Below are 61,836 nucleotides of genomic sequence, written 5' to 3' on the forward strand. Positions count from 1 at the left end.
TACTAGATGGCCCTTCCACAGTACATTTACAGACCAGTACGACACCCTTACTAGATGGCCCTTCCACAGTACATTTACAGACCAGTACGACACCCTTACTAGATGGCCCTTCCACAGTATATTTACAGACCAGTATGACACCCTTGCTACACTAAACATAGCACCAAACATTTGTAACTTACTGATTATTTTATACTACTAAGTAATGACCTCACTGAAAGTAAATCTGTAGGAAATGGTGAATTATTGTCGGCACCAAAAAAATGAAAAAAAAAACCCACATCAAAATAAACTGAGAATTAAAATCTGCCCTTGGTATGATGGTCAGCAAATGTCAATTTATCTTGATACAAGATCAATGTGTCAGAATCCTCCTTTTTACCTTATCAATTTGTTTTCTTTTTTACGTGTATCTATATGTAGAGAACAATAGGGATAGGATTTTGTGTCAAACAGTTGTGGGCGGATAAGAAAAATTTTGTACAAGAGGAGTTGTCTCCCTTCAACCCTAAACCCACAGTTCCCTGTAAAATCAAATCTGAATGTATGATTATCAGATATTTGGTCAGGAATCCCAAGATTAAGATGACATTCAGATCAAACAACTGATCCTCAAACTGAAAGATGTTAGATTAAGATTAACATGTACTATATTTAAACAGTAACAATCAAAAGAAAACAAAACATGGATTAAATGTTGTAACAGATCGATCGAGATCAAACACCTCACCAATAAATGTCATTTTAACAAAATATCCTTCAGAATATATGTTTTATATATAAAAGCTATCAACACCACAGTCTGTAACACTATATACATAATAGTTATTGTTGTATATATACTTGATATTTTCTCAAGACATTCAATGATATACACCTAATACCAACCTGTAATATCATTCTCAGGTGTATTAGCACTTGTGGATGAAAGTAAAACTGAATTTCTGAACCGGTAAATACATTTTGGATATGAAACCATCAACAGTAAAATATAGATTAAGGACACCGATATTATTGATACAGGCACAGGCAGTGGTAAGGTTAGTACAAGGTCAACAGATTCAAAACCTTTTATGGATTTGAATTATTGCACATAAAAGGCAAGATTTATATGGATTTAATATTTGTATATGCGAAGCTGATTTTCAAAGCCAGGGTAGGAAGCATCCAAGCAGTTGCAGGGCCAAGTTCCAGAAACTACTGATGGCCATCAGGATGTCATCACAACACTAACCACTGATGGCCATCAGGATGTCATCACAACACTAACCACTGATGACCATCAGGATGTCATCACAACACTAACCACTGATGGCCATCAGGATGTCATCACAACACTAACCACTGATGGCCATCAGGATGTCAATTTCTTGTCCTGAATCACAACTTTGATCATGTTTTTCATGGCTGCATATCTCCTCGGAAACATCATTTCTTTGGAGTTTTCGTAATCTTGTCGTAGCTTTGTGAGTCTATTGTGAGCTCTAAGAAAACGACTCTCAAATCCCACGATTTCCTTGTTTATCTGGTCATTGTCGGTCGCCACCTCTTTCTTAGACATTCGCATTTCACGCGGCGCTGCAAAGTAAGCAACATTTTGTATTAACTTTGTTTTCTAGGTAGGAACATTTTGATTTGTCAGGTGGTTGGTGAACTAGGCTATAGTAGAACATCAGCTGACTCTGACATCCTCTGGATTTGTAACTTAGAAAACACGAAGATAAATTGTCACAGAACAAGCTGTGAACAAACATTTACCTATTTTGTTTTCTGTGACGCCCGCTGTGTGATCAGACAACCCTGCAAACCCCTTACATGATGCCAGCAAGCCACTTGTGGTACCTTCAAGCGCTCCTCTGCTTGACTGCCTTGTATGAGATGGAGAATCACGTGACATGTGAGAGTCATTAGATCCGACAGACCCTGCAAAGTGTCTTGGTGTAACTACTAAATCTGTAAAGACAGTCACATACTTCCTTCAGGTCCTATTCAACACATTTAATCTTATAAATACAGAAATGTACCTAAATAGTTTAACATAAGATGTATAAGATAGGTTAGATACAAGTTTTGTTAAAGGCAATGACTTTTGATGGCTGGAAATACAAATGATTGTCATCAGTTAGGTGATTTAGTACGAAAAAACTACAGGACTTCAGTGTAAATGGTCTATCATCCTTAATAAGTCATACCTCCAGCCCATCATCCTTAATAAGTCATACCTCTAGCCCATCATCCTTAATAACTCCTACCTCTAGCCCATCATCCTTAATAACTCCTACCTCTAGCCCATCATCCTTAATAACTCCTACCTCCAGCCCATCATCCTTAATAAGTCATACCTCTAGCCCATCATCCTTAATAACTCCTACCTCTAGCCCATCATCCTTAATAACTCCTACCTCTAGCCCGTCATCCTTAATAACTCCTACCTCTAGCCCATCATCCTTAATAAGTCATACCTTTAGACCATCATCCTAACTGACCCCTACCTCTAGCCCATCATCCTTAATAACTCCTACCTCTAGCCCATCATCCTTAATAACTCCTACCTCTAGCCCATCATCCTTGATAACTCCTACCTCTAGCCCATCATCCTTAATAACTCCTACCTCTAGCCCATCATCCTTAATAACTCCTACCTTCAGCCCATCATCCTTAATAACTCCTACCTCTAGCCCATCATCCTTAATAACTCCTACCTCTAGCCCATCATCCTTAATAACTCCTACCTCTAGCCCATCATCCTTGATAAGTCATACCTTCAGCCCATCATCCTTAATAACTCCTACCTCTAGCCCATCATCCTTAATAACTCCTACCTCTAGCCCATCATCCTTAATAACTCCTACCTCTAGCCCATCATCCTTAATAACTCCTACCTCTAGCCCATCATCCTTAATAACTCCTACCTTCAGCCCATCATCCTTAATAACTCCTACCTCTAGCCCATCATCCTTAATAACTCCTACCTCTAGCCCATCATCCTTAATAACTCCTACCTCTAGCCCATCATCCTTGATAAGTCATACCTTCAGCCCATCATCCTTAATAACTCCTACCTCTAGCCCATCATCCTTAATAACTCCTACCTCTAGCCCATCATCCTTAATAACTCCTACCTCTAGCCCATCATCCTTAATAACTCCTACCTCTAGCCCATCATCCTTAATAACTCCTACCTTCAGCCCATCATCCTTAATAACTCCTACCTCTAGCCCATCATCCTTAATAACTCCTACCTCTAGCCCATCATCCTTAATAACTCCTACCTCTAGCCCATCATCCTTAATAAGTCATACCTTCAACCCATCATCCTTAATATGTCATACCTTCAGCCCATCATCCTTAATAACTCCTACCTCTAGCCCATCATCCTTAATAAGTCATACCTTCAGCCCATCATCCTTAATAACTCCTACCTCTAGCCCATCATCCTTAATAACTCCTACCTCTAGCCCATCATCCTTAATAAGTCATACCTTCAACCCATCATCCTTAATAAGTCATACCTTCAGCCCATCATCCTTAATAACTCCTACCTCTAGCCCATCATCCTTAATAAGTCATACCTTCAGCCCATCATCCTTAATAACTCCTACCTCTAGCCCATCATCCTTAATAAGTCATACCTCTAGCCCATCATCCTTAATAAGTCATACCTTCAACCCATCATCCTTAATAAGTCATACCTTCAGCCCATCATCCTTAATAACTCCTACCTCTAGCCCATCATCCTTAATAAGTCATACCTTCAGCCCATCATCCTTAATAACTCCTACCTCTAGCCCATCATCCTTAATAAGTCATACCTCCAGCCCATCATCCTTAATAAGTCATACCTGCAGCCCATCATCCTTAATAACTCCTACCTCTAGCCCATCATCCTTAATAAGTCATACCTTCAACCCATCATCCTTAATAAGTCATACCTTCAGCCCATCATCCTTAATAACTCCTACCTCTAGCCCATCATCCTTAATAAGTGATACCTTCAGCCCATCATCCTTAATAACTCCTACCTCTAGCCCATCATCCTTAATAAGTCATACCTGCAGCCCATTATCCTTAATAAGTCATACCTGCAGCCCATCATCCTTAATAAGTCATACCTGCAGCCCATCATCCTTAATAAGTCATACCTGCAGCCCATCATCCTTAATAACTCCTACCTCTAGCCCATCATCCTTAATAAGTCATACCTTCAACCCATCATCCTTAATAAGTCATACCTTCAGCCCATCATCCTTAATAAGTCATACCTCTAGCCCATCATCCTTAATAACTCCTACCTCTAGCCCATCATCCTTAATAAGTCATACCTGCAGCCCATTATCCTTAATAAGTCATACCTGCAGCCCATCATCCTTAATAAGTCATACCTCTAGCCCATCATCCTTAATAACTCCTACCTCTAGCCCATCATCCTTAATAAGTCATACCTCTAGCCCATCATCCTTAATAAGTCATACCTGCAGCCCATCATCCTTAATAACTCCTACCTCTAGCCCATCATCCTTAATAAGTCATACCTTCAACCCATCATCCTTAATAAGTCATACCTTCAGCCCATCATCCTTAATAACTCCTACCTCTAGCCCATCATCCTTAATAAGTCATACCTTCAGCCCATCATCCTTAATAACTCCTACCTCTAGCCCATCATCCTTAATAAGTCATACCTCTAGCCCATCATCCTTAATAAGTCATACCTCCAGCCCATCATCCTTAATAAGTCATACCTGCAGCCCATCATCCTTAATAACTCCTACCTCTAGCCCATCATCCTTAATAAGTCATACCTTCAACCCATCATCCTTAATAAGTCATACCTCTAGCCCATCATCCTTAATAACTCCTACCTCTAGCCCATCATCCTTAATAAGTCATACCTCTAGCCCATCATCCTTAATAAGTCATACCTCCAGCCCATCATCCTTAATAAGTCCTACCTTCAGCCCATCATCCTTAATAAGTCATACCTCTAGCCCATCATCCTTAATAAGTCATACCTCCAGCCCATCATCCTTAATAAGTCATACCTGCAGCCCATCATCCTTAATAACTCCTACCTCTAGCCCATCATCCTTAATAAGTCATACCTTCAACCCATCATCCTTAATAAGTCATACCTCTAGCCCATCATCCTTAATAACTCCTACCTCCAGCCCATCATCCTTAATAACTCCTACCTCTAGCCCATCATCCTTAATAACTCCTACCTCTAGCCCATCATCCTTAATAACTCCTACCTCTAGCCCATCATCCTTAATAACTCCTACCTCTAGCCCATCATCCTTAATAAGTCATACCTCTAGCCCATCATCCTTAATAACTCCTACCTCTAGCCCATCATCCTTAATAACTCCTACCTTCAGCCCATCATCCTTAATAACTCCTACCTCTAGCCCATCATCCTTAATAAATCCTACCTCTAGCCCATCATCCTTAATAACTCCTACCTCTAGCCCATCATCCTTAATAAGTCATACCTCTAGCCCATCATCCTTAATAAGTCATACCTTCAGCCCATCATCCTTAATAAGTCATACCTCTAGCCCATCATCCTTAATAACTCCTACCTCTAGCCCATCATCCTTAATAACTCCTACCTCTAGCCCATCATCCTTAATAACTCCTACCTCTAGCCCATCATCCTTAATAACTCCTACCTCTAGCCCATCATCCTTAATAAGTCATACCTCTAGCCCATCATCCTTAATAACTCCTACCTCTAGCCCATCATCCTTAATAACTCCTACCTCTAGCCCATCATCCTTAATAAGTCATACCTCTAGCCCATCATCCTTAATAACTCCTACCTCTAGCCCATCATCCTTAATAAGTCATACCTCTAGCCCATCATCCTTAATAACTCCTACCTCTAGCCCATCATCCTTAATAACTCCTACCTCTAGCCCATCATCCTTAATAACTCCTACCTCTAGCCCATCATCCTTAATAAGTCATACCTCTAGCCCATCATCCTTAATAAGTCATACCTCTAGCCCATCATCCTTAATAACTCCTACCTCTAGCCCATCATCCTTAATAACTCCTACCTCTAGCCCATCATCCTTAATAAGTCATACCTCTAGCCCATCATCCTTAATAACTCCTACCTCTAGCCCATCATCCTTAATAACTCCTACCTCTAGCCCATCATCCTTAATAACTCCTACCTCTAGCCCATCATCCTTAATAACTCCTACCTCTAGCCCATCATCCTTAATAAGTCATACCTCTAGCCCATCATCCTTAATAACTCCTACCTCTAGCCCATCATCCTTAATAACTCCTACCTCTAGCCCATCATCCTTAATAAGTCATACCTCTAGCCCATCATCCTTAATAACTCCTACCTCCAGCCCATCATCCTTAATAACTCCTACCTCTAGCCCATCATCCTTAATAACTCCTACCTCCAGCCCATCATCCTTAATAACTCCTACCTCTAGCCCATCATCCTTAATAAGTCATACCTCTAGCCCATCATCCTTAATAAGTCATACCTCTAGCCCATCATCCTTAATAAGTCATACCTCTAGCCCATCATCCTTAATAAGTCATACCTCCAGCCCATCATCCTTAATAACTCCTACCTTCAGCCCATCATCCTTAATAACTCCTACCTCTAGCCCATCATCCTTAATAAGTCATACCTCTAGCCCATCATCCTTAATAACTCCTACCTTCAGCCCATCATCCTTAATAACTCCTACCTCTAGCCCATCATCCTTAATAACTCCTACCTCCAGCCCATCATCCTTAATAAGTCATACCTCTAGCCCATCATCCTTAATAAGTCATACCTTCAGCCCATCATCCTTAATAAGTCATACCTCTAGCCCATCATCCTTAATAAGTCATACCTTCAGCCCATCATCCTTAATAACTCCTACCTCTAGCCCATCATCCTTAATAACTCCTACCTCTAGCCCATCATCCTTAATAACTCCTACCTCCAGCCCATCATCCTTAATAACTCCTACCTCTAGCCCATCATCCTTAATAAGTCATACCTCTAGCCCATCATCCTTAATAAGTCATACCTTCAGCCCATCATCCTTAATAACTCCTACCTCTAGCCCATCATCCTTAATAACTCCTACCTCTAGCCCATCATCCTTAATAACTCCTACCTCTAGCCCATCATCCTTAATAAGTCATACCTCTAGCCCATCATCCTTAATAAGTCATACCTCCAGCCCATCATCCTTAATAACTCCTACCTTCAGCCCATCATCCTTAATAACTCCTACCTTCAGCCCATCATCCTTAATAACTCCTACCTCTAGCCCATCATCCTTAATAAGTCATACCTCTAGCCCATCATCCTTAATAACTCCTACCTTCAGCCCATCATCCTTAATAACTCCTACCTCTAGCCCATCATCCTTAATAACTCCTACCTCTAGCCCATCATCCTTAATAACTCCTACCTTCAGCCCATCATCCTTAATAACTCCTACCTCTAGCCCATCATCCTTAATAACTCCTACCTCTAGCCCATCATCCTTAATAACTCCTACCTTCAGCCCATCATCCTTAATAACTCCTACCTCTAGCCCATCATCCTTAATAACTCCTACCTCTCGCCCATCATCCTTAATAACTCCTACCTCTAGCCCATCATCCTTAATAAATCCTACCTCTAGCCCATCATCCTTAATAACTCCTACCTCTAGCCCATCATCCTTAATAAGTCATACCTTTAGACCATCATCCTAACTGACCCCTACCTCCACGACCCATTATCCTAAACAAGAGGCCTAAGGCTAGCGGCCTTGACAGTTAACTGACATAAGCAATAATGACTACAAAGGTTAAAATGTAAGTAGCTTTCAAGTGCCATGAAACAGAAATTGTGACGTTGATTATAATAAGCCAGTGTCAATACATACATAGCATGAAAACTGTCATCCTGCACTAATCATTCTTACAAAGTCATTTCCATTGGGAAATAAAGTTATGCTTAAAAATGCAATTTTTCTCTAGAAATTACAGTAAAGTTAACCTCCTCTCCAGAAAGACCCAGTTTGGTAATCAAAGCATCTAAAGATGCTTTTATCCATGATGAGCATTTGATTATATCATTTCAGGTGTTGAGATGAAGATTTTTGAAATCCAAGTTAATTTGACCCCTTTTGACCCAACCCATCAGCCCATGGAGTTCAGTCAGGATCAATATGGGCATACCATGAAGCTGTCATCCTTCACTCACAATTCTTACTAAGTCTGAAGTATTTCCAATGGAAATAAGACAGATCTTTTTTTGCCTATATAAACAACAGTAAACTTTACCCCTCCCCAAGGGGATATGTGAGACCAACAATTTTAGTAAAGCGCCTTAAGACACTTCTACCCATGAAGAGCATTTGATCCTGCCATATCTAGGTGTTGAGGAAAAGAATTTTGAAATCTGAGTCAATTTGACCCTTTTTGACCCCGCCTCTCAGGCCCCTGAATTTTTCTGTAAAATTTCACTGAAATTAGTTAAGGGGTTTTTGAGGAGAAGTAAAAAATGTTAAATTGTTTATGGACAAACGACACCAGAAATGACTTGTCTCAGGTGACATAAAATACCTACCTTCTTACTCTGTAAAATTGATTACCTCCTCCCGTATGTCCCTGCTATATTAATTAATCCCAACTTTCTCCCCTGTTACACAAATTAACCCCTCTCTTCAGCCCCGTTATACTAATTAACCCCTACCATCTGCCCCTGTTATACTAATTTACCCCTCCCTTCAGCCACTGTTATACTACATAACTCCTACCATCTGCCCCTGTTATACTAATTAACCCCTCCTTCAGCCCCTGTTATACTAATTAACCCCTCCCTTTAGCCCCTGTTATACTAATTAACCCCTCCCTTCAGCCCCTGTTATACTAATTAACCCCTCCTTCAGCCCCTGTTATACTAATTAACCCCTCCCTTTAGCCCCTGTTATACTAATTAACCCCTCCCTTCAGCCCCTGTTATACTAATTAACCCCTCCTTCAGCCCCTGTTATACTAATTGACCCCTCCCTTCAGCCCCTGTTATACTAATTAACCCCTACCATCAGCCCCTGTTATACTTATTAACCCCTACCGTCTGACCCTGCCCGCTTGGCTGCAGCTTTGACATCCTTGGGTGATGGCGGACGGGATTTCTCCAAGATTTCGTCAGTTGTTGTTCTCTTGATCATCTCCTTCAGCATGTTATACCTCATTGGTGGTGGACTGTCCTTGGACGATTCATAGTCTAGCTCCAGGTGGTGAATAACATTGGTGATCTCCTGGAAACGGCGCTGTAATTCACGTAGTTCTCGGGATAACTTTTTGTTATCCTTCTTTAAACTTTCTTTGGTTTTGAATGGAATGGTTACTGAAAATCAAAGCAATACACAGGTATACTGATGAATACATTAATCTCTGCAAAGCTTTCACCTCTGTCGGAATATACTGACAAATACTTTTTCCTTCCCCAGTTGGACCAGGTATTTCAATTATTCTTTGGGGATAAACATTATGCCAGAAAGGTGCAAATTCTGAACAATCAATAGTAAATGGGAATTATCATAAAAAAAGTAAATGAGGGTTATCATAAACAAAGTGAATGAGGGTTATCATAAATAAAGTGAATGAGGGTTATCATAAACAAAGTGAATGAGGGTTATCATAAACAAAGTAAATGAGGGTTATCATAAACAAAGTGAACAAGGGTTATCATAAACAAAGTGAATGAGGGTTATCATAAACAAAGTAAATGAGGGTTATCATAAATGAAGTGAATGAGGGTTATCATAAACAAAGTAAATGAGGGTTATCATAAATGAAGTGAATGAGGGTTATCATAAACAAAGTGAATGAGGGTTATCATAAACAAAGTAAATGAGGGTTATCATAAACAAAGTAAATGAGGGTTATCATAAACAAAGTGAACAAGGGTTATCATAAATGAAGTGAATGAGGGTTATCATAAATGAAGTGAATGAGGGTTATCATAAACAAAGTAAATGAGGGTTATCATAAACAAAGTAAATGAGAGTTATCATAAACAAAGTAAATGAGGGTTATCATAAACAAAGTAAATGAGGGTTATCATCAACAAAGTGAACAAGGGTTATCATAAATGAAGTGAATGAGGGTTATCATAAACAAAGTCAATGAGGGTTATCATAAACAAAGTAAATGAAGGTTATCATGAATGAAGTGAATGAGGGTTATCATAAACAAAGTAAATGAGGGTTATCATAAACAAAGTAAACAAGGGTTATCATAAATGAAGTGAATGAGGGTTATCATAAACAAAGTCAATGAGGGTTATCATAAATAAAGTGAATGAGGGTTATCATAAACAAAGTAAATGAGGGTTATCATAAACAAAGTAAATGAGGGTTATCATATACAAAGTAAACAAGGGTTATCATAAATGAAGTGAATGAGGGTTATCATAAACAAAGTAAATGAAGGTTATCATGAATGAAGTGAATGAGGGTTATCATAAACAAAGTAAATGAGGGTTATCATAAACAAAGTAAACAAGGGTTATCATAAATGAAGTGAATGAGGGTTATCATAAACAAAGTCAATGAGGGTTATCATAAACAAAGTAAATGAGGGTTATCATATACAAAGTGAATGAGGGTTATCATAAATGAAGTGAATGAGGGTTATCATAAACAAAGTCAATGAGGGTTATCATAAACAAAGTCAATGAGGGTTATCATAAACAAAGTAAATGAGGGTTATCATATACAAAGTGAATGAGGGTTATCATAAATGAAGTAAATGAGGGTTATCATAAACAAAGTGAATGAGGGTTATCATAAACAAAGTAAATGAGGGTTATCATAAACAAAGTGAATGAGGGTTATCATAAACAAAGTGAATGAGGGTTATCATAAATGAAGTAAATGAGGGTTATCATAAACAAAGTGAATGAGGGTTATCATAAACAAAGTGAACAAGGGTTATCATAAATGAAGTAAATGAGGGTTATCATAAATGAAGTAAATGAGGGTTATCATAAACAAAGTAAATGAGGGTTATCATAAATGAAGTGAATGAGGGCTATCATAACCTGCCACTATCTAAACAAGAGGCCCAAGGGGCCTTAACGGTCACCTGAGGAATATATGTGAATAATCTGGGGATTTTAAAATGTTGCAAAAATGTAACAACACTTGTGCAGGACCATGTGTTAAACATCTGTACCAAGTTTGAACATGACCCACCCAATGGTTCTTGAGAGGAAGTTCATAATGTCTTAGCCAAACAGAGGCCAGGATGGCCATCTTGGATTTTGAATCGCCCCAAAAAGTTAAAACACTTGCCAGGACCTTGTGTAGAACATTCATATCAAGTTTCCCCTTTTCCCCCCTCCTGGGGTCCCTATTGGGGGCACGCCCTTTTTCTTCACAAACTTGAGGTGGCTTCCCATGCAGATGCCTTGTGCCAAGTTTGGTCAAAATCCATCCAATGATTCTTGAGAAGAAGTCATTTAAAGAAGGTTTTTACATATGGCCCCTTTTACACCCCTTATGGGCCCCAAAGGGGACATAATCACTTTTTTCAACATAATTTCATATGTCCTTCACTAAAGGATGCTTTCTACGAAATTTGGTTGAAATCTGTCAAAGTTGAATTTTTGACCCTTTTGTGCGCCACCTAGTGGGGCTGTTTCAGACCCGATTTATTTTTCATTCGCAAACTTTGTAGACCTTGTCATAAGGACCCTCAATATCAAATATGAATTTAATCTGACGGTAGGTTCATGAGAAGAAGATTTTTAAAGATTTACCTAATTTTACCCCCTTTTTCCCCCTCCTGCAGCCCCTATTGGATCCACATCCTTTTTCTTCGCAAACTTGAAGCAGCTTCCCATGGGGATGCTTTGTGCCAAGTTTGTATCAAAATCCATCCAATGGTTCTTGAGAAGAAGTCGTTTAAAGAAGGTTTTTACATATGGCCCCTTTTACACCCCTTATGGGCCCCAAAGGGGACATAATCACTTTTTTCAACATAATTTCATATGTCCTTCACTAAAGGATGCTTTCTACGAAATTTGGTTGAAATCAGTCAAAGTTGAATTTTTGACCCTTTTGTGTGCCATCTAGTGGGGCTGTTTCAGACCCGATTTATTTTTCATTCGCAAACTTTGTAGACCTTGTCATATGGACCCTAAATATCAAATATGAATTTAATCTGACGGTAGGTTCATGAGAAGAAGATTTTTAAAGATTTACCTAATTTTACCCCCTTTTTCCCCCTCCTGCAGCCCCTATTGGGTCCACATCCTTTTTCTTCGCAAACTTGAAGCAACTTCCCATGGGGATGCTTTGTGCCAAGTTTGGTCAAAATCCATCCAATGGTTCTTAAGAAGAAGTCGTTTAAAGAAGGTTTTTACATATGGCCCTTTTACACCCCTTATGGGCCCCAAAGGGGACATAATCACTTTTTTCAACATAATTTCATATGTCCTTCACTAAAGGATGCTTTCTACGAAATTTGGTTGAAATCAGTCAAAGTTGAATTTTTGACCATTTTGAGCAGCCCCTAGTGGTTTTTTTTCATTCGCAAACTGTGAAGACCATGCTATAAGGACCCTAAATATCAAATAGAACTTAATCTGACTGTTGGTTTACCTAATTTTACCCCATTTTCCCCCCTCCTGGGGCCCCTATTGGTGCCACACATTTTTTCTTCGCAAACTTGAAGCTGCTTCCCATGGGGATGCTTTGTGCCTTCGGCTCAGGTGACCTAATAACTTAAGGCTGATTTCAGTAACCTCCCACTATCTACATAACTTAAGGCTGATTTCAGTAACCTCCCACCATCTACATAACTTAAGGCTGATTTCAGTAACCTGACCCCTACCTAAATAACTTAAGGCTGATTTCAGTAACCTCCCACCATCTACATAACTTAAGGCTGATTTCAGTAACCTGACCCCTACCTAAATAACTTAAGGCTGATTTCAGTAACCTCCCACTATCTACATAACTTAAGGCTGATTTCAGTAACCTCCCACTATCTACATAACTTAAGGCTGATTTCAGTAACCTCCCACTATCTACATAACTTAAGGCTGATTTTAGTAACCTCCCACTATCTACATAACTTAAGGCTGATTTCAGTAACCTCCCACTAGCTACATAACTTAAGGCTGATTTCAGTAACCTCCCACTATCTAAATAACTTAAGGCTGATTTCAGTAACCTCCCACTATCTACATAACTTAAGGCTGATTTCAGTAACCTCCCACTATCTACATAACTTAAGGCTGATTTCAGTAACCTCCCACTATCTAAATAACTTAAGGCTGATTTCAGTAACCTCCCACTATCTAAATAACTTAAGGCTGATTTCAGTAACCTCCCACTATCTAAATAACTTAAGGCTGATTGAAGGTGTACCATGTCTACATGTTTTTACCTCCTGAAGGTGTACCATGTCTACATGTTTTTACCTCCTGAAGGTTTACCATGTCTACATGTTTTTACCTCCTGAAGGTCTACCATGTCTACATGTTTACATACATGGAGCTTACCTACTGAACATTTCTGGATCAGTAATCAAACATTCTACAAACTATTTAGGAACAGGCATTCACTTCAGAAAATGAAATTAGGACATCTCCACTGTCATAATCATGTGTACCTATAGCACCAGTTTATGAAGTGTCTTGACAAAATGTAATGTAAATATCAAATGGGAGACAACAGATGAAGTTATAAATTATAGGTGAATAAGAATGTAATACATCTTCAGCTATAAATTACAGGTAAATATCAATATTATACATCTAAAGAGAGACAATAGATGGAGTTTGGATTCTTTTGGTAATATTGATACGGAATATTTAGGAAAATAACACAGAAGAAAATCCAACACAGAAACATACCACTGGCACCACTGTCTCTTCTTTTGTCTTTCCCCATCTTTCATCATATCACAGCAGCAAAGACATCAGATGACCCTAAAATCTGTGACCTGTAAAAATGTACACAGCAAAATGACAAAACAGTCAATATCTGTCCGCCATTCTACACAAGTGTTCAATATTTCATGAACAACAGCTTGCTCTATATAACAGTACACAGAATTAAATGTTACAGACTAAATCCTGCGCGATGGCTAGCTTTACAATTGACTTAATGTTCCCTCTCAAATTGCTGTGACATTTGCTAGACAAAACAGGAATGTTTATAACACAGGACCAGATGACTTTGTAAACATAGTAAACAACATGTACACATCCTTATTTAAATAACAGGTAAACCGGTCATTTCTGTTATCACAACAAACTTGTACATACATCGGATAGAAAGTCACTATTCTGTGGTATAATGTACTATTAATAAAACAACCCTATATAGTGACTTTCTATATGTGGCAACCATGACAACCATGTGTATGTTGCGTCTATACCTGGTGACAATTTACAGTAAACTGTAGAACCTCTGTGGTGATTAACCAGTTCATACCATATATAAGTTATACAACTAACATCTTCAGCTATAAGTTACAGGTGAATGTTATACAACTTCAGCTATAAGTTAAAGGTGAATGTTATACATCTTCAGCTATAAGTTAAAGATAAATAAGAATGTTATACAACTTCAGCTATAAGTTAAAGGTGAATGTTATACATCTTCAGCTATAAGTTAAAGATAAATAAGAATGTTATACAACTTCAGCTATAAGTTAAAGATGAATAAGATTGTTATACAACTTCAGCTATAAGTTAAAGGTGAATAAGAATGTTATACATCTTCAGCTATAAGTTAAAGGTGAATAAGATTGTTATACAACTTCAGCTATAAGTTAAAGGTGAATAAGAATGTTATACATCTTCAGCTATAAGTTAAAGATGAATAAGAATGTTATACATCTTCAGCTATAAGTTAAAGATGAATAAGATTGTTATACAACTTCAGCTATAAGTTAAAGGTGAATAAGAATGTTATACAACTTCAGCTATAAGTTAAAGATGAATAAGATTGTTATACAACTTCAGCTATAAGTTAAAGGTGAATAAGAATGTTATACATCTTCAGCTATAAGTTAAAGATAAATAAGAATGTTATACATCTTCAGCTATAAGTTAAAGATAAATAAGAATGTTATACATCTTCAGCTATAAGTTAAAGATAAATAAGAATGTTATACAACTTCAGCTATAAGTTAAAGATGAATAAGATTGTTATACAACTTCAGCTATAAGTTAAAGATGAATAAGAATGTTATACATCTTCAGCTATAAGTTAAAGGTGAATAAGAATGTTATACATCTTCAGCTATAAGTTAAAGATAAATAAGAATGTTATACAACTTCAGCTATAAGTTAAAGATGAATAAGATTGTTATACAACTTCAGCTATAAGTTAAAGGTGAATGTTATACAACTTCAGCTATAACTTAAAGGTGAATAAGAATGTTATACATCTTCAGCTATAAGTTAAAGATAAATAAGAATGTTATACAACTTCAGCTATAAGTTAAAGATGAATAAGAATGTTATACATCTTCAGCTATAAGTTAAAGGTGAATAAGAATGTTATACAACTTCAGCTATAAGTTATTGGTGAATAAAAATGTTATACAACTTCAGCTATAAGTTATTGGTGAATAGGAATGTTATACAACTTCAGCTATAAGTTAAAGATGAATAAGAATGTTATACAACTTCAGCTATAAGTTATTGGTGAATAGGAATGTTATACAACTTCAGCTATAAGTTAAAGATGAATAAGAATGTTATACATCTTCAGCTATAAGTTAAAGATGAATAAGATTGTTATACAACTTCAGCTATAAGTTAAAGATGAATAAGAATGTTATACATCTTCAGCTATAAGTTAAAGATGAATAAGATTGTTATACAACTTCAGCTATAAGTTATTGGTGAATAGGAATGTTATACAACTTCAGCTATAAGTTAAAGATGAATAAGAATGTTATACATCTTCAGCTATAAGTTAAAGATGAATAAGATTGTTATACAACTTCAGCTATAAGTTAAAGGTGAATAAGAATGTTATACAACTTCAGCTATAAGTTATTGGTGAATAGGAATGTTATACAACTTCAGCTATAAGTTAAAGATGAATAAGAATGTTATACATCTTCAGCTATAAGTTATTGGTGAATAAGAATGTTATACAACTTCAGCTATAAGTTAAAGATGAATAAGAATGTTATACATCTTCAGCTATAAGTTAAAGATGAATAAGATTGTTATACAACTTCAGCTATAAGTTAAAGGTGAATAAGAATGTTATACAACTTTAGCTATAAGTTATTGGTGAATAAAAATGTTATACAACTTCAGCTATAAGTTATTGGTGAATAGGAATGTTATACAACTTCAGCTATAAGTTAAAGATGAATAAGAATGTTATACATCTTCAGCTATAAGTTATTGGTGAATAAGAATGTTATACAACTTCAGCTATAAGTTAAAGATGAATAAGAATGTTATACATCTTCAGCTATAAGTTAAAGATGAATAAGATTGTTATACAACTTCAGCTATAAGTTAAAGGTGAATGTTATACATCTTCAGCTATAAGTTAAAGATGAATAAGAATGTTATACAACTTCAGCTATAAGTTAAAGGTGAATAAGAATGTTATACAAATTCAGCTATAAGTTAAAGGTGAATGTTATACAACTTCAGCTATAAGTTAAAGGTGAATGTTATACCACTTCAGCTATAAGTTAAAGGTGAATGTTATACCACTTCAGCTATAAGTTAAAGGTGAATGTTATACAACTTCAGCTATAAGTTAAAGGAGAATAAGATTGTTATACAACTTCAGCTATAAGTTAAAGGTGAATGTTATACATCTTCAGCTATAAGTTAAAGGTGAATGTTATACAACTTCAGCTATAAGTTAAAGGAGAATAAGAATGTTATATATGTTAGGTTATAAGATAAAGATGAACAAGAACGTTATACCTAGACAGCTCTCAGAATGTAACAGATACATGGAACAAAGATTATCATATCACACAAGTCATAGATCAAGGTGGGTTAATCCCTAAGAAGTCCATGCAGGATTAAAACATCTGTCTCACAAATCACTGAGTCATCATACAACCAACAGGTAACCAGACAGGGCTGTCTGTGATTAGAAATATCCAACTAGAAAGAACTAGAACAATACTTATATACTAGCGAAAAAAAGAAATGTGTATAGGTACAATATGCTTTAACTAAGGAGGTATGTAAGAAATCATCAAAAGATTTCTAACAGAGTTTCATCTGACCTTTACTTAACACCAATTTAATTTATATGGTTATTGCATCAGCAGCATCTTGGATCGAGATCGGTTTTAACAGACATTCTCTAAACAAAGTTAAACTTGTCAATACTGTGTATAACCACTATTGGAATCAATGCATGCTTGACAACGACGCCTCATTGATGCCACAATTGTTCTGAAAAATGCCTGGGGAATACGCTCCATATTCTCACAAACACATGTGACAGGTCAGGTAATGTCAATGACTGAACTTGGAGGCCACATAAACGATGCAGAATCTTCTCCCACATGTCTTCTACATATCTAGTGACAGGCCAGGGCAGCAACTTCACATTGTTCTGGATCAAGAAGTCTGTGAAGACCTGTGTGATGTGCAGGTGAGCATTATCCTGTTGCAGCATGGTACTATGTTGCTGCACAAATGGCAGGACATGAGGCTGGATGACTTTGTCATGGTATCTTATGCCTGCAAGTGTGCTGTCCACAACCAAGAGCAGTTCTGCAACAAAATGAGATGCCATCCCACACCATGACACTAGCTATGCCGAATGGATATCTTTGAATCACACAACTGTCATGGAAATGTTTACCAACACGATGGTACAATCTAGAGTGACCGTCCCTGCTGTTGAGATGAGACCTGGACTCATCTGTGAAAGGTAAAGGTGCCCATTTCTGCTGTATGAAGTGTATGCGTCGTCTAGACCAATATGTGCTTCATGATGACGTTGTTGGAGAGCAGAACGTATGGCTGGACGTCATGAATGTATGCCTCGTTCAATCAATCCATTACGTGTCCTGTTTGGGGACTAATTCTTCTAAGGCCAGGAATACTTCTAGCCATCAAATAAGCAGTTCTGAGTCATTCACAGAGATGAATGAATCCTGCCGATTAGACATTACACATGGACGTCCTGACCGAGACCAGTCTCTTGTGGTCCCAAACTTTTGGTACCGTCTCCACAAGGCGTCTACAGTATTTCGGAGCACACCAACTTGTCTGGCAATGTCAATATGACATACATCAGCTTCGTTCATGCCTACAATGCAGCATCTATCCGTTACATCCAACCTTGGCATGGTGTATCAAAGACGTTTCAAAATCATGCTGGTTTTTAGTGCTACAGGAATTTACACTACGCTTTACACTAGTGTAGTACTGATGATCGATGAGGATCTATTAACGACAGTTTAATGTCCTCCGATGCCGATCATTGATTATTTTTTCATATAATCAATCGTCGGTATATTCTCTGCCGAACACACCCTTGGACAGTTGGAGTGGTTATCGAACGCACCCATACTAAAAAGCACATGTTGACACCTCCATCTTGTTTGTTTAAAAATGGCAGACAGTACCGGTGACATTGGAGATGTGCAGGGGGCTATCCCTGAGTTATATCCACATCCCGGGGGTAAAACTAAATGCGAAGTGTGGAAGTATTTTTGATTTTTGAAAAAAGATCGGGATGAGCCTCCTACCAAGTCAAACTTAGATATGACTTTGGGGATATGTAAACTTTGTCGGAAATCTTACAAAAACACCGGTAAGTAGTAGGCCCTAGACTTATTTGCCAAGTCACGTGTGATGTTAACGTACGGTAGAAATACCAGTAACTTTGTGAAAATAACACAGCCTATAGATCTAATTATTAGTTTTATCAATAAGAGTGTTGTTAGAGCAAAAGTAAATTGTATTGCTGGGTCAACTGTAGGCCTAGTGTAAGTGACATCTGTGTAGTGTGTGTACAGTGCCATTTATTTTGACATCGCCAGCATTGGGGCTAACTTGTACATGAAAAATTGAAAAGAATATCTCATTTTTGTATTCATTACGTTTCTTTTTTATTCACAATTAAAGTTCCATTTTCAGAAATAAATGTAATATTTAAAAGCTTCGAGAAATTATTAGCTTGGTCGAATTTAATATTACGTTAAGTCGGGCTGGCCAAAATAATGGCTTGTTCTTAATAAATACAGAAGTTCAAAATTATTTTCATACAATTCTGAAATCAAGGCTAAAGTTGTAACCTAGATTTTACCTTCAATCTTTCAGGAAACGCTACAAATTTTCGATCCCATATTGAAACGGACCACACTCTTCCTGGATCAATTAGGCCTACTATTGAGACAACTTCTGCCTTCAAAGTTCTGTAGTAGACTTTGTCTTTCAGGAAAGATACTGCTAGTGGAAACTATGGTCAACTGAGTAAAGAGAGACGGGCTTAAATAGATGGTGCTCTTCAAAAATTAATGATAGGGAAAATATTAACTTTGAGTCTCATAGAAAATGAGTATTTCAAGGCCTTTGTGAAGGAATTAGACCCCAGGTACATGTAAATACTAAATAGTTAAAATTCATTAAAGTATATATTAATTCATTCATGAAATTGTGAATAAATGTTACTAACTGTACATGAAAATGAAATAATTGAAATTAAAATGTGAAATTATCATTGGATATATAGATATATATCTAATATATATTACTACAAAAATAAAAAAAATAATTTGTAAAAATTGTAACGAAACTAAAAGGGGAGTAAATCTAAAAATTTAATTAAAAGTGCATGAATATATAAGTATATCACAGATATTCTAATACAAAGAACACAAAACTACAAACAACATAAAACTTTACAAAATATTTAAAACAACAAATTATTGTTATTATGTTTCAGGTATAGTTTGCCCACAAGGTCAAAACTTCTGTATTTACTGGAGGAAATGGAAATCAGTGAAAAGATTAAGGCTGAACTGAGAACTGTTGAAGGAATGACACACGACGGATGGACCAGTAATAATACTGAAAGCTACAACACCACTACAATACATTACATCAACAAAGACTGGGAATTGGCACAATCCTAACATGTTAACTTTAGTGCCATGTGTTACTCTCTGTAATAAATATTACATTGAAAATACATTACAATTAAAACATTGTATTTCATTATGTTTTGTCTTTAATCCTAAGATCTGTCTTATAGTAGACCAATCCTTTATATGATATTAATTATTTACATCTGCAGAAGTACAGTATTACAAGTTACACACTTATAATGTAAGGAAGTTGCCAGTTATATAGCACACCGGTTTCCTTCAACAATAAAACTGGTATGCCAGTAAATAGCCTAATCTTGATAGGTTGACCAAACATAAAACAACAAACTAATTTTAGAATTTATTTTCTAAACTTCAAACAGAAATGATTGGTCGAATCACACAACTAATTCATCAACGGAAATGAGAATGAAATCTGGTGCCCTTGAATGGTATACTTGCGTTTCCTGCTCCTGTGCTCCATACCATTTGATAGAGAAATGATTAAATATGAGAAAATGTCATGATTACCAAAAGGCGATAAGATGATGCTAATGACAACAAAGATCTTCTTACAACTTTAATGAAGGTTAAAAAAGTGTGTAAACAATCTCTGCCTTTGTGTGTACATGTAATTGTACTGTTAGTACAGAGTACAGACTTCAGTACCTTCTCTGCCTTTGTGTGTACATGTAATTGTACTGTTAGAAGCTTGTACAGACTTCAGTACCTTCTCTGCCTTTGTGTGTACATGTAATTGTACTGTTAGTACAGAGTACAGACTTCAGTACCTTCTCTGCCTTTGTGTGTACATGTAATTGTACTGTTAGAAGCTTGTACAGACTTCAGTACCTTCTCTGCCTTTGTGTGTACATGTAATTGTACTGTTAGTACCTTCTCTGCCTTTGTGTGTACATGTAATTGTACTGTTAGTACAGAGTACAGACTTCAGTACCTTCTCTGCCTTTGTGTGTACATGTAATTGTACTGTTAGTACAGAGTACAGACTTCAGTACCTTCTCTGCCTTTGTGTGTACATGTAATTGTACTGTTAGAAGCTTGTACAGGCTTCAGTAAAATCAATTTTAGATTATTAACCGATTATTTTATCAGTTATCAGATCGATTTGCCTTTCCGATTCCAACCGATGATAGGTTGCAAAATCTATCTGATTATACAACACTACTTTACACAGCTTTAGGCAACAAATGTGCTTGCGATTGACTGCTGGCCGAAAAAAAACCAGGAAAACAAGGACCTGATAGAAAAACTACCCAAACAACTCATGTACTGACCAGTGTAAATTACAGAGAGGCATACACAACTTACCTGTATAAAGTTTCAAGCTTTAAAAATAAAATTGACCAATACATTACCATTTTACACATGTACAGTTTCTTTTTAGCATAAATTTCACAATCAAAATCCTGGTACACACACAGGGAGAGACATACCACCACTTATTTTCATCGCTTATAAACGCTATTTTTATACACATGTAAGAGATTTGATATGAGTAACAGCATGACAAGTCATTTTCCAGAAACAGAAATTGGAGAGAATTAATCAAAACAAAGGGCAAAATGTGCGTCACCAGATTATTCATCATCCATGGTGGCCATAACACCATCAGCTCCCTTCAACACAACAAGATATCCAGAGGGATTTAAATCAGAACTCCATTGTTGTATATATATTTCTTTAAATAACAGTTGCATCTTTTCTTTTTTCTTCCTTTCCCCCCCCCCCCCTTTTTTTTTGGCCCTTAATTGTATGTATTAAGAAATTTAAAACTTCCTCTTATAAATAATAATAATAAAAAATAAAAAAAAAAATAAAAAAAAAAATAAAAAAAGGCAATAGTAATTTTTACCTGCAAAATCAAAGCTGGTCGCTTGTCATTCATTTTTCAGTCCCACAATCAATAGTGCACAACTAGGTACCAAGAGGAACCTAAATATGAAATTTGAGAAATATTCATCCAGTGCTTCTCAAGAAGTAGCGATAACAAACTTTCATGTGAAAATCCTGGGTGGCTGACTGTCAGCAATTTTATTTTTCTAATCAGGAGTACAAGTAGGGATGTAAGTCACCAAGCTGTTTTTGCAATTTGAGAAAGATCATACACTTCTCCTAAAGAAATAGCTAAAACAAACTTTCATCGTCAAAATCCAAGATGGCCTAATGTCCTCCATTTTGATTTTTTCTGATCAGTCCCAACATCAAACATATTGATATTTGTTAGGGTGGCCCATTACCTCTCAAGATAGAGTGATAATAAACTTTCATTGTCCAAATCCAAGATGGCCACATGTCAGCCATAGTTTTTTTCTGGTCAGTCACAAAATCAAACGAGCACAACTAGGGACTAAGGGAAATTTATGAGTGAAATTTCGAAAGATTCACCAAATACTTCTCAAAAAATATTAATAACAAAACATTGTGTATGGACAGGCAGACCTTGGATGTAATCTGAGTAGCCCACCATCTGATGACGAGCAACTAATAATATCCACATGATAATATAACATTATCGTGGACGTGCAAAAATTTCCGATGCTTTCTTATCAACATATCAGTACTAAAATACCTTGTTGTTGAATCAACAGCCTACATCAATATGTACATCTGGTCAAATTTTAAAACAATCTTCACACTGAAATAACAGTGTACAATGTCCAATATTCAAATAGTACAGGTGAAAAGCTGTGAATAACTGTGTTCACTTCCTAATCTTGATCAGACAAAATACTTAGAAGAAATTACCTATACCAAACAACTTTTTCAGAAACATTAAATAAAGAAAGAACCCAGTTTGATTTAATTCAAGAGACTTTACAATTTTTCATATCGCCTAAACAGTCTAGAAATCTATAGGGAAATCACAGAAACATACCAAGATACACCTGTATATATAGAAATCTATTGGGAAATCACAGAAACATACCAAGATACACGTGTATATATAGAAATCTATAGGGAAATCACAGAAACATACCAAAATATACCTGTATATATAGAAATCTATAGGGAAATCACAGAAACATACCAAGATACACCTGTATATATAGAAATCTATAGGGAAATCACAGAAACATACCAAGATACACCTGTATATATAGAAATCTATAGGGAAATCACAGAAACATACCAAGACATACCTGTATATATAGAAATCTATAGGGAAATCACAGAAACATACCAAAATATACCTGTATATATAGAAATCTATAGGGAAATCACAGAAACATACCAAGATACACCTGTATATATAGAAATCTATTGGGAAATCACAGAAACATACCAAGATACACGTGTATATATAGAAATCTATAGGGAAATCACAGAAACATACCAAAATATACCTGTATATATCTATAGGGAAATCACAGAAACATACCAAGATACACCTGTATATATAGAAATCTATTGGGAAATCACAGAAACATACCAAGATACACGTGTATATATAGAAATCTATAGGGAAATCACAGAAACATACCAAAATATACCTGTATATATAGAAATCTATAGGGAAATCACAGAAACATACCAAGATACACCTGTATATATAGAAATCTATAGGGAAATCACAGAAACATACCAAGATACACCTGTATATATAGAAATCTATAGGGAAATCACAGAAACATACCAAGACATACCTGTATATATAGAAATCTATAGGGAAATCACAGAAACATACCAAAATATACCTGTATATATAGAAATCTATAGGGAAATCACAGAAACATACCAAGATACACCTGTATATATAGAAATCTATTGGGAAATCACAGAAACATACCAAGATACACGTGTATATATAGAAATCTATAGGGAAATCACAGAAACATACCAAAATATACCTGTATATATAGAAATCTATAGGGAAATCACAGAAACATACCAAGATACACCTGTATATATAGAAATCTATTGGGAAATCACAGAAACATACCAAGATACACGTGTATATATAGAAATCTATAGGGAAATCACAGAAACATACCAAAATATACCTGTATATATAGAAATCTATAGGGAAATCACAGAAACATACCAAGATACACCTGTATATATAGAAATCTATAGGGAAATCACAGAAACATACCAAGATACACCTGTATATATAGAAATCTATAGGGAAATCACAGAAACATACCAAGACATACCTGTATATATAGAAATCTATAGGGAAATCACAGAAACATACCAAAATATACCTGTATATATAGAAATCTATAGGGAAATCACAGAAACATACCAAGATACACCTGTATATATAGAAATCTATAGGGAAATCACAGAAACATACCAAGACATACCTGTATATATAGAAATCTATAGGGAAATCACAGAAACATACCAAGACATACCTGTATATATAGAAATCTATTGGGAAATCACAGAAGCATACCACGATACACCTGTATATATAGAAATCTATAGGGAAATCACAGAAACACAAAGAAACATACCAAGATATACCTGTATATATAGAAATCTATAGGGAAATCACAGAAACATACCAAGATACACCTGTATATATAGAAATCTATAGGGAAATCACAGAAACATACCAAGATATACCTGTATATATAGAAATCTATAGGGAAATCACAGAAACATACCAAGATATACCTGTATATATAGAAATCTATTGGGAAATCACAGAAACATACCAAGATATACCTGTATATATAGAAATCTATAGGGAAATCACAGAAACATACCACGATACACCTGTATATATAGAAATCTATAGGGAAATCACAGAAACATACCAAGACATACCTGTATATATAGAAATCTATTGGGAAATCACAGAAGCATACCACGATACACCTGTATATATAGAAATCTATAGGGAAATCACAGAAACACAAAGAAACATACCAAGATATACCTGTATATATAGAAATCTATAGGGAAATCACAGAAACATACCAAGATACACCTGTATATATAGAAATCTATAGGGAAATCACAGAAACATACCAAGATATACCTGTATATATAGAAATCTATAGGGAAATCACAGAAACATACCAAGATATACCTGTATATATAGAAATCTATAGGGAAATCACAGAAACATACCAAGATATACCTGTATATATAGAAATCTATAGGGAAATCACAGAAACATACCACGATACACCTGTATATATAGAAATCTATAGGGAAATCACAGAAACATACCAAGATATACCTGTATATACAGAAATTCCATCATCTTTAAGTGAATTTTTCTCTATCCCGGACTTAGTTGGTAAATCCAATTATCTATAATTAAATCATCCTCAATCCTGACTTACGATCAGCAAATACGATCTTTGTGTAAATCCTGTCAAGTAATCACGTTCTTACACATTTCTGTTACATCTTTGAACAAGCCCTGAGCTATATATTTCCAGTGATCTGAGTCAGCTGAGAGGTTGTAATTACCTTTCCCAGGATAATAGAAGGTCAGTTAAATCACTGGACCAACTGGTATCCCATTAGGGTCACTGTTGTTCAACCCTCGGTGACCACTCAAAATCAAGTACATACTCTCCACAGCAAACTGATCACATGCCAAAAATCAGTAGGTATCAGTGAAAGTAGACAATTTCTTGTGAGTAGACTTGGCAAGTTTAATTACTTATGGAAATGTCTTCTTTACTGAGAAGTACACTCAGAATGAAATATATTGTCACCAGGTTGTACTATTCATGACATCTTTCATAAAATTCTTTCATTTATCAACCAGTCACTTGGGAAATACTTTATTGATAAATGTAACAACATATAACTAGCTGTTGCCTGATCTGTGTGAACATGTGATGCCAACAATTCGTGAAAATACCTTTCAAAGCCTATCCATTAGTGCAATTGTCTGCTACTAAGAAACCTGCCTTAGGTTATTCCAGAAAATCAATAGAAATTCAATATAAAACACAAAAATTCTCTTCTTCAGAAAAAACATTTTACAATTGATAGGTGTAATATGCCAATCTAACCATACAACACCTGTACTACATCAGTAAACCCTATACTTACAATACCTGTACAACATCAGTAAACCCTATACTACCTGTACTACATCAGTAAACCCTATACTTACAATACCTGTACAACATCAGTAAACCCTATACTACCTGTACTACATCAGTAAACCCTATACTTACAATACCTGTACAACATCAGTAAACCCTATACTTACAATACCTGTACTACATCAGTAAACCCTATACTTACAATACCTGTACTACATCAGTAAACCCTATACTTACAATACCTGTACTACATCAGTAAACCCTATACTTACAATACCTGTACAACATCAGTAAACCCTATACTTACAATACCTGTACTACATCAGTAAACCCTATACTTACAATACCTGTACTACATCAGTAAACCCTATACTACCTGTACTACATCAGTAAACCCTATACTACCTGTACTACATCAGTAAACCCTATACTTACAATACCTGTACAACATCAGTAAACCCTATACTTACAATACCTGTACTACATCAGTAAACCCTATACTTACAATACCTGTACTACATCAGTAAACCCTATACTTACAATACCTGTACTACATCAGTAAACTCTATACTTACAATACCTGTACTACATCAGTAAACCCTATACTTACAATACCTGTACTACATCAGTTAACCCTATACTTACAATACCTGTACTAAATTTGTAAACCCTATACTTACAATACCTGTACTACATCAGTAAACCCTATACTTACAATACCTGTACTACATCAGTAAACCCTATACTTACAATACCTGTACTACATCAGTTAACCCTATACTTACAATACCTGTACTACATCAGTAAACCCTATACTTACAATACCTGTACTACATCAGTAAACCCTATACTTACAATACCTGTACTACATCAGTAAACCCTATACTTACAATACCTAAACATGATTGGTAAACTAAGCTATTCTGAAACTTAACCTTATCCAAATGTAGGCTATTTGAATCACTTTTCCTGGTATATTTACAAGCATTTTACCTGCTTGATCAATTCTGATTGTAGAACATGACATATAAATAATGTTCACAGCAAAAAAATACAATTTTGAGTTCTGTTTGATATATAACTGGCATTCAATTTCAGAACAGGGAAAGCTTGTGACAGGTAAATATGACAAATGTTATGCTATCAATTTTTAAAGGATTTACTGATATCAGTGTGAACATACATACAGGTAGACAGATTTATATCATGTAAAAGTATATAAATGGATACAAACTTTTTAAATAGCCAGTTGATATAAATGAAAAGGTGTTCCCTGAAACACCCTCAGGCAATTCATTAACCTGTACACCTCAGTTTCTATAACGAAACCCATAGATCAGGCTTAATGTACATATCAGGCTTTTTCACCTCTATGTTAAGAAACTGATACATAGTTCTTTTGGAATTGTATTAACACACTATTGATATTGTAATGCTACCAATAAAAACTTTTAATTATTCTTCTCTTTACGTCAATCAACAATTATTTCCCAATGATTTTGGGTACTGTATCCAGTGTGGTCAGTCACCCTTCATGATGAGTTGATGATATTCTTCAAAATTTTAAAGTTTGTTTTGTATTTCTGCATTGCCACAATGTGGACTGTAGTTATGATAAATTCATCCTTGAAAATGAGAACTTGTTTATCACTTTTTAAGTTCATTGTCCCATGGAAAAAAGCCAGTGCCATTTTGATGCAGGGTCACTTGTGTATGTGCTTTATCCTGTGGCTACCTTACTGAACATCGTGTCACATGATCTAATGCAATTTAGGTAAGTATTTTGCCTAAAGCTATGACAGCACATAGGACAATCTGATCTCTGCTGACAGAGAAACGCCAATTCTTCACACAACTCTGATATTCACCAGAAAAGTCTAAAAATATCGACTGAGATATTGTGGACCTGAAACTCTAATACTGTTTGGATTAGATGAATAAGTTATGAAGCTGTGAATAGTTCCTAGAATACAGAATTTACAGTATTTTGGTCAAAAAATGAAGTATGATCATTGTTATCAAAGACATACAAGAAACCTGTGTTGCTGTCTCGCCCTGACCCTGCAGGCCATAATCAACTTCTTTGTACCCAAATGCACTTATTGTTTCTACAAGATTGGATTATATTACAAAGTTAGCCTGTGGGGCACATACTGTTGCAGGATATAGCATATGGTTTTCTAGAGCTTCAATGTAGATGTCTATAGATCTATGTATTCCACAATGTAATTTGGACGGGATCAGCAGCTTCATATACAACCATCAAGATTCAACTTTCATTGTTGCCAAATTTTGTACATAATATGAATGTGTATATTCATTTTGATAATTGACATGGGAAATCTTTTGTCAACAAAATCTTTTTCTTCTATTGCTCGCCCAAAATGTGCTTTTGTTAGTTTTCATGGGGTTCATGTTTAACAGGAGGCCCAAAGTTGGTTAATTTTTGTCAGTTTGCAACTTCACTTTCTGCTACCGTGAAAAAACCCATTCCCTATACATGCAACAATACATTTGTCACATATATGACTCCTGTGATCTTGAAAGTGAGTCAAGGGCACACCCTTAAACAAATTCGGTAGCCCTAAACTTCAACCCAGCAGGTTACAGGTTCAATATCAGAACTGTGGGCCTCTTAATTACTGAAAAAATGTTGCTTGCAGATTTAAAGATATCCAACACCTGTGACCATCAAAATAAGTCAAGGTCATTGTGTTGAACAAATGTGGTAGATGTTCATCCCTTTATGCTACTGGTCAGTGTGATGGGTCTTTTGGTTGATAAAAAAGAACTTTTTTGAAAAAATGTTTCAAACAGTTGATATCTGTGACCCTAAATGTGGGTCAGGGCAAGTCATTTGAATAATTTGGTAGCCCTTCATCCAAGCATGCTATAGGCCCAATATCAGTAACCTTTGCCTTTTGGGAAAATATGAAAAATATCATTTAGCATTTTGGGGTGATGATGTGAGACAGATATTGGGGTGATGATGTGTGACAGATATTGGGGTGATGATGTGAGACAGATATTGGTGTGAAGTGATACAGGTATTGGGGTGATGATGTGAGACAGATATTGGTGTGATGATGTGTGACAGATATTGGGGTGATGATGTGAGACAGATATTGGGGTGATGATGAGACAGATATTGGGGTGATGATGTGAGACAGATATTGGGGTGATGATGAGACAGATATTGGGGTGATGATGTGAGACAGATATTGGTGTGAAGTGATACAGGTATTTGGGTGATGATGTGAGACAGATATTGGTGTGAAGTGATACAGATATTGGGGTGATGATGTGAGACAGAGTGTGAGAAAGATATTGGGTTGGGGTGATGATGTGAGACAGAGATTCTGGTGATGATGAGACAGATATTGGGGTGATGATGTGAGACAGATATTGGTGTGATGATGTGAGACAGATATTGGGGTGATGATGTGAGACAGATATTGGGGTGATGATGAGACAGATATTGGGGTGATGATGTGAGACAGATATTGGGGTGATGATGTGAGACAGATATTGGGGTGATGATGTGAGACAGATATTGGGGTGATGATGAGACAGATATTGGGGTGATGATGAGACAGATATTGGGGTGATGATGAGACAGATATTGGGATGATGATGAGACAGATATTGGGGTGATGATGTGAGACAGATATTGGGGTGATGATGTGAGACATATATTGGGGTGATGATGTGAGACAGATATTGGGGTAATGATGTGAGACAGAGATTCTGGTGATGATAAGACAGATATTGGGGTGATGATGTGAGACAGATATTAGGGTGATGATGTGAGACAGATATTGGGGTGATGATGTGAGACAGATATTGGGATGATGATGTGAGACAGATATTGGGGTGATGATGCGACAGGTATAGGGGTGATGATTAGTGATGTAATTAAGCTGTATTAGTTGTAATGATGTCGTGATATAAGTACATGTACATAATAGTGCCATATTGCCAATCCTAGTCCATCTACATTCTATAGGGCAAGAATAAAGCAAGAATATTTCAGCTGAGCACAGTATTAAATACAAAACGTGTTTATCTATGACACAGGGGCTTCTATATCAGCCTTCGCGCCTAAGGAATGTGGGAAGTTGCCGGTCGTAGGCCTAGTTATAATTAAACTATGCAGCTCACTTGTTGGCTTATGTACGCCGAACACCAGTGCTACAAGTACATACATACTATGATCAGCCATTGTACAACAGAAACGACAACATCGACACCTGTTCACAGTACTCTTGATTACGATCACTTACCCGCATATTTTCCCTGTATAGCCAATGAATATAACGAGCGTCTGTTTCTCAGTCTCAACACCAACACGTGCCGTTCATAACATCAACAAATCTATCGATGTTTGAACAGTACTGCAGTAGCGCAAGCAACAACTTCCATCCACAGGTTAGGGAAACACCGTGAGGAGTTCCGAATGTGCCAGGTGTAATTATTTCCCGCCATATTCCAAATTGTTCCATGGACGACAGCCCTCGCGTCCACAGTTCGAGACGAACTCAGTATATTGTGTGTTAAAAACCTTGTATATAAATGATACAATACATAGATTTCTATTCATTTTTCAAATGTTTTTTTTCAGCAATAGTGCTCTCTATGCTATTAAATTGATCAGTTCTCAAAAAACAAGTCACTTTCATCAAGTTATTCCCTTGTGTTTTTATCTGGTACATAACAATTTGTAAATCCATTCTTTACCCAATAAAATTGTATATGATGGTGTATTATGGAATTTTATTTCATTCTGGGTAAACGCCTATCTATTGGGACATGATAAGAGTTTTAAAGGTTCGTGAAGTTGGAACTTTGTTCAACAAATTGATCAACATTTTAATATTCTTTTCTGTTTTTAATATGTAAGGATATAGTGTAACACTCTTTTTGATGAAACCAAGCAAAAATAGTTAAAATCTATTTTCTTAACATTCAATCTTTAGATATCTTTGGGAACATTTGAGATTTGTTTACAAGCAGTGGCTGTGCACTTTTTTACTAACTTAAGCAGAAGGAAAATGGACCGTCTACTGCATAACTAGATGTATATCTATATGTAACTGGAATCACTCTGTTGTCACAAGGTAACTGGAACCACTCTGTTGTCACAAGGTAACTGGAATCACTCTGTTGTCACAAGGTAACTGGAATCACTATGTTGTCACAAGGTAACTGGAACCACTCTGTTGTCACGAGGTAATTGGAACCACTCTGTTATCACAAGGTAATTGGAACCACTCTGTTATCACAAGGTAACTGGAATCACTCTGTTGTCACAAGGTAAATGGAACCACACTGTTGTCACAAGGTAACTGGAACCACTATGTTGTCACAAGGTAACTGGAATCACTCTGTTGTCACAAGGTAACTGGAACCACTCTGTTGTCACGAGGTAATTGGAATCATTCTGTTGTCACAAGGTAACTGGAATCACTATGTTGTCACAAGGTAAATGGAACCACACTGTTGTCACAAGGTAACTGGAACCACTCTGTTGTCACAAGGTAACTGGAATCACTCTGTTGTCACAAGGTAACTGGAATCACTCTGTTGTCACAAGGTAACTGGAATCATCCTGTTCATACCATGTTTCTGGAATTACTAGTCACAAAGAATTGTGGTAATAATGGTGTTTTGCCTTAACTGGAATAGCTCTTTAAATCATTGGTACACCTTGTACAAGTCAGGTTTACTTGAATTTTTATCCTGAATATAACAAAATTGATTCCACTTTGTTGATTTCTTAATTATGATTTTTTCATCTAAACATATATGTGTTTGGTTACATTGCGTTATTCTGGATATATTATCTGATCTGATGCATTTTCGTTTTGTTTGGCGTACAATGTCAGTATAACTTGGAACCTTAAAATATATTCTAGACCTGCTAGTAATGGCTGATCGCTGATCCATAAACCATATCATTTAGTATTTTTAATGAACATACTCCGATGCAGTCCTTAGACATTGCAGATCAAATACAAACATGTCTGCATACAATCTAGTTCATTTCTGATACTGACTACACAGGTAAATGTAACATTAGTTGGATAAAGGCTTTCTTTTGTAATAAAACACTCTTGTTACATCAGACTGGACAGATAAAGGTATAGTCAGCATAAGGATACAAGCCCTTTTAGTGGAATGAAACTTGAGTCAGCCTATATGGTTTAAATAATTCAGTAAACAAAATAAAACATGTGAAAACTTTTAATTTTTCTTTTTGTTTCACATTTGCCATTTGTTTTATTTACAAATATAAACTACATTAGTTCACACTCACTTTCTAACATTCAAACATTCAAAATAAAAATCAAGTTGCTCAGAACACAGGTAAAAAAATCCCACATTACATTTGACAATATATATACGTTTGTAAAATCTAAATCACTTTTGATTGGTAAATAAGACAATGAATTAGTTCAAGCTATGATACTGATAGTCTTGTGCTGCATTTCCACATCCATTTTGTCCCCGACATATTCAGGAAAAAGAATGACAACCACAAAGTTTGATGGGTGACATTTTCTTCTAAGTTGGTGAGGTGAAAGGAATGAGATACTTGTCATTACACGTACTAAAGGTTCAGGGCTGTTACTTTACAAGGTAGGGGTTCCATGTATTCCATGGATTAACAGTGGGTTTTGTTTTCTCTGTGTCAGCTTAATCACCATCATCTACACAACATAAATGCTGGCTAAGTTAACTAAACTCATCTGTTAAATTTCTCCGTGTTTACAATCAATTCTATTGAAGTGTTTGGGAATGAAGCAGAAAATTAGCTATATAAAATGTCTGTTTTGTTAGTAGCAGTCAGACCATTTGTCTTTCTTTTTTGTTTGTTTGTTTACTAATCCTCATCTCTTTCTTCAGGCTACTTGTTCTATGGAACATATGATTCCTCAATCTTTTTCTGTCACAGATGTATATTTTGCTAACGTCCCATATCTCTCAGAATTCAGCTATGTTACTTTGTCTTCACAGATGGAATAATTTTCCTGTCCCATATATTATGTTCTAGTGTGAGCGTACATTGTATGCTAAACAACATCTTGTAGTTTTGATTACGGTGAACATGGCCTTTATGTAACAGATCATTCAACACCACAGCTGAGTGACAATAGTCTACATCTCACAAGTGTTTTTTCCAGTATGAAATGCAGAAATGTTTGCTAAAGAATAATAAAACCTTTCACTCCATTGTAGGTGAGATAGGTAAATATCAACCTGAATGGAAAGATGATTAAGTAAGTAAACTTGATGCTTGCCAAGTGTTTGCAACTGAAACATCTATTCCTGAAGGTTGCGATCACCCTATCTCACCAACGAGGAGGTGAATGATTACAATATGATCAATTTTGATTTAACATCAACTTGCAGTATTTAGGAGAAAATCAATCAATTGCCTCTGTGTGATGAAGACAGATATCTCAAGACTTGAGTTGTTTAAAGTTAAGAATTCGGTAAAGCATCGGGCAAAACTTTAAAAATCTTAACTTAACCCCAACTGAACTATATTGTTTTAAAATGAAATGAATTTTTTGGACCTTATTCTGTATTGCCCATCAGAATGTAATTCTTTACTGTATATATGCTGTACAAGTTTTCTGGTAAATGATTCTAACAATCACATTATCTTTACTTTCCTTACATCGACATGTGATGTGAAATAAGGTGGTCTATTCTGAAGTCCATCACAATAATGAGATATTGCATCCTGTGAGAGATGTCACATCTGATGTTAACTAAGTGGAATTTCCATGTCCCAGGTATGAAAATTGATTTATGGACCAGCGAATGAGTACACGTTTATTGTCTAGAACTGAAAGTTTTCTCCTGCATGCAATATGATGGATAAGGATTTCTGTAAAACAAGACCATCACAGAATGAGAGTATCCAATCAGAGCTATGATGTTCACTGCATTGGTGAGAAGCCCGTTTCTCCATGTCTGTAAAGACAGATCTACACACAGACCACAGACAAGGAATCATAAGCCTGCTCCTCCTCGACATGGTGGGGATTTGCCTATATTCTGTGACTCTTCCCACTGTTGGGGCGTCTTAGCCTGCAAACACAACGAAATTTTTAATGAGAAGGCATTACAAAGTTATCAATAATTGCCAGTATGTTAACTGCTGTGAACAGGGCAGTGCTTTATTGAGTAAATAAAAATACCCATGAAATATTTCCAGATTACTTATGTGAACACAATATAAACATACTTACTAGAATGGACAATGCATGAACTCCAGAGTTTAGCTCCTCTTGTAGAACCTCATTTACCATCCTATGTCTCTTTAATATAATAAAATACAGCCATCAGACCCTGGACATTTCATATAGAAATTGTATGACGGTAATTATTCCATGAAAAACATCAATTATACTTTGATATCACAAACGATTCTGAATGTACATCGATATTTCATTCTTACTCCAGACCGATATGAAAAAGTTGATAGACTTCAAAGAAATTTAGACAATGATCATAGTTAGCAAATTCTAAAATTTCCATAGATAGTCAAAATAAAACAAAAATGAATAATTCTATGGATAACGACAGCAGATACTTCCCATACAATAAATGAAATTCCCTCCATATGACGAGTGATGTATATTTTGTTATTCAGTATTCTGGTTCAGTATCAAGCTTGAGTGGGGGACTTAATCCTATTTTAAAACCTTATCCTGTGTTGTATGGTTACCAAAAAACTCACTTGTTATTTTACTTACCTTTATCAAAGGAACACTTTGAAAATTTTCAGATATGACTACCACTTTAAAATGAGTCTCAGATCCTAGAAAGAGTAAAAAAAATCATCACAAAAAAATCACCTGGCCATATATAGGATGTCTTGTGTTAACAGTATCAAATATATATCAAATTACATTCTATTTAGCTGCTACAACCTATTACCTCTTGTACATGTAAGACACTGTGATGATAATGTCACTTTGGGAAGCTGGATAATATATAAATACAACCCTAAGCACTCCTTAAGAAAGGATGCAAGTGAATACATAATGCGCTTAAATTAAATCGATGAAAATTTTTGAAAACAGATGACTATCAAGTTCTGCTAAGGTGCTTTTTACGCGAGACTGATGATCATCAAGTTCTGTTGAGGTGTGGAAGGTCATGTGACCATGTCATGGAGTTTATATAATATATACACCTGATCAAGTTATCATCACAATAGAAGTACATGCAGCAGTGGAATAATCAGCTGGTTCCTTCAGACTGTGATATTTTACTAGTAATTCTGAATCAGACAAAATGAAATTAAAATTGTATATTTTACCTACCTTTGGGAACATTATGCATGTAACTTTCATTGATAACTTCCAAGTGTTGAGGTGCTAGTCTTTCTGAAATTTTCCTTATGATTGATTCCTCTACTGGTTTCTGAAACAGTAAAACATAGAGGTTAATTACATAACAATAAAAACATCAAAATCAGTTTACAAATACCTGATACAATATTGTTGAATGTTTTTGTTTACAACTATTCTCACCAAGGTATGCTAAATGAAAGGTCCAAAAGCCTATCACCATTCACTCATTTCTTTGTTTTCTATTGAGATTAATATTTGCTGACCACTCGGGAAAGTGGACCCTTGAAATTTATTAATAATTTTTGGTCCTCTTGGACAAAGAAATGCTTCCATCATAATCTTTTTACAACCAGCCTGGTTATAAACACCAGGTGTGCTTAAATCAGCCACTGGGAGGGCCATCTCCATTATCTGTACAGTTTTAAAATCCATTTGAAATCTGTCCATCAATATTGGAATTTGGTGGCATCAGACAATTAAGCAAATAACTGTCAATATCACCTCCACAGCCAAAAGGAAGGCCAGTTTATTTTTATATCTTATTCCATTTGGGATGATTCAACTACAAGCTTGTAGGAACCGTAGCAGTAACTTGGTAGACACATCTGTAGGTGTCAGTTTGATCTTCCACTTAGCCCAATGTAAGGTCTGCCATATCATTTGTCTCTTGTAACCTATGGAATGAGTCAAGGTCATTAATTTGAATGATGTTCATAGCACTTAATATCAACCAACTACTGACCAAATAACTTTGGGCAGGTGAGCTAGAAAATTGATAGAACAAAACATACCATACTGTTTGAAGTCATTCTCACAAGTCTCCAGGTCTGATCTAGTCTTCTCAATATGGATTTACCTACAATTCAAACAAAGTCTAATTCATTCAGGATAACCTTATCAGAAATTTCTCATGAAGAAAAAATATGAATTATTTGATCTCTACCCGAATGATGGATACATTTCCACTTGTGGTCAGGGTAAGCCATCTTTGAAGAGGTCTTTGACAGTCTTAACCCTCAACAAGCATCGGGTTTTATCCTGCAACTCGCAGTCTAGTTGTTTGAATATGTCTGCCACATATATTTTTGCTGTATTCGACAGTGAAGGAAAACAGTTGTATTTGATGGAATTTATTTCTGAATTTACATAAAAATAACATTTAACAAACAACCTAATAACTGATGAAATTAGAGATTTTACATGTTTTACTGAACATATTTAATTACAAAAAAAATTCATAAAATCGCTGTCACATCTGTTGAAGTTTGGAACTATCTTTCTGCATCAAATAATCATATTGGCGTACGTCAAAATTCAGCATAACATCAACATCAGGTAAACAAAGATTGAATGAAAAAACTGTTGAAGTTGTAATGGTCTGATTTGCAGTAAATGTTGCAGGATAAATAGAAGACGTGGTCGCCACTTTTGTCTTTCTGTCCCGAGCCAAAATGCAGTATATATTTGAAGACACTGACCACATATTCTCTATCTATTAGACCATCACCCTTGAAGAATCTCCTCTACTGCTAGGCCATACGAGTAGGCTTGCACTTGTATCTGGAATGCACTTAGGATGTAAGGTAACTGTACAGTATATCTACATACACACTACGGAATGTTTTTCTATCAGATAAGAATGTATTTACTACATCAATATATTAAATTATTAAACAACAAAATGGTAAACCAGAGAAAAAAAATGTATCGTCTGGACATCGGTTCTGGACCGTTATGTATTTCGTAACGGCCATTTTGTCAAGCCGTATCACATAAAATATTGACCTACTCTGTACTTCTATATACCCTGATAATTTTGGCTACTGGTAAATGTCATGCTTCCAGAACGAATAAACAAATTGTGATTTAAACTATTCACTTTAACATATTATGAGTATATATTTCATTGGCAAATTTGTGATTTTTTTCTTAATGCACATTTTTACATGTCAAACTTCCTTCCAGATAGGATGAAATAACTGATCAATTCATCCTCAGATGTCAATGTATACCGTAGTTGTCGTCTGTCACCTGAATAAAAATCAACCATGAATAATAGGCCACGCCTTCTTACAATTTTTCGGATACAGGAGTCCAAACTTGCACATCTTATATTGAAAAAATTATTCATGAATGATCACTTTTGATGACTCATTTCCAATTTTATCGAAATATTGAGTCGTAGACTGAGAGATGAAAAATTAACTTTATTTAAATAGTTTGTGTTAAAAAAAGAAGTTTACTTAGAAATATGGCTCATTTGAGAAAACGAGATCAAACAATAAAAACTTAAACCTCATCCTTCAGAAAAGGTTCACACACAAATACTGATATCCAACACTTTCGCACCATATATGTATTTTGATTTTTATTTTCATCAAAATGTCGTTCCCGTTCAAATGATAATTTCATGTTAAACATTTGTACTTCTGGGTCACACTTAGCTAACTCAAGCGTCTGTCATCAGAAACGGAAGTGCAGTCACATGTCCGATACACATGTCGGTCATTTCAGGTGAGCAAATTTGGGATCATATCTGTGAATATATTTTTTTTTAGAAAAAATACTGGAATTTCACCCATCAGTTTTGAAATAAATCTTATAGTATGAACACAATTCAAGTCATTTATGGATATGTTTGGTGGCTGTTCATCAACATGGCGTAGTTAGCGAAGAATGATTGTAAGAGGTCCGAAAGTAATGCGCCAATGATGAATTGTGACCGACTGATGGATTAGACAATTAATACTATTCGTATTACCATATTGTCCAAATGATTGTTATGATCACAATACAATACAATACAATAAGCTTTATTTTGTGTCGTATATGATAAACAAAGTCAACATTAGCTCAGAGGAGCTATTATTACGACAAAACATATCAATATAAAAGAAAAAAAACAAAATGTGAAACATACGTGTATGGACATAAAACATGCACAGAGTAGTAACTCGAGATGTTAATTACAGGATTTCCATTGATTAAAATGTACATAAAGACACAGCATATTTAAGTTATGAAAGCACTAATGGTTATAAATTAAAATGGCCCAGAGGTCTGGTAAGTTGGGCCAGTATAGTCCCCACAAACCAGGTCCCTAGTCCATAAAAAATATATAGAAACAAACAGTAAGAAATAAACATTGGCAACATAGACCAAATGACAAACACACACAGAAAGCAGATCAAGGTTTCATTTTGGCACAGATAGAACAGGAACATATCGGGCCATCCCAGGTGTGGATCAGCCTCCTGAATTCTGGGTAGTATTCACACTTCCGTAATTCATTCGGAAGGCTGTTCCACACCCGTGCTGCCTCAAAACTAAACGATTTCTGTCCATACTTGGTAGACTTTACATTTGGCACAGTGACTGTGTAGTCCTTCTTAAAATTATGAATAGACTCTTTAAATTTCACCAGATCTAGAATGTATTCAGGGGACAATTTGTATAAAAGATGACTCATAATCACTTTCAACAAATCTTAGAGCACGCTCATGGATCTTTTCCATCTTTCGCACACTTTTCATACTTGTAAAATGCCAGACTAATGGGCAGAATTGGAAATTTGAAAGTATAAAAGAATTATATATAACTTTTCTGCCCTGTTTATTTAAGTAAGTTCCAATTCTTTTCAGAACATTCTGGAGGCCTTTATACATAGCTCCGAGACATGAAAGTCAAAATTTAAAAGTGAATCAAAATAAACTCCAAGCAATTTTACAATTTTCTCAGGTAAAATGGTTACATTATCTATTTTAAAATTTGCAAATGCCTCCATTGATTTTTTTACCTACACATAGAGCCTGAAATTTTTCAGGATTTGCCCTCATTTGGTTCTTGTAAAATCATTTAACCCAGTTTGAACAGTCTGTTTCAACTGCTTGTTTTAGAGTGAGGAGATCTTTGCTAGAGTTACTGATGGTGTTATCATCAGCGTAATTATATAAGTTGGATGACTTGACATATAAAAACATCATCAATGAAAATATTGGAAAGTAAAGGGCCTATGATTGAGCCTTGAGGGACATCTTTCAGCACTTTCATCCAGTCACCGCATTTGGAACCCAGTCTAACCTGCTGAATTCTGTCACTCAAATAGCTAGAGACCAGGTCTACTGAGCCAGAGCTCAGACCATAAGCCTCAAGCTTTCTGAGCAGCAGATCATGAGGAAGGCAGTCAAAAGCCTTGGATAGATCCATGAGTATGGCGGCGACATACTCCTGGTTATCCAAGGCCTTTCGCCAATCCTCAGCTAATCTCAACAGGGTAGATTGACAACCAAATCCTGGCCGAAAGGCACATGTAGTTTAAGTCTACCAAATCAAATGGAGAACAGATGACATTACCGGAATGATCAAATGAAATGTATATGTCATCAGTAACCGTAGGCCTCACCTCCTGACATCGTTCTGAACCCATATGACATCAGCTAAATGCATTCTCACCGCAACAGTTAAACAAGGTTTCTCATTGGTCGTATCGACGAAGTAAACCAATCAAATTTCTCCGTACAAATTAATTTGGCAGAGGCAAAGAAAAATGGCGACGTAAACAAAGAAACGTGCGCTGATGTTTATTGCACGTTTATCCCAGTCAGACGATTAAAACTGTGCTTTATAGAAATGTCATGTGGTCAGCACCCAGCATCCCGAAAGATATTTACCTTTAGCGAAACCTCCAGTGATGAACGGATAACAATTTGGATTCCAGAGGTAATGCATGGCCTTACACAATATATCTGAGTCCATATTAAACGGGGGGATCACAGAGAGATCTAGGCGTAACCCATTGTATGATATATATTTGTTCTTTATCAATTGGACCATTTCTCCTTCTTTTCTCGTATCTGAGGGGAAATCGAAAAAAATCAGACAAGATACAGCCGGGGTGCTTCAAGGGTCAACATCTTCTTCATGTACATTAATGACTTCCACGAATGCATGAAACAACACGCCGAGAATCTTTCCAGAAGACAGCTGTTTCGTATACAAGACTTATTAATTGCATTGATTGATTGGCACCTCCAAATTCCAATACTGATTTCAAATAATTCAATGTGCTAGTAGCATTACAACAAATGAAAAGACAGACCATGAACTCAATAATGAAATGGAAAAAAAATGAAAAAAGCTGAAAAAGGGGATGGGGAAGGGTTCCTTCCTTTTGGTCCCCATTGTTATGCTGTATGGGTATAAAATGGTAGAAGGTTAGAATGACTTTAGAAGTGTTCTTTCAGGTACTGGATCCGAGCTATGGGATGTACACCTGGCCCTGTGCTCCAGTGTTAGCACAATATGTTTGGACTAAGAGGGAACTTATCCAAGGCGCGTCAGTGTTAGAGGTAATCAAACTTCTTATTGATTACAGGTTCAATGTAAATGTTTCACTTCTACAACAATAATGTTTTCCTTAATTGAGTGATATTGATCACCATGACGTTGCATACCAAACTAAGAATGGCAGATCTCATTTAAATCAAATGTTATGCCTCGACAGGTGTCAGTTGAACAAGTTTTTCATTAGGTAGCAGTAAACAGTTAATTTGCATTTTTCCTGAAATTATTTGTCATGTTTGAGATATACAGGTATAGCAGATTGGTTATGAAAAATACATCATTACATGTATATATATTTATAAACTACATAACAATTACATTAACAGTAGAGAGATGAAATTTGTGTAAAAAAAAATTTCCTCTGATTTCTGACATTTGATTGTCATGGTTACCTACTGAAAAAATGCTAAAAATGCAAAAATACTGCTAATTCCAACCCAACACTACAACTTTCTAGGAGAAATTTAATTCTAAACACCTATCTTACAATCAACAACACTGTCATGGTAACAAAGTGCTTACATTTCAGCAAATTCCAACTCGGAAATTCTTCATAACATGACCACATGTAAACACTATGAAAATTTCACTTCCTGTAAAGCTAGTTTTTGGTGCGTAGACACAGATTCGAGACTGCCCAAATAGTAATCTCCAATACAAAGCTAAAATATTATCCTGAAAAAAATGAAACCCCACATTGTCCACTTTAACATGACAGGACCAATTTTAGCAAGGATTTTTTTTTCATTTTTGATTAAAACCTTTATAATGGGGTAATTTAATGAGCAAAAAAAAATCACCCATGGCCACACCGAGAAACTGTGTACTGCTACCTTAGGGCCTACTGTGTAGAGTTATAGCCCTCTGATTATTTTAATTTTTTTATATCTTATTTCCTCTCTTGACTTTTCATTACACTTATACACCTTTACAAGAGTCACTGTGACAGACCTCTGGTAGACTCAGTATCAAGTGTGACTAGATGGTTTACCATTAATACATCTAGTTAAGCTTGTAACAAATGACTATATGGTTAGTTAATGACATATCTGGATAAGAGTCTGTAATAAGTGACTGTTTCACCATGGTGACATTCTTTTCACAGCTTGGAATTATTTGTGAATAGAAGTTTGCATGTCAATTTTAAGTTGACATAACTATACAAAATACTTCCTGAAGGTTTGATTGATTGATTGACTGAGTGATTGATTGATTTATTGACTGATTGGTTTTGGTTTCATGATTGAGATCATGTGAGAATAACCACTGAACTTTTGACTAGATTGGTTCTGGAACTGCTCTGCCAGGGATAATTGCCGCGAAATGTGGAGCCAATGTGATCCTCAGTGATAGTGCCAACCAGCCACGATGTTTGGACAACTGCCGGGCTTCCTGTATGGCCAATGGACTGTCTGATGTGCCAGTCATCGGCCTGACGTGGGGACTTTTTGAGCAGAGTTTGTTAGATCTACCTAAAGTTGACTTTATACTTGGCTCAGACTGCTTCTATGACACCAAAGGTACACTATAATTTCACACATTTTTTCTCCTCATCAATTACAGACCTAGAAAAGAAAATACCTATACAGGTGTCTCTGTTAACCTTGCTTCAATTACAGACCTAGAAAAGAAAAAACATATACAGGTGTCTCTGTTAACCTTGCTTCAATTACAGACCTAGAAAAGAAAATACATATACAGGTGTCTCTGTTAACCTTGCTTCAATTACAGGCCTAGAAAAGAAAATACCTATACAGGTGTCTCTGTTAACCTTGCTTCAATTACAGGCCTAGAAAAGAAAAAACATATACAGGTGTCTCCGTTAACCTTACTTATAGTTTTAGTAACACAGAAGTTTTTTTTGGACAACTTTTTAGATAGGAGTATTACAGTCAAGATTCCTTCTTTATTTATTCAAATAAAAACTATTGAAATGTAGTGTAAAAAAAGGGGGAGGGGGGCAATGTTACTTTTTAGGCCATATTATAATGTCACCATGCAACAGGTACAGCATCACATCTATACCCTCTTTTATATTTGGTATGTTTTTAATTCTGTAAACCAAAAATACGAACATGGAAATTTTAATTTCTAGTATAAAGTTATAAGTTTATAATTGATAAGCTGCGAAAGTTTCATCTATCATAACTTATCTATTTCTAAATCACTTTCCGGAATTACTTGTGAGGTAGGCTTACAGTTTGGTGAAGGGAAATTTTTTGTATGCAGCTTAAGACATGTTGGTAAGTAACTATTAAGTAACTTACTGAAACACTATATTTACGATTTCAGATTTTGAGGATGTACTTGTGACAGTGGCTTTTCTTTTAAACAAAAATAAGAAAGCAGAATTCTGGAGTACCTATCAGCAACGAAGGTAAATCACTGTACTAAATGTATGCTACATGTGTGAAGGATTTTAGTGTCCATACAGATACAGCATGTGTCCAAAGTATAGAAAGATTTTAGTGTCCCTACAGGTACAGCATGTGTCCAAAATATAGAAGGATTTTAGTGTGCCTACAGGTACAGCATGTGCCCAAAATATAGAAGGATTTTAGTGTCCCTACAGGTACGGCATGTGTCCAGAATAGAGAAGGATTTTAGTGTGCCTACAGGTACAGCATGTGTCCAAAATATAGAAAGATTTTAGTGTCCCTACAGGTACAGCATGTGTCCAAAATATAGAAGGATATTAGTGTGCCTGCAGGTACAGCATGTGCCCAAAATATAGAAGGATATTAGTGTGCTTACAGGTACAGCATGTGTCCAGAATATAGAAAGATTTTATTGTCCCTACAGGTACAGCATTACTGTCTGTACAGATATAACACATGTCTGTAATGTTTGATTTTAGAGTTTGAAAAGATAAAGCATCAGTGTCAGTTAAGATACAGATTTGTAGTGTCTGTACAGATACAGCACATCTGTAATATAGACAGGTTGTAGTGTCTGTACAGATACAGCACATCTGTAATATAGACAGGTTTGTAGTGTCTGTACAGATACAGCACATCTGTAATATAGACAGGTTGTAGTGTCTGTACAGATACAGCACATCTGTTATATAGACAGGTTGTAGTGTCTGTACAGATACAGCACATCTGTTATATAGACAGATTTGTAGTGTCTGTACAGATACAGCACATCTGTAATATAGACAGGTTGTAGTGTCTGTACAGATACAGCACATCTGTAATATAGACTGGCTGTAGTGTCTGTACAGATACAGCACATCTGTAATATAGACAGGTTTGTAGTGTCTGTACAGATACAGCACATCTGTAATATAGACAGATTTGTAGTGTCTGTACAGATACAGCACATCTGTAATATAGACTGGCTGTAGTGTCTGTACAGATACAGCACATCTGTAATATAGACAGGTTTGTAGTGTCTGTACAGATACAGCACATCTGTAATATAGACAGATTTGTAGTGTCTGTACAGATACAGCACATCTGTAATATAGACAGGTTTGTAGTGTCTGTACAGATACAGCACATCTGTAATATAGACAGGTTTGTAGTGTCTGTACAGATACAGCACATCTGTAATATAGATAGGTTGTAGTGTCTGTACAGATAGACAGGTTTGTAGTGTCTGTACAGATACAGCACATCTGTAATATAGACAGGTTTGTAGTGTCTGTACAGATACAGCACATCTGTAATATAGACAGATTTGTAGTGTCTGTACAGATACAGCACATCTGTAATATAGACAGATTTGTAGTTTGTAGTGTCTGTACAGATACAGCACATCTGTAATATAGACAGGTTGTAGTGTCTGTACAGATACAGCACATCTGTAATATAGACAGATTTGTAGTGTCTGTACAGATACAGCACATCTGTAATATAGACAGATTTGTAGTGTCTGTACAGATACAGCACATCTGTAATATAGACAGATTTGTAGTGTCTGTACAGATACAGCACATCTGTAATATAGACAGGTTGTAGTGTCTGTACAGATACAGCACATCTGTAATATAGACAGGTTGTAGTGTCTGTACAGATACAGCACATCTGTAATATAGACAGATTTGTAGTGTCTGTACAGATACAGCACATCTGTAATATAGACAGATTTGTAGTGTCTGTACAGTAGTGTCTGTACAGATACAGCACATCTGTAATATAGACAGATTTGTAGTGTCTGTACAGATACAGCACATCTGTAATATAGACAGATTTGTAGTGTCTGTACAGATACAGCACATCTGTAATATAGACAGATTTGTAGTGTCTGTACAGATACAGCACATCTGTAATATAGACAGATTTGTAGTGTCTGTACAGATACAGCACATCTGTAATATAGACAGGTTTGTAGTGTCTGTACAGATACAGCACATCTGTAATATAGACAGATTTGTAGTGTCTGTACAGATACAGCACATCTGTAATATAGACAGATTTGTAGTGTCTGTACAGATACAGCACATCTGTAATATAGACTGTAGTGTTTGTAGTGCACATCTGTAATATCTGTAGTGTACAGATACAGCACATCTGTAATATAGACAGATTTGTAGTGTCTGTACAGATACAGCACATCTGTAATATAGACAGATTTGTAGTGTCTGTACAGATACAGCACATCTGTAATATAGACAGATTTGTAGTGTCTGTACAGATAGCACATCTGTAATATAGACTTTGTAGTGTCTGTACAGATACAGCACATCTGTAATATATAGACAGATACAGCACATCTGTACTGGCTGTGTCTGTACAGATACAGCACATCTGTAATATAGACAGATTTGTAGTGTCTGTACAGATACAGCACATCTGTAATATAGACAGGTTGTAGTGTCTGTACAGATACAGCACATCTGTAATATAGACTGGCTGTATACAGATACAGACATCTGTAATATAGACAGATTTGTAGTGTCTGTACAGATACAGCACATCTGTAATATAGACAGATTTGTAGTGTCTGTACAGATACAGCACATCTGTAATATAGACAGATTTGTAGTGTCTGTACAGATACAGCACATCTGTAATATAGACAGGTTTGTAGTGTCTGTACAGATACAGCACATCTGTAATATAGACTGGCTGTAGTGTCTGTACAGATACAGCACATCTGTAATATAGACTGGCTGTAGTGTCTGTACAGATACAGCACATCTGTAATATAGACTGGCTGTAGTGTCTGTACAGATACAGCACATCTGTAATATAGACAGGTTGTAGTGTCTGTACAGATACAGCACATCTGTAATATAGACAGGTTTGTAGTGTCTGTACAGATACAGCACATCTGTAATATAGACTGGCTGTAGTGTCTGTACAGATACAGCACATCTGTAATATAGACTGGCTGTAGTGTCTGTACAGATACAGCACATCTGTAATATAGACAGGTTGTAGTGTCTGTACAGACACAGCACATCTGTAATATAGACAGGTTTGTAGTGTCTGTACAGATACAGCACATCTGTAATATAGACTGGCTGTAGTGTCTGTACAGATACAGCACATCTGTAATATAGACAGATTTGTAGTGTCTGTACAGATACAGCACATCTGTAATATAGACAGATTTGTAGTGTCTGTACAGATACAGCACATCTGTAATATAGACTGGCTGTAGTGTCTGTACAGATACAGCACATCTGTAATATAGACAGGTTTGTAGTGTCTGTACAGATACAGCACATCTGTAATATAGACAGATTTGTATACAGATACAGCACATCTGTAATATAGACTGGCTGTAGTGTCTGTACAGATACAGCACATCTGTAATATAGACAGATTTGTAGTGTCTGTACAGATACAGCACATCTGTAATATAGACAGATTTGTAGTGTCTGTACAGATACAGCACATCTGTAATATAGACAGATTTGTAGTGTCTGTACAGATACAGCACATCTGTAATATAGACTGGCTGTAGTGTCTGTACAGATACAGCACATCTGTAATATAGACAGATTTGTAGTGTCTGTACAGATACAGCACATCTGTAATATAGACAGATTTGTAGTGTCTGTACAGATACAGCACATCTGTAATATAGACTGGCTGTAGTGTCTGTACAGATACAGCACATCTGTAAATATAGATACAGAACATCTGGCAGATTTGTAGTGTCTGTACAGATACAGCACATCTGTAATATAGACAGATTTGTAGTGTCTGTACAGATACAGCACATCTGTAATATAGACAGATTTGTAGTGTCTGTACAGATACAGCACATCTGTAATATAGACAGGTTGTAGTGTCTGTACAGATACAGCACATCTGTAATATAGACTGGCTGTAGTGTCTGTACAGATACAGCACATCTGTAATATAGACAGATTTGTAGTGTCTGTACAGATACAGCACATCTGTAATATAGACAGATTTGTAGTGTCTGTACAGATACAGCACATCTGTAATATAGACAGATTTGTAGTGTCTGTACAGATACAGCACATCTGTAATATAGACAGATTTGTAGTGTCTGTACAGATACAGCACATCTGTAATATAGACAGATTTGTAGTGTCTGTACAGATACAGCACATCTGTAATATAGACAGATTTGTAGTGTCTGTACAGATACAGCACATCTGTAATATAGACTGGCTGTAGTGTCTGTACAGATACAGCACATCTGTAATATAGACAGGTTTGTAGTGTCTGTACAGATACAGCACATCTGTAATATAGACAGATTTGTAGTGTCTGTACAGATACAGCACATCTGTTATATAGACAGATTTGTAGTGTCTGTACAGATACAGTACATCTGTAATATAGACAGGTTGTAGTGTCTGTACAGATACAGCACATCTGTTATATAGACAGATTTGTAGTGTCTGTACAGATACAGCACATCTGTAATATAGACAGGTTTGTAGTGTCTGTACAGATACAGCACATCTGTAATATAGACAGATTTGTAGTGTCTGTACAGATACAGCACATCTGTAATATAGACTGGCTGTAGTGTCTGTACAGATACAGCACATCTGTAATATAGACAGGTTTGTAGTGTCTGTACAGATACAGCACATCTGTAATATAGACAGATTTGTAGTGTCTGTACAGATAGAATGTGTTTATCAGATCAGTTTATATCATTATGACAAACACACTAAAGTGGTGTATTATTGAAACTTATTTTTAAGATTATTCTAAGGTAACACATTATATAAGTAACTGTTGGCACAGCCTATCCGTTGATGACAGCTTTATGCTTATTATGTAAATTCATATTCAGTTTGACAATGGCCAAGTTAATAAGTTTGACATATTTCTTTGTTGCATATTTTGAATATAACTGAAGCTATGATAATAGGCAAATATTAATCCTACTAAAACTTTCTGTTGATGTTTCCAAGACCCTAAATACATTGTATAATCCTTATGTTTCTACAGCTCAGAATATAAATACTGATTCTAACAGTTCTTACATTTCTGCTGCAGTTCTGACAGGAGTATAGAGTTTTTACTGAAGAAGTGGAGGCTGACTTGTACCCATGTTTCTCTGGCCATGTTTGGAGCCAACGTCCCACAGCTGGCTGGGTCAGATCTAACTGGCAACCACACCATACAGATGTTGGTCATCAAAAGTCATATTCAAGAGACTGATGACTGAACACTCACTAGGCAACAAGTGCACAGACATTTGGTTATCACAAGTCATGGTCAAGTGACTTCTGACTGACCGTTGACCACAGACACTTTGTACAGATGCAGATCATCACAAGTCATGGTCAAGTGACTTTTGACTGACCGTTGACCAGGGAAACTTTGTACAGATGCAGATCATCACAAGTCATGGTCAAGTGACTTCTGATGAACCAGGGACACCCTGTACAGATGCTGGTCATCACAAGACATGGTCAAGGGACTGGTTTTCTCCACCGATATGTCCAGAGATTTTACCCCACCATGCAACTGCTGGTCTGAACAAGTAACAGAGGCCATAGGAATAACCACTGAGGTGGCAAGTAAAATGCTAGTTACCGGATGTCGGAGGACTTTAAACTAACTGTCCATTGAACGACAACACCTGACAGATACCTGTTATCTAAGGCTACTACCAAACTTTATTGGCCATTCACTGAACAATTACATTCTGTATCCTGGTGTTCAGATGGTTAATTGAGAGACCAGCTTCTCAGTTACAGTATACCAGAAAATATTTCTAGGTTTCTGAGATTTTCCCCAATACAAAAATAAAACAACACATGAGTTATTGTAAGTTTTATTATCACTTTACAGGACATCCCGTCTTAAGTTTACAACATATCAATCAAATTAAAACTGAAATCATCAGAAATAAAACACAGAATAAAGCATGTCCAGTATCAACATTATTATTGTCCAACTATACACGTTACCAAATCAGAGTTATGTCCCCTGGGGTTTGTTGTGAAGAGAACTTGTATTATGGTAGTTATGTATGTTTTACACTTGTGACCTGATTACCTTGGTAATATACTGATATTTTGGGTTCACTTGGTTTCACTACAAATAATTTTCATTGTATGTCGTATATCAAAAACCGAATCACATTACATGATTGTTCATTAACTTTTTATCTTAACACACTATATATATGGGGAAATGCTTTTAATACATCAGCAAAATAAACAATCTGTGCTTACAGGTTAAACTGGATCAGTCGTAAACTGTCAGGTATCATATCACAATTAACAGAAATACATTTTTTTTTGGTATTATCAAAATCCATTGACAGGTAATTGGGGGTTTATCACATGCTAAAACAACAGTATTTTAATGTTGATATCTAGGTAAACACATGAAGATATCAATAACAAAAATCTTTCTAAAACACAAAAACAAAACACATCCTGTAATGTTATTACTTTTCTCCAGCATCTGTAGCACTGATCAGTAATACCTGAGATGGGGATCATCAACAATATACAACAGCTGCCACACATTCTCATCAACTCACCACACCTGTATCACAGAAACATACACTCTCACTAACTCACATCTACTCACTCTCCATATCTTACACAATATATATTTGTTTGAAATAATTCATGCTTGAATAAATTTAGAAGTCTTTTTTTAATTGATTCATTTTTTTGTGTGACTAATAAAGGACACAGTATAGGTACAGTTTTGTATCAACGCATGGTTGCATTAGATTGATTGACATATTTTAAGTCTAAACAGAAAATTAAGACATTGATTTGTTTTCTTTTGAAAATATCTGGAAACATTTTACAAGTTGAAATATTCATTATTATGAGTCATTTTGTTCAAGAAATTTTACAATATCTGGGTGCCAGCTCAGAATATCTTGAGTACCTGTATATCTAATCTCTTGAGTAAAACTCAACATCAACCTTAGGTTTCTGTGTCGTTCATTTTTAGGAGTTGTAATGAGCGTTAATGGCTCTGGCAATCACAAGTCTGCGCACTTCACTTGTTCCAGCTCCAATTTCATAAAGTTTTGCATCTCGTAACAATCTACCAGTAGGATAATCGTTTATGTAACCATTACCACCTGTAAACACATCAAAATCACTTTAATCATAAGGAAACTGGCAGCATGGCAATATAGAAAAACCTCTTACAGTGTACTGTGTTAATGAACATAAATAACAATGTAACTTTATAATGAATTACTTTCTGCTGCTTGTTTGTATTTATAAAATGAGTAAGCAAGCCCCTTTTCTGACGACAGATGATTCTGAAGCATTAAGCAATAATTACTCTGATGAGACTAAATTTTGAGGCCTCATGTCACAGTTTTTAGTGATTAACAGTTAGCATGTATGTTGTTGGTCTGATTGTGGACAGGAATTTTATGAAATCCAAAGTAAAGGCCAACCTCTTTAGTGATCAGAAATTCTAACTTACCCAGAATTTGTATTGCCTCTAGAGCCATTTTGGTGGCTGCCTCAGCAGTATATAGGATAACTGCAGCACAGTCCTATTTTAGAGAAAACATACAGACATTCATGACATTTGAAAAACCTATTCCTTGTGGTATTTGTAAATTGAACATGATCAGCCTTCTACCTATTTCTCTGATAACACATGGTAAGTCTGGAATTTTGTAATAAGTTCTATTTCTATGCCGTTTTACAGTTGGTGATCCGGTTAGTGATAGAATACTTACATTAGGATGTCTCTCCCCACGGTCGAGGGCTCTGGCCACGTTGTAGGTGTAGGAGCGAGAGGCGTTGAGGGTTGTGTACATATCAGCCAGTTTTGCCTGGATCATCTATAGAGAAAATTATAATTCAAAACTAATACTAAAAAGTAATGACAATGCTGGGATGATATCTGATCAAATATGAAAAAGGAATGTAACTAATATCTGCATCTTCAATACAGAAATGTACCAACGATTTCCAAACTGTCCTGTCTAGGCCTCACACTCTGGATTTACAACACTGGAGAGCCTTCCTGGCAAATACCAGCAACTACAGTCATCTACTGTATATAACCTGGAGAGGAAAAGACGTTTTTTATCCTTCATTGATGAACAGTCTGTTATATGTCTTACCTGGAACTCACCAATCTTCTGACCAAACTGTTTACGTTGGTGTGCATAATCAAAGGCCACGTCACAACATGCTTGCATGATCCTGGAAACCGTGAAAGTGTATCAAAAAGTTAAATAACTAGTTGCAGTAAGCCATGAATATATTTCAGACAACTAGGTATGACATTACTGTAATGTTAAAACAATACAGTAGGCAATGCTGCATGTAACTAGCACTCTACAGGTTTGACAGGAATGCTTACAGTGCCATCTAAAGCTACAAGGGCGGTATTTAGTTTTAAACTTGAGCTGTTACTAAATTTTGTTGTATGTAAGTCTCTTTGATAAGGAAATAACTGTTTTGATAAATATCCCTCAGACAACATGGCCATAATTTAGGAACATGGGTTTTTCTGTATATATTTAGTTGAAAAGAAAGAAATCCTGCTGAGACAAAGATATTTTGTAATATATGAGTACTTATTAAGAAGAGCTTAAAAACACTTAGCTTCTGTGATATCCCTGAGGGGACCAGCAGCTAACACCAGTCTCTCAATGTCCAGCCCACTCATCAATACCTACATCACTGTGACTTACCCAAGGGGACCAGCAGCTAACACCAGTCTCTCAATGTCCAGCCCACTCATCAATACCTACATCACTGTGACTTACCCAAGGGGACCAGCAGCTAACACCAGTCTCTCAATGTCCAGCCCACTCACCAATACCTACATCACTGTGACTTACCCAGGGGACCAGCAGCTAACACCAGTCTCTCAATGTCCAGCCCACTCTCTCATCACTGTGACTTACCCAAGGGGACCAGCAGCTAACACCAGTCTTTCAATGTCCATCCCTGTCATCAATACCTACATCACTGTGACTTACCCAAGGGGACCAGCAGCTAACACCAGTCTCTCAATGTCCAGCCCACTCATCAATACCTACATCACTGTGACTTACCCAAGGGGACCAGCAGCTAACACCAGTCTCTCAATGTCCAGCCCACTCACCAATACCTACATCACTGTGACTTACCCAAGGGGACCAGCAGCTAACACCAGTCTCTCAATGTCCAGCCCACTCATCAATACCTACATCACTGTGACTTACCCAAGGGGACCAGCAGCTAACGCCAGTCTCTCAATGTCCAGCCCACTCATCAATACCTACATCACTGTGACTTACCCAAGGGGACCAGCAGCTAACACCAGTCTCTCAATGTCCAGCCCACTCACCAATACCTACATCACTGTGACTTACCCAAGGGGACCAGCAGCTAACACCAGTCTCTCAATGTCCATCCCTGTCATCAATACCTACATCACTGTGACTTACCCAAGGGGACCAGCAGCTAACACCAGTCTCTCAATGTCCAGCCCACTCATTAATACATACACGCCTCGGTTCTTTTCTGCTAATATATTCTCAGCTGCACAAAAGTCCACAAAATCCATTGTTATACATAGTAGTACTATAGAATGGGCACCAGAAATGTGCTGTATAAAACTTCACATCGATAACCCTGTACTTGTTATCAACATTTCTTTGGTCGAAAGTGAAAAATCAATTGCATGTCAAACATAAAATAATCAAGCAGGCAATTTTTTTAAAAGGATTGACCTAATTTTTTTGTTTCACAGCTATTACAGCATATTACCAGGCTGGAGGTGTGTATGCATGGAAGACTTGGATAGCTTCAGATGACCAAGTGTGTAGGGCAAGGTGACTCATCAAACAACACAATCGACATTTGTTAGACGTTCTTATAACAACAAATAATCCTAGCTGTGATATAATTAAGTGAAACATGCAATACACAATACATCAACAATTGACAGTTACAAGAGAGAGAGAGAGGGAGGGAGAGAGAGATAGATAGAGAGATAGAGAGAGAGAGAGAGAGAGAGGTAGGGAGAGAGAGAGAGTGAGAGAGGGAGGGAGAGAGAGAGAGGGGGGAAAGAGAGACGGAGAGAGAGAAAGATATATATATATAGAGAGAGAGAGATGGAGAGAGGGAGAGACGGAGAGAGAGACACACAGAGAGGGAGATCCAGAGAGAGAGAGAGCAGGAACACCCAAACTTGGAGTAAACAAAGGTTACAAACACAATCAACACCAGTTAGAGACACACATAGTAGACACAGGGCAGGAACACATGATAAACATGAAAGATTGATTATCAATAAGTCATACTTGTGAAGTAAATAATCTTTACATTATGTTGTTTTGACCCAAGCCAAAAATCTCACTAACCATTCCGTCTTAAGAAACTGTTGTGTGATTAGTCTGGATTAGATGTTATTGTCTTCACAAGCTAGAAATATTGTTACAATATTAACAATGTAATAAATAATTTGGAGTGCCTAAGCAGGTATCATGGGATAGCCAATGTGATTTTAAATGGTTTACTAGCTGGGTGATTATACAATATTAAAGGTTTACAAGCTGTGGTAACTATATATATATATATATACATAACCGAGAATGGATGAATGGTTTAAAGAGATATTCTGCCCAGTTTGCAAAATTTCTAGCTGTTCTGTACCTTTAAATGACTTTTTGAACTATTGTTAGCATCAAAATATCTCTTCCATGGTAAGTTTGGACAAGTGAAATTGGTGGAAGTACTCCAACCCAATCTAAATCTAACTATATCATGTCAGGATATCAGGAAGTGAAAGGTTACTGTTCATGTTGTTCACTAAATTTTCTGCTGGGGTTACAATTCTATTTCTTTTTCTGCTGGGGTTACAATTCTATTTCTTTTTCTGCTGGGGTTACAATTCTATTTCTTTTTCTGCTGGGGCTACAATTCTATTTCTTTTTCTGCTGGGGCTACAATTCTATTTCTTTTTCTGCTGGGGTTACAATTCTATTTCTTCATTAGGCTTATTTTCTGTTGATTTTATAATTTACATAAATATTTTATTCTGCTCGGCTTACAGCAATGCAAACCTGTTACGACATACAGCAATGCAAGCCTGTTATGACATAATCAGGGCTGCACAAACGTTTGTAAATTGATCTTGCTAGATCTATTAAGAATTCCTGTACAATAGCTATTATATATTTGTTTAAATGGTAAATTGAGGTGTATGATTTCAGAAAGAACATAAGCAGATCATTTTGTACAGTTTTCTTCAAAAGCATTCCATGAAATCCTAACTTATGCAGAATATCCCTTTAAAACGGAACACACAACATAATGTGAAGTTGTCCATTACTGTAAACATTCAAATTTTAGCGATAATCTTGTAGTACTTCTTGTACTGAAATATTGCACTTCTTACAGTTCCAATATACTGCTTTTATCCTTAATATTGTGAATACTTAAATTTATCATTGTACTCATTTGCCTACAACTGATTATGTGCTAAAATTTGATTGCACAAATTCAAGTATGTTTGCAGTATGTGAAATGAAGGACTGATGAACTATACATTAAACAATTTCATGCTCAAATGAACTTGGAACAACAATGAGTTTTATTGATGTAATTGATAGCATTATAGATCGATATATTGTTAATCCATCTACTCCTTCTTCACCAGTAGTCAATGACTCAACCCCACCCCACAGTTCCACCAGCTACAAAAACTCTCTCAATATCCAGGCCCGACATCAATACATACACACCTCCATTTTCAGGGCCGAGTATGTTTTCAGCTGAAATTGTTTAATCTTGCAGCGCATTTTCAAAAAAAAAAAAAAAAAAATGTTTCTGCTACTTTACTTGTACATTTTTGTCTTCCTTTGCAGGAGAGAAAATCAGAGGTGTGTATGTATTGTCATCATAAGCTCAGCATATCTTATAACATTAAAAACATTCCTGTTACTCAATGACAAAGTTAGATCTAGTATTAATATACATGTGTCACCAACTCGATTGATTTATATAGTCAACATGATATTGGCCATGACCTGCTCAAATGCTCAAAAACACTAGAATCACTAAGTATTTCTCCACTTCAGTACACTGAACATCATTTAAATATGTACAAATGTGATAACTATACAATAGAATTGTCTGGTCTTTTTTCTTATAATGACCTTTTGAAAAGACAGCATGTCATTTTTAATTTTAAAGGCCTGTGACAAGATGACTAATATCAGAAGCTGGTGACACTCTATGTAAAAAGATACATGAAAAATTGTACATTAAGCTCACCCCAAACAACCTGAAGCACCAAGTCCTCGTTCTACATCCAAGCCTGACATTAATACATAAACACCCCGGTTTTTCTCTCCAAGAATATTTTCAGCTGAAAATTATTAGAAATGTCTTGGTTCTTTGAAATCAGAGTGAGTTAATCTGCCAGATTATTGTAGGTCTGACACATTTTTCAAGAAGTCGTAAAATTTACTTAAAATTGTAGGAAGTTCAGTGATAAGTTGTAATGATGAATTAATTCTATGAAAATAGATTTGAAGAGGATTTATAATTACACAGAGGTCTACTTTAAATCATCATATTTCTTGGAATAAAATGATCCAATTGTCTTCAAACCAATTTAAATTACAAAAGAATATGATAAATAATTGACACACGGGACTAAGACTTCCACAATATAAACAGACCTGTTTCTCTTATACAAGTAATGTATAAAGATATTCTCGTACAGTGGGAGCTATTCCACCACACTCAAAACAAGTGTGATGTGAATAAAACTTGTTACTTAAACTTCAATATATTCACTTCAGGTTTAGATATGATACTGCTACAGTTACTAGGCCTGTCCATACATATAGACAATGTACCTGGTACAGTTAACAGACCTGTCCATATATATAGACAATGTACCTGGTACAGTTACCAGACCTGTCCATACATATAGACAATGTACCTGGTACTGGTACAGTTACCAGACCTGTCCATACATATAGACAATGTACCTGGTACAGTTACCAGACCTGTCCATACATATAGACAATGTACCTGGTACTGGTACAGTTACCAGACTTGTCCATACATATAGACAATGTACCTGGTACAGTTACCAGACCTGTCCATACATATAGACAATGTACCTGGTACAGTTACCAGACCTGTCCATACATATAGACAATGTACCTGGTACAGTTACCAGACCTGTCCATACATATAGACAATGTACCTGGTACAGTTACCAGACCTGTCCATACATATAGACAATGTACCTGGTACAGTTACCAGGCCTGTCCATTCTTATCGTTAACATACCTGGTACTCTGCAGTCTTCGAAGATCAGTTCTGATGTGTTAGATCCCCTCATCCCAAGCTTGTCTAGCTTCAAGCCTGTACTGAAACCAGCCATACCCTACAACAGAAACAATATTATTCCTTAAATGACCTTTATTTTTTTTATTTAAGAAGGTTTTTTTTTATATTCTATCCTTATGGTTGCTATTTTGATTTTTCCATCTGTCTAGAAAACGAGTATGAACAACTAGTGACCAAGTGAAACATGAAATTTGAGAACGATCCATGCATTTCTTTTCAAGAAAAAGTGAAAATAAAAATTTAAATGTCAAAATAACAATCTTTACTAGACAAAATCCAAGATGGCTGTCTGTTGGCCATTTTGTTTTTCTGATCAATCCAAGACTCAAATAGGCACAAGTAAGGACCTAAAGAACCCTCTACATGAAATTTGAGAAAGTTCTATACAGTAGTTCTAAAGAAATAGTAATAACAAACTTTCGAAGTCAAAACCTAAGATGTCCGTCAGTCAGCCATTTTGTTTTTCTGATCAATCCCAAAATCAAAGTGGTACAACCCAGGAGCAAGGGGAAGCTAGATATGAAATTTAAGAAAAATCCATCTGGTACTTTCCAAGAAATAGTGATAACAAATTTTCAAAGTCAAAATCCAAAATGGCCACCTTTTGGCAGTTTTTTTCTCTGAACAGACCCAAAATCAAACTGGCACAACTAAGGACAATGGTGAACTTACCTTAAGAAATAGCAAAAAACAGCTATTTTGCTTTTCTGATCAGACTCAAAATTGAACTTGCATAACAAGGGACCATGGGAAACCTACATATATTAAGTACTTTTCAAAAAATAGCAATAAAAAACTTAAAAAGTTAAAATATAAGATGGCCGCCTGTCAGCCATTTTGTGTTTTTGATCAGACCCAAAATCCAACTGAAATTTTAGTAACAGTATCATCTGTTGAGTTATACCTATGTTTAAGGATTGGAGTTGTGGTATTTTTACAAACATGATATCACTCTCAATTTTTGTGACAATTTTATAACAAAACCTATAAACAAACTTACCTTTTCAATAATAAATGCTGTGATACCATGCTGTGGCTTATCTGTCTTTAAGTCAGTTTTGGCATAAACCACCAACACATCAGCATCAGGACCATTTGTTATCCAAAACTTGTTTCCGTTCAATACATAGAAATCACCTAAAATATATTATTAAATGATGAAATTGAGTTATATGGAAAACATCCCCTACAACCACCGACACTCACAGTAACATAGAAAACATCTCACAACCACTGATACTCCTAGTAACATGGAACACACCTCACAACCACTGATACTCCTAGTAACATGGAACACACCCCACAACCACTGATACTCCTAGTAACATGGACACACCCCACAACCCCTGATACTCCTAGTAACATGGAACACACCCCACAACCACCGATACTCCTAGTAACATGGAACACACCCCACAACCACTGATACTCCTAGTAACATGGAACACACCTCACAACCACTGATACTCCTAGTAACATGGAACACATCCCACAACCACTGATACTCCTAGTAACATGGAACACACCTCACAACCACTGATACTCCTAGTAACATGGAACACACCCCACAACCACTGATACTCCTAGTAACATGGAACACACCTCACAACCACTGATACTCCTAGTAACATGGAACACACCCCACAACCACTGATACTCCTAGTAAAATGGAACACACCCCACAACCACTGATACTCCTAGTAACATGGAACACACCCCACAACCCACAATTCTCATAGTAACACATATAACACCCCTCACATTATTGATTCTCTACGTAAACTTTAAATGGGTCTTTAATGGGCTTAAATGAAAGGATGTTCAGGTCCTTAATTCACTAACTATTATACAGTTCATTAAGTCAATTTCTGCAAATTTGAAAGCCGATATTCAAGCCTCAACATGTAACTACACAAATACCATGACCCAAGGACTCATTCGGCTCTTGTATCCTACCTGCCTAATATCAGTACCATAAGTCTATCCGTTATTGAAAATAAGTATTTAAAGGATAAAGTTGAAGACAGATGGAGGACAGAGCAGGATGATGGAAGATGGATGCTAACCCACAGCATAAGCTCACTTGCCCTTGTTTGTGGTAAGATTTTATGATAAAAGACTATGAATTGGTAAATAAAACCTCATTTATCTAATTTAAATTACCATCTTTTTCAGCTTTGAGCTTCATGGACACCACATCAGATCCAGATCCAGGTTCACTCATTGCCAGAGCACCTACTGTCTCCCCAGTGATCAGCTGGAAATGAAGTTATGTAGAAGGTCAACAAGTACTCTTAGTGAATTGACAGGTACCTGAACAAATGTTGTCACAATTACAACTAGATATCTATATAACTATACCTGTGGCAGATATTTCTGCTTTTGTTCCTCTGTACCATTCCTCACCAACTGGTTCACACACAGATTAGAATGTGCTCCATAACTAAGCGCAATGGCTGCAGACGCTCGCGACATCTCCTCCATCACTAACACATGATCTAGATATGACATCTCGGAACCACCATACTGAGCTGAAGGTACAAATTACATTACCTAGTGATTAGCCATGGTAGGGACATAGGATCTACACATACCAGGTATTTACATGTCCCTGATGATATCATAACTCTAATGACTTTGGTATTATCAATCCACTGTGTCTTCACTTCTTATCTTATTGTAATCATGAAACCTTGTATGCATGTTCATAAAACTTATTTTAACTGCATGGCCTTGGTTTATGTAGATTATCTCAGAAAACCGTTAGAAGATGAATTGTACAGAATCTTGAGCTTTGAGCTTTTTACCTGGAGCAGTAATTCCCAAAAGTCCAAGTTTGCCACATTCCAGCCAGAATTTCTGTAATACATAATATACAGAATCATGTACAGAAAGAAAACAATAGCACTTTCCAGCTACAAAGTCCATTCTTTTAACAATATAAATTTTATTCTTATCAGGAATTCAGTTATTATACAGCATTATTCACATCTTTCAGACTTTATCTGTTTTAAAGTCTTAAAGGAAAAAATAAAAAAACATTGCTGGGTGTTCTTTACATATAAACTTACCTTTATGTCTTTGAATTCATTTAATTTGTCAATTTCACCAGCTTTCGGTGCCAACTCCTTTTGACAAAACTGGAACACTGATTCTCTCAACTACAATTATACACAAACCAATCTCATTTCAAACATGTCAATATCAATTGATATGTATAAACTTGAAGAAATGATTATGGCTCCAAAGCTATATCATACCTTAATATATCATTATAGGTATAAATCTGTTATCTATACAAATACATATCTAGACCAATATCAAAAGTCAAAAGAACAGAATAATTCAGACTTCAAGGGACCAAACTCTGAACCTCAGTTTTACCAGTCTTACGCTGAAAAGTATCCTCAAATATAGGTGAATTCAAACCATTCTTTAGGAAAACTCATACCAATTCTCGGCCAATAAATACCAATAATTGTAACAGTTTTGAATTGTCCTTGGTTCAGTCCCTTACCTCTCTTACAAACATTTACTATCAGACATAAAATGTCATAATCATATTAGGCCGCAGCAAGTACTGCTCAAAATACTGCGATAATGTCCCCAACTTGATACAGTGGGCAAAGGGCAAGTTTCTGAAGGTTATAAAATAGTTCGCACCTGCTTTTCTTCGCTGTTCAATCCAAACAAATTATCATTAATTGGATAATAGGAGCAAAATCTATTTGAAGTCCTGCGAATGTGGTTTGTTTTGAGGAGTGATCTAGCACAGACACTTCCCAATCGTCGGAGTGTCATCGTTGTGGTCCGTTCTTCTCCTGTTGGCTGACAACTTGAAATGGGTAATATCCAATGGGGTTAGGTACAATCAGAATAAATTTTCCGGTTAGTGAACTGAAATGAGATATATATGATGCTGGCAGAGAACGATCATCGGTTGGCATTCAGTATCAATATAAATGTCAACTTATCTTAAATCGTAGCACAGTCTAGTCTGAACATTCCAGACTTTTTATAAATGATTTATATTTTGTCTTTATCGGCACGGAAACGAAAAATAAAGCAGTAGATAGCTAGATAGTAAAAACTGCAGTAAATGCACTGCATTGCATTCAACCATTTCTGTGTAACGTTCATATTCAACAAATCCAACTATAAAATTATATCATATAATAGTACATAATATTTATTTCAGCTGGGAAAGTTTGTCATTATTTTGAATAAGATTACACAATGTCACGAAGTTCGATCCAATTTTATATCTTAAGACAACAACCTATAGAATATTTATACGACCAACAGTGAACTCTGGGAGATGTGAAACTTACAGCAAGTGAATGCATTTCATTTGTTTAATTATGTACCATTTTTAAAATCAGGCTCAATTGAATCTGTTATTTTATCACAATTACTGCCGTCCCCTTAAAATATTCTGTAACTCTTCAATGTCGGAGATAGATTAGTTCACTAAAATGAAAACAAAGCGGGTACTCGAAACAGAAAAAGGCGAACAATGTAAGTTTTAAATTAAATAATCAGATAATTTAGTACAACATGGCTAATTGTGAAGTAGCTTATGTCTTCTAGCATAAATTTGCCGATATATGTTATGACCTGACCGTGACTGTATGTTGGTCACTGTGATGATCTCTTGTGTCGGTCAACTAGCCTGTCCGTCGCAGAAAAGGTTTTGTCCAAGAAAGTCGATGGAAAACCAACAAATTTCCGTATATCTTTTTTTTTTTATTTTCAACGGGGTTTACATCTCTTATTTCTGTCTTTCAGTGGTCGAGTCTTGGCTTATAGTATGGATTTGTTACTAAAATCCATTACACAGTAAATAAACTTTTGCAATATAGAATTATCAAAACTGGTCCTGGAAGGTATTTCGACGTTGCAGCCTCATTTACCAAAAAACTGAATCCTACTATTTCAGTTGAACGTGTTTTTGAAGGATATTAATTTTGGCTCCGTCTGTCGTCCATCCGAGGGCTTTTCTGTCTGTAACTTCAAAATCGTTCATCTAAACTTCACAAAACTGGCTGTATTTGTAAAAGAGGTAATTATTTCAATGCCTCCACTAGAATTCGAACTCAGGACCCTTGGTTTACTAGTTTGATGCTGAACTGATCAAGCTAAAGAGAAGTTCCCTCTAGCCAAACAGTATATTGCAGCTAATATTTACCAGAGTTACATACAGCCCCTCCAGGAAATAACTTGTCCTTAAGTTTCCAAGGGT

At 36.1% G+C, this 61,836-nt stretch overlaps 4 protein-coding genes across 4 annotated transcripts; 1 reads left to right on the forward strand and 3 right to left on the reverse strand.

Annotated features, from left to right (window-relative positions):
* Positions 1 to 1,166: 1,166 nt before the first annotated feature.
* LOC132560748 (uncharacterized) lies at positions 1,167 to 30,495 on the reverse strand. The gene is made up of 5 exons (XM_060225423.1): positions 30,410 to 30,495; positions 13,895 to 13,983; positions 9,098 to 9,373; positions 1,759 to 1,953; positions 1,167 to 1,578 (listed from the first exon to the last, which is right to left on the reverse strand). Exons 2-5 carry the CDS (start codon positions 13,929 to 13,931, stop codon positions 1,355 to 1,357), a joined length of 732 nt encoding a protein of 243 aa, XP_060081406.1. The 5' UTR covers positions 13,932 to 13,983; positions 30,410 to 30,495; the 3' UTR covers positions 1,167 to 1,354.
* A 1,901-nt stretch (positions 30,496 to 32,396) lies between these two features.
* On the reverse strand, positions 32,397 to 36,349 carry LOC132560752 (bolA-like protein DDB_G0274169). Its single transcript, XM_060225428.1, has 5 exons — positions 36,289 to 36,349; positions 35,468 to 35,567; positions 34,895 to 34,959; positions 34,388 to 34,456; positions 32,397 to 34,226 (listed from the first exon to the last, which is right to left on the reverse strand). Exons 1-5 carry the CDS (start codon positions 36,304 to 36,306, stop codon positions 34,149 to 34,151), a joined length of 330 nt encoding a protein of 109 aa, XP_060081411.1. The 5' UTR covers positions 36,307 to 36,349; the 3' UTR covers positions 32,397 to 34,148.
* Positions 36,350 to 40,090: 3,741 nt separating this feature from the next.
* Positions 40,091 to 49,279, forward strand: LOC132560750 (histone-arginine methyltransferase METTL23-like). The gene is made up of 5 exons (XM_060225426.1): positions 40,091 to 40,216; positions 40,741 to 40,845; positions 42,123 to 42,360; positions 43,133 to 43,217; positions 48,283 to 49,279. The coding sequence occupies exons 1-5, from the start codon at positions 40,127 to 40,129 to the stop codon at positions 48,452 to 48,454; spliced, it is 690 nt and encodes a 229-aa protein (XP_060081409.1). The 5' UTR covers positions 40,091 to 40,126; the 3' UTR covers positions 48,455 to 49,279.
* LOC132560749 (isovaleryl-CoA dehydrogenase, mitochondrial-like) lies at positions 49,055 to 60,424 on the reverse strand. The gene is made up of 12 exons (XM_060225425.1): positions 60,258 to 60,424; positions 59,666 to 59,755; positions 59,402 to 59,453; positions 58,956 to 59,125; positions 58,758 to 58,851; positions 57,595 to 57,731; positions 56,535 to 56,631; positions 52,670 to 52,763; positions 51,353 to 51,434; positions 50,963 to 51,067; positions 50,701 to 50,773; positions 49,055 to 50,344 (listed from the first exon to the last, which is right to left on the reverse strand). Exons 1-12 carry the CDS (start codon positions 60,393 to 60,395, stop codon positions 50,208 to 50,210), a joined length of 1,269 nt encoding a protein of 422 aa, XP_060081408.1. The 5' UTR covers positions 60,396 to 60,424; the 3' UTR covers positions 49,055 to 50,207.
* Positions 60,425 to 61,836: the final 1,412 nt, after the last annotated feature.

Source organism: Ylistrum balloti, unplaced genomic scaffold, assembly GCF_031769215.1.
Source record: "Ylistrum balloti isolate Yb309-2 unplaced genomic scaffold, AGI_CSIRO_Ybal_v1 Utg371108, whole genome shotgun sequence".
NCBI lineage: Eukaryota > Metazoa > Mollusca > Bivalvia > Pectinida > Pectinidae > Ylistrum > Ylistrum balloti.

Excerpts from the sequence above, each read along its gene's own strand:
- LOC132560748 (XM_060225423.1), bottom strand. The coding sequence starts at position 13,931 with ATGGGGAAAGACAAAAGAAGAGACAGTGGTGCCAGTG. Across the intron at positions 9,374-13,894 it reads AAGAGACAGTGGTGCCAGTG|TAACCATTCCATTCAAAACC; the intron begins GTATGTTTCTGT and ends TTTGATTTTCAG. Across the intron at positions 1,579-1,758 it reads CGTCACAGAAAACAAAATAG|CGCCGCGTGAAATGCGAATG; the intron begins GTAAATGTTTGT and ends CTTACTTTGCAG.
- LOC132560752 (XM_060225428.1), bottom strand. Across the intron at positions 34,960-35,467 it reads CATGCATAATGTTCCCAAAG|GATCTGAGACTCATTTTAAA; the intron begins GTAGGTAAAATA and ends TACTCTTTCTAG. Across the intron at positions 34,457-34,894 it reads AAAGTGTTCCTTTGATAAAG|AGACATAGGATGGTAAATGA; the intron begins GTAAGTAAAATA and ends ATTATATTAAAG.
- LOC132560750 (XM_060225426.1), top strand. The coding sequence starts at position 40,127 with ATGTCATGTGGTCAGCACCCAGCATCCCGAAAGATATTTACCTTTAGC. Across the intron at positions 42,361-43,132 it reads CTGCTTCTATGACACCAAAG|ATTTTGAGGATGTACTTGTG; the intron begins GTACACTATAAT and ends TTACGATTTCAG. Across the intron at positions 43,218-48,282 it reads AGTACCTATCAGCAACGAAG|TTCTGACAGGAGTATAGAGT; the intron begins GTAAATCACTGT and ends TTTCTGCTGCAG.
- LOC132560749 (XM_060225425.1), bottom strand. The coding sequence starts at position 60,395 with ATGACACTCCGACGATTGGGAAGTGTCTGTGCTAGATCACTCCTCAAA. Across the intron at positions 57,732-58,757 it reads GCTCAAAGCTGAAAAAGATG|GTGATTTCTATGTATTGAAC; the intron begins GTAATTTAAATT and ends AATATATTTTAG. Across the intron at positions 56,632-57,594 it reads CAGCATTTATTATTGAAAAG|GGTATGGCTGGTTTCAGTAC; the intron begins GTAAGTTTGTTT and ends TTTCTGTTGTAG.